At 63.1% G+C, this 57,002-nt stretch overlaps 3 protein-coding genes across 6 annotated transcripts; 2 read left to right on the plus strand and 1 right to left on the minus strand.

The window, feature by feature from the left end:
* Positions 1 to 1,477: 1,477 nt before the first annotated feature.
* Positions 1,478 to 16,887, plus strand: RGL3 (ral guanine nucleotide dissociation stimulator like 3). 4 transcript variants are annotated; one of them, XM_065576044.1, is made up of 17 exons: positions 1,478 to 1,609; positions 3,128 to 3,235; positions 3,721 to 3,932; positions 4,351 to 4,547; positions 5,870 to 6,000; positions 6,537 to 6,752; positions 6,969 to 7,072; positions 8,486 to 8,570; positions 8,861 to 8,953; positions 9,439 to 9,525; positions 9,781 to 9,813; positions 11,841 to 11,962; positions 12,824 to 12,913; positions 13,634 to 13,778; positions 14,310 to 14,471; positions 14,641 to 14,755; positions 15,108 to 16,883. In XM_065576044.1, exons 1-17 carry the CDS (start codon positions 1,607 to 1,609, stop codon positions 15,368 to 15,370), a joined length of 2,166 nt encoding a protein of 721 aa, XP_065432116.1. In that variant the 5' UTR covers positions 1,478 to 1,606; the 3' UTR covers positions 15,371 to 16,883. The 4 variants fall into 4 exon arrangements, with proteins under 4 accessions (XP_065432116.1, XP_065432115.1, XP_065432118.1 ...); XM_065576043.1 differs by having other exon boundaries at positions 1,525 to 1,609; positions 3,063 to 3,235; positions 15,108 to 16,884; XM_065576046.1 differs by lacking the exon at positions 6,537 to 6,752 and having other exon boundaries at positions 1,525 to 1,609; positions 3,063 to 3,235; positions 15,108 to 16,887.
* Positions 16,888 to 28,836: 11,949 nt separating this feature from the next.
* On the plus strand, positions 28,837 to 42,613 carry EPOR (erythropoietin receptor). Its single transcript, XM_065576047.1, has 8 exons — positions 28,837 to 29,050; positions 36,795 to 36,924; positions 37,224 to 37,402; positions 37,963 to 38,114; positions 38,721 to 38,874; positions 39,326 to 39,413; positions 40,162 to 40,249; positions 40,722 to 42,613. Exons 1-8 carry the CDS (start codon positions 28,945 to 28,947, stop codon positions 41,313 to 41,315), a joined length of 1,491 nt encoding a protein of 496 aa, XP_065432119.1. The 5' UTR covers positions 28,837 to 28,944; the 3' UTR covers positions 41,316 to 42,613.
* Positions 42,033 to 45,468, minus strand: SWSAP1 (SWIM-type zinc finger 7 associated protein 1). The gene is made up of 2 exons (XM_065576051.1): positions 45,232 to 45,468; positions 42,033 to 44,746 (listed from the first exon to the last, which is right to left on the minus strand). Exons 1-2 carry the CDS (start codon positions 45,439 to 45,441, stop codon positions 44,207 to 44,209), a joined length of 750 nt encoding a protein of 249 aa, XP_065432123.1. The 5' UTR covers positions 45,442 to 45,468; the 3' UTR covers positions 42,033 to 44,206.
* Between the last annotated feature and the right edge of the window lie 11,534 nt (positions 45,469 to 57,002).

Consider the following 57,002-nt stretch of genomic DNA (forward strand, 5'->3'; position numbering starts at 1 on the left):
CCCCAGCTGCCCCACCCCTGGAGCCCCCACCTCACAGTCCTGCTGGTGCCCCTCGATCCCGACCCTCAGCCCCCAGCTGCCCCACCCCTGGGGCCCCCACCTCACAGCCCTGCCAGTGCCCCTCAATCCTGACTCACAGCCCTCCGCTGCCCCACCCCTGGAGCCCCCACCTCACAGCCCTGCTGGTGCCCCTCGATCCCGACCCTCAGCCCCTGCTGCCCCACCCCTGGGGCCCCCACCTCACAGTCCTGCCAGTGCCCCTCAATCCTGACCCGCAGCCCCCCGCTGCCCCACCCCTGGGGCCCCCACCTCACAGTCCTGCCGGTGCCCCTCAATCCCGATCTGCAGCCACCCCTGGAGCCCCCACCTCACAGCCCTGCTGGTGCCCCTCGATCCCGACCCTCAGCCCCCCGCTGCCCCCACCCCTGGGGCCCCCACCTCACAGCCCTGCTGATACCCCTCGATCCTGACCCGCAGCCCCACCCCTGGGGCCCCCACCTCACAGTCCTGCCGGTGCCCCTCATTCCTGACTCACAGCCCCCCGCTGCCCCACCCCTGGGGCCCCCACCTCACAGTCCTGCCAGTGCCCCTCACTCCCGACTCGCAGCCCCCAGCTGCCCCACCCCTGGGCCCCCACCTCACAGTCCTGCCGGTGCCCCTCACTCCCGACTTGCAGCCCCACCCCTGGAGCCCCCACCTCACAGCCCTGCTGGTGCCCCTCGATCCCGACCCTCAGCCCCCTGCTGCCCCACTCCTGGGGCCCCCACCTCACAGCCCTACGGGTGCCCCTCACTCCCGACTCGCAGCCCCCCGCTGCCCCACCCCTGGGGCCCCCACCTCACAGTCCTGCCAGTGCCCCTCAATCCTGACCCGCAGCCCCCCGCTGCCCCACCCCTGGGGCCCCCACCTCACAGTCCTGCCAGTGCCCCTCAATCCTGACCCGCAGCCCCCCGCAGCCCCACCCCTGGAGCCCCCACCTCACAGCCCTGCTGGTGCCCCTCGATCCCGACCCTCAGCCCCCGCTGCCCCACCCCTGGGGCCCCCACCTCACAGCCCTGCCGGTGCCCCTCAATCCCGATCTGCAGCCCCTGTTGCCCACCCCTGGGGCCCATTCCCCTGCCCCACAGCCTTGGAGTCGGAGCGGGAGGTGAGACGGGCCAGTGGAGTTTCAGGTGCCCCAGAGAGACGCGGGGGAGACCTGCCCATGTCCTGCCCCAGCCCCTGCTGCAACCAGGGAGAGAACCCAGGAGTCCTGGCTCCCGCACTAAGTACTAGACTTTGCCCAGCCTGTCCTCCCCCAGCTCTCTGTCCCCCCGGCTGCCCCACTCCTGGCCCCCTCCAGGGGCTGAGCCCGCCCCACAGCCCCCCCCTCGTCTCTCCCCCCCGGGGGCGGCGGGGTCTCAGGCCGGGACTCCATGTCCCAGGCGCTCCCTGCGCTGCTCTCCCGCCCCCCTTGGATGGGGGAGGGGCCCCTTGTGCCCAAACTGCGCTGCCCCCCCGCGGCCCGGCCCCTCCCCCCGGGGCTGCAGCCGAGAGACCTTCCCGGCGCCGCCGAGTCAAGGGCGGACGCCGCGATCCAGCCCCGGCCCCGGCCCCGGAGCGCCCCATGGTAACGCCGCGCCCGGGGCCCGAACCCCCGCCCGGCAGCGGCCAGAGACATCGGCCCTGGGGGGCGTCCCTCGGCTGGGCTGCGGGCGGGGGGCGCTGGGTGTCCGGGGGTGGTGGGAAGGGGGGGCGCTGAGTAGCCGGGGGAGGAGGGGGCGCTGGAAGAGGGGCACATGGCTGCCTGGGGGGCGCTGGGTGCCTGATGGGGCATTGGAAGGGGGGCACATGGCTGCCTGGAGGCGATGGGTTCCTAGGAGGGGTAGGAAGGTGGTGCTGGGTGCCCGGGAGGGGAAGTGGGGGCTTGGTACCCAGGAGGGATAAGGGGGCGCTGGGTGCCTGGGGGGATAAGGGGGAGTTGGGTGCCCGGGAGGGAGGAGGGGGCACTGGGTGCCCGGGGTGGGTGCTGGGTGCCCGGGAGGAGGAGGGGCACTTTGTGTCCAGGGGGCACCTGCCCCGCTAGGGCCTGGGTTGAGACACCCCCCCAGCTCACTGCGAACGAGGGGCACCGAACGGGCATGGTGGGGTGGGGGCAGCTCTGGGGGATTGGAGACCTCACCCCCTCCCAGGTGGCCAGGTCCCATGGGGATCAGGGTGCCGGACGCCAGCCCCACATCCCCGAGCTGGGGGGGAGAACCCGACTTGCGGCCACTGGGATGGCAGCCCCCCCCCCGCCACCAGTTGGGGTGGGGGGCAGCAGAGCCCCTCGTGGTGCTGTGGGGGGGCCAGGGTGGAGGGGGGGCAGGGGCAGCAGGGCCCCTTGTGGCGCTGTGGAGGTGGGGCTGCGGGAGGCTGACCCTGCTGGACCGGTTGGCGGCTCCGCTCCAGCTCCTTAAATGGGGGGTTGTTCAGGGTAGCTGGAGCCCCAGAGCACTCTGCCCCCCCCCACGTGCCACGCCCGCTTCTCCCCCCCCCGTGGGGGTGGGTGGGTTGTTCAGTGGGTGGCCCCTGCTCCTCCCCCCTTTAGCAGGGGGCTGGGAGTCCAGACTCCTGAGCTCTAGTCTATTCCAAAGTTGCTTCGTGCCTCAGTTTCCCCATCTGTTCTGTAGGGATGTGGATTCAGCACCAGCCTGTAGGGGGCGGGGGGAGGGCCAGGTGCTGCTGCGCACAGGTGGAGTGCCGGGGGCTGCCTGCAGGGAGGGGCCATACTGCACCACCATCCTTCAGCCCCAGAGCTGCCAGCATCCCAGGCTGATGGCTGCACCAGGGGTGGGGTGAGGGGACCCCTTAATCCTCCCCCTCCCCCCAGGAGAAACCTATAGAAGTTGCATTTGCATCCCCAGGTTTCAGGCTCCTCTGAGAGGTGGTATCATATGCGGGGGAAACTGAGTCACCAAGGGGTGAAGGGATTCACCCGGAATCACATATCGCATCTGTGGCAGAGCTGGGGAGAGAACCCAGGAGTCCTGGCTTCCAGCTCCCCACCCTGCTCTAACCACTAGATCCCACTGTCCTCCCAGAACTGGGGACAGAACCCATCTCTGTGTGTTGGGGGCCCATGGCCTGGTCTATTCTCCCCCTGCAGGAGCCCCTCCAGCAGTGGGGTGAAGAGGTGGAAGACGGGGCCATCTACAGCGTCACCCTACAGCGGGTGAGGGCGGAGCCTGCACCCAACGGGGGACCCTGCCCGCTGGTACGGGGGGCTTTGCCAGGGGCCGGTCAGCTCGCCTATGTCAAGGGGGGCTGGACCTCGTCAGCACCTGCATGGGGGATCCTGGTGCTGCAGGGAGCGGGGCGGCGGGCCAGCAGGGGGCGCTGGGCTGTGACTTGGGCTCGTTTTCTTTGGGAGCGGGAATTCGTCACATCCTGACCTACTCTGCTGCGCGGCGGCGTTAGAAACAGCCCCGTGCTCCGCCCCAGAGGTGGCTGCATCTCAGGCCAGTGGACCCTTTTGGGATCCTGCAGGAGGGGAAGAGGCTGGGGTGATGTAATTATTCCTTCTATTCCCTCCGTCTCAATCTCTCCATACCTGTCTATCCCCCCCCCATCTATCTATCTCCATCACTCCCTCCCTCCCCCTCTATCCCTCCATCCAATCTATTTCTCACACTCCATCCATCCGACCTCCTGTCCATCCCTCTCTCTGTCCACTTCATCTCTCCCCCCCCCCCCCCGCAGGCTGGAGTTGACCCCCCCTGCCCCTTCGTGCTGTACCGCACCTGCAAACTGCGCCGGCTGCGCGCCGGGACCTTGCCCCAGCTGGTGAGAGGCCTGGTCTCCGCCAGTGCAGAGAGCGACCCTGGCTACCGCCCCAGCTTCCTGGCCACCTACCGCGCCTTCGCCACCCCCGGCCGCGTGCTGGAGCTGCTGCTGCCGCTGGGCCCCGACAGGTGAGCCGGGGGGTGTTGGGCTCCCCCCACCCCCGACAGGTGAACCCTGGGCTCCCCCTACCCCTGACAGGTGAGCCGGGGGGTGTTGGGCTCCCCCCCACCCCCGACAGGTGAACCCTGGGCTCCCCCTACCCCTGACAGGTGAGCCGGGGGGTGTTGGGCTCCCCCCACCCCCAACAGGGGAGCCCTGGGGCCTGGTATCTGGGCAAGTGGGGGTGCGAGAACCCTGCAGTCCCGTCCCCGTGCTAGCGGCCCTCACCCAGCCAGGCCAGGGAAGGGGGCTGCTGTGGGTTGGGGGATCTCAGACCAGCTCCTGCGGTTACAGGGATGGCCCCAGACCCAGAGGGGAGGGGCCTCAGAGCCTGATCTGCCCCCTCTTGTCAGGACTGACCCCCCCCTGCCCCCACCTTTCCCCCAGGGCTGTGCTGCAGGTGCTGGAGCTCTGGCTGCGTCATCACCCCCAGGATTTCCGGGAGCCCCCCCAGCACCCCAGCCTGCGCCAGCTCCACGGCTACCTGCGCCAGGCAGCCCCGGGCTCGGAGGGGTGTGCGCGGGCCGAAGGGCTACTGCAGAGCTTTCAGGAGGAGCCGGGAGATGAACAGGCGGAGCCTGAGAGTAAGAGATTCTGGGCTACAACCCCCACTGCTGCCTGTCCCCGGCTACAACCCCTGCCTCTGCCTGTCCCCTGCCTCCGCCTGTCCCCTGGCTACAACCCCCGCCTCCGCCTGTCCCCTGCCTCCGCTTGTCCCCTGGCTACAACCCCCACCACCGCCTGTCCCCTGCCTCTGCCTGTCCCCTGGCTACAACCCCCACCACCGCCTGTCCCCTGCCTCCGCCTGTCCCCTGGCTACAACCCCCACCGCCGCCTGTCCCCTGGCTACATCCCCTGCCTCCACCTGTTCCCTGGCTACAACCCCCGCCTCTGCCTGTCCCCTGCCTCCGCTTGTCCCCTGGCTACAACCCCCGCCTCTGCCTGTCCCCTGCCTCCGCCAGTCCCCTGGCTACAACCCCCACCACCGCCTGTCCCCTGCCTCCGCCTGTCCCCTGGCTACAACAACCCCCGCCTCTGCCTGTCCCCTGCCTCCGCCAGTCCCCTGGCTACAACCCCCACCACCGCCTGTCCCCTGCCTCCGCCTGTCCCCTGGCTACAACCCCCACCGCCGCCTGTCCCCTGGCTACATCCCCCGCCTCCACCTGTCCCCTGCCTCCACCTGTCCCCTGGCTACAACCTCCACTGCCACCTGTCCCCTGCCTCCGCCTGTCCCCTGGCTACAACCCCCACTGCCGCCTGTCCCCTGCCTCCGCCTGTCCCCTGCCTCCGCCTGTCCCCTGCCTCCGCCTGTCCCCAGCTACAACCCCCGCATTCGCCTGTCCCCTGGCTACAGCCCCCGCCTCCACCTGTCCCTGCTCCACCTGTCCCCTTGCTACAGTCCCTGCCTGCACCTGTCCCTTCCACCCCCTGACTACATCCACCGCCTCGTCCTGTCCCCTGGCTAGGACCCCCGCCTCGGCCTGTTCCCAGGCTACAGCCTCACCTCGGCCTGTCCCCTGGCTACAACCCCTGCCTCCGCCTGCCTCCGCCTGTTCCCTGGCTACAGTCCCCACCTGCGGCTGTTCCCCCCACCCCCTGGCTACAACCCCCGCCTCTGCCTGTCCCTGGCTACAACCCCTGCCTCTGCCTGTCCCCTGCTTCCACCTGTTCCCACTCCCCCCACCTCTGCCTGCCCCTGTTACTCCCACCTCCAACTGTCCCCCAGCTACAACCCCCCAGCACCTGTCCCCCTCCTGGCTCTTCCACCACCACCTGTCCCCTGGCTACAGCCCTTCGTGTGCCTGTCCATCTTATCCCCTCCTCCACCCACCCCTTGGCTGGGACCCCTCAGTGCCTGTCCCTGTGCAGCCGGCAGGTCTGATGCCCTGTGCTGTCTCCCCTGCAGGCTGTGAATCCCCTGGGGCTGGTCCACTGGCGTTGGAGGGCGAGGGGGGGCCAGAGGGCTGCGGGGAGCCCCCCGATCTCCTGTCGTTCAGTGCGGAGGAGGTGGCCGAGCAGCTGACACTAATGGACATAGTAAGTGGGGGGCTGAGGGGAGTGGGGCCAGAGCACCCAAGAAAGCATAGCCCAGTGGTTAGAGTGGGGGGGGGGGGCTGGGCGCCAGGACTCCTGGGTTCTCTCCCCAGCTCTGGGAGGGGAGTGGGGTCTAGTGGTGAGAGCAGGGAGGGGCTGGGAGTAGGACTGCAGGGTTCTCTCCCCAGCTCTGGGAGGGGAATGGGGTTTAGTGGTTGGACCAGGGGGGCTGGGAGCCAGGACTCCTGGGTTCTATGCCCAGCTCTGGGAGGGGAGTGGGGTCTAGTGGCTAGAGTGAGAGGGTTGGGAGCCAGGACTCCTGGGTTCTCTCCCCAGCTCTGGGAGGGGAGTGGGGTCTAGTGGTTAGAGCAGGGGGGCTGGGCGCCAGGACTCCTGGGTTCTCTCCCCAGCTCTGGGAGGGGAGTGGGGTCTAGTGGCTAGAGTGAGAGGGTTGGGAGCCAGGACTCCTGGGTTCTGTTCCTTTGCTGTGCCTGGGCACAGAGCATGGACCCTCCCCCACTCCCTCTCCCCCCCCACAGGAGCTGTTCACGCAGGTGCGGCCCTTCCACTGCCTGGGCTGCGTGTGGTCGCAGAGGGACCGCAAGGTGGGCGAGGGGGCAGCGCCCAGCGTCCGCGCCACTGTGGCCCAGTTCAACGCCGTCACTGGCTGCGTCATCGCCTCGGTGCTGGGTGATGTGCAGCTCCGTGCGCAGCAGAGAGCCCGGCTGCTAGAGAAGTGGGTCGCCATTGCCCAGGTGGGGGCAGGGGACAGCCGAGGGGGTAGGGTGGGGGTAGGGCCGAGGGGGCCCAGGGGGGTGTGGGGGAAGGTGAGGGGCACTTACAGGAGGTTGGGGGGGATCCAGGCCAGCAGGGGCTGCGGGAGAGTCCAGTAGTAACTGGACTTGTGGAGGTTTAGGGGGTAGATCTGGGGGGGGGGGCAGCTGGACCCCACTGACTCCCCTCCCCCCCAGCACTGCTACGTTCTGCGTAACTTCTCCTCCCTGCGAGCTGTGATCTCCGCCCTGCAGTCCAGCCCTGTGCACCGGCTCAAGAGGACCTGGGCTGCCGTGAGCCGGTGAGAGCTGGGGGGCTGAATGGAGGGGGCGGGGGGAGAAGCGCAGGGGGCGGGGGCTGTCTGGCGGTGGAGAGCAGCAGCTCTCATGCCCTGCCCCCCTTTGGCTTGGCGGGGTGAGTTTGGCTTCATGCAATCTGACCAGTGCCCCCCAAAGGCATGGCTGGGATGGCCAGAGCTAATCCAGGAAGTCCCGCCTTCTAGAGGGTGGGACTTGCCCCCAAGAGCCAATGCTCTTGGGTTGGGGCTCACGGTGGGGAGTGGGGTCCAGAGGGTCCCGGTGACCCTGGAGGGGGTTCTATGGGCGGGGTCAGGGCATGCTGGGGAAGCTGCCAGGATGGGGTTCAGTGGGTGGGGGGTGGAACAGGAATGGGGGGGGTGAGAGGATCGGGGTGCCGGGGTGGGGATAGTGTCAGGAGGGTGCAGGAACCAGGAATAGGTGGGTGCAGGGATTGGGGGTTGAGGTTTGGGGGAGCTGGGGGTGGGGATTGGGGGTTGAGGTTTGGGGGAGCTGGGGGTGGGGATAGGGGGTTGTCAGGGTTCCCTCCCCACTCTGAACTCTGGGGTACAGATGTGGGGACCCGCATGAAAGACCCCCTACGCTTATTTCTACCAGCTTAGGTTAAAAACTCCCCAAGGCACAAATTCCACCTTGAACCTTGGATTAGGTAAACGCTGCCACCACCAAGTGATTCAAACAAAGAATCAAGGGTCACTTGGAGTCCTATTTCCCCAAAATATCCCCCCAGCCCCTTCACCCCCTTTCCTGGGAGGCTTGAGAATAAACAAGATGAGCACAGACCAGCTCTGGCTTTTTAGGACACTAAAAACCCCAATCAGATTCTTAAAAAAATCCCAGAACTTTATTAGAAAGAAAAAAGGTGAAAGACGCACCTCTGTAAAATGAGAATGGAAGATAATCTCACAGGCAGTCAGATTCAAAACACAGAGGGTTTCCCTCTGGGCAAAACTTTAGTTACAAAAAGAAAAACCAGGGATTACCGCCCCCCCCCCCCATTTGAAAGTTTCTTGTCCCCTTATACAGGTAAAAGGATTTTGTGCCTCTGGCCAGGAGGGATTTTATAGGACTGTATACAGGAAGGTTGTTACCCTTCCCTTTATATTTATGACTGGAGCTGAATATTGGGGGTTCCGGGGCGGGGGACGGAGATCAGGGGCTGAGGATTGGAGATGCCGGGGGTGGGGATTGGGGATTGAGGTTTGGGGGTAGGAGGGCTGATGGGGACGGGGATCGGGAGTGCCGGGGCTGAGGATTGAGGGTGCGGGGCCGATGGGGATGGGGATCGGGGGCTGAGGATTGGGGGTGTGGGGGCCAATGGGGACAGGGTTCAGGGGTGCCAGGATGGAGATTGGGGGTGCATGCATGGACAGAGCTCTGTCTTGGTCCCCCCCCAGGGACACCATGGGCGTCTTCTGGAAGCTCTCGCAGATCTTCTCCGACGACAAGAACCATCTGAGCTGCCGGGAAATCCTGCTGCAGGTACCTGGCGCTGGGGCCATGCTATGGGGCGCTGTGCCCCAGGGAGCGGGGCGGGGGGGGCTCAGCAGGGGGTGCTGTGCTGGAGGGGCTCGGTGAAAGGTGGGGGGCTTGCTGGGGGTGCTATGCTGCAGGGGGCAGGAGGGTCACTGGGGAATGTCATGCTGCAGGGGCAGGATGGGGGGGCGCCGGGGGCACTGTGCCCCCGGCAGTGGGATTTTGCTCCGTATACCGGAGGCTCCCGTCAATGATTTCTTTCCGCTGGGCCCTGCTGGTCCTGTCCCTCTGCACAGGGCGACGCTGCCCAGAGCGTCCCCGAGGGAGCCCCCAGCCCCCGTGTCGCCCGCAAAGCGACTCCGAAACTGAATCCCCCGGAGAAGCCAGTGGTGAGTGATGGGACCACGGCCAGGGTCTAGGGCCTTGAGTTGCTGCGAGTTGGGAGTGAGGGGCACCTGCCGGGCTGTGGGGGGCAGGGCTGGGCTCGCAGGGGCTGTGGATTGGGACTGAGGGGCACCGGCAGAGCTTGGGGGGCAGGGAGGGATAACAGGGGCTGCGAGTCGGGAGTGAGGGGCACCGGCAGAGGTGGGGGAGGGGTGCTCAGTGCTGGGGCACCTGCTGGGCTGTGGGTGGGGACTGGGGGCCACTGGCAGAGCTCGGGGTGGGGGGTGGGGAGGGATAACGGGGCTGTGGGTTGGGAGTGAGGGGCACTGGCAGAGCTGTGTGGGGAGCTCAGGGCAGGGCTAACAGGCTGTGGGTGGGGACTGGGGAGCACTGGCAGAGCTCGGGGTGGGGAGGAATAACGGGGGCCGCGAGTCGGGAGTGAGGGGCACTGGCAGAGCCATGTGGGTGACCTGGACCCTCCCCCCTCCAGGCGCCGCCCCCGGGCACTGTACCGTACCTTGGCACCTTCTTGACGGATCTGGTGATGCTGGACACGGCGTTGCCGGATTTCCTGGAGGTGAGTCGGGGGGTCTGGAGGTCCCCAGGCTCACGTCATCACTGTGCCCCCCCCGCGCCCACCTCAGGGGCCCCCTAGGGCCGAGCTGCCTCTTCCCCCGAGACTCCCAGAGGCTCTTGTGCACATCCTGCCCCCAGGAGCCGGGACATCTCCTCTCACAGCTCCCCCAGTGCCAGCCCCTTCCTGGGGTAACCACCTAATGTAAACCCTGAGGGCCCCCAACCCCTCTCATGTTCTCTCTCTGATTCCCCCCAGGGTGGGCTCATCAACTTTGAAAAGAGGCGGAAGGTGAGTGGGGCGGGGGGCTGGCCGGGATCCTGAGAGAGCAGAGGGGAGTGAGTGGGAGTCAGGACTCCTGAGATCTCAGAACTGTTGGTGGGAGAAATTGGGGGGATGGGAGGCTGTGGGGAGGGTCAGGGGATGGGAGCTGGGGGGTGATGGGATGGGGGCTGTGGGGGATGGGGGACAGGAAGCTGGGGGGGTGGATGGGAGGCTGGGTGGATGGGGGGGATGGGAGCTGGGGGGGATGGGGGACAGGAAGCTGCGGGGGTGGATCGGAGGCTGGGCGGATGGGGGGGATGGGGGCTGTAGGGGATGGGGGACAGGAAGCTGGGGGGGTGGATGGGAGGCTGGGCGGATGGGGGGGATGGGAGCTGGGGGGGATAGAGGACAGGAGGCCTGTGGTAGCGGGATGAGTGCTGGGAGGCACAGGGAATGGATAGGAGGCTGCGGGGGAGTGGAGGTAGGGGGGACAGGATGAGGGCTGTGGGGGGACAGGAGGCGGGGTGTACGGGGAGACCAGGAGGATGGGGGGGACGGGAGCTGGGGGGGTGGACGGATGGGGGGACGGGAGCTGTGGGGGGGGAGGATGGGGGAGACGGGAGCTGGGGGGGGAGGATGGGGAAGATGGGAGCTGTGGGGGGGGAGGATGGCGGAGACGGGAGCTGTGGGGGTGGGCGGATGGGGGGGACGGGAGCTGGGGGGGAGGATGGGGAAGACGGGAGCTGTGGGGGGGGAGGATGGGGGAGACGGGAGCTGTGAGGGGGAGGATGGGGGGACGGGAGCTGTGGGGGTGGGCGGATGGGGGGACGGGAGCTGGGGGGGAGGATGGGGGAGATGGGAGCTGTGGGGTGGGAGGATGGGGGGGACGGGAGCTGTGGGGGTGGACGGATGGGGGGGACGGGAGCTGTGGGGTGGGCGGATGGGGGGGACGGGAGCTGGGGGGGGAGGATGGGGAAGACGGGAGCTGTGGGGGGGGAGGATGGGGGAGATGGGAGCTGTGCGGGGGAGGATGGGGGGGATGGGAGCTGTGGGGGGGCGGATGGGGAAGACGGGAGCTGTGGGGGGGCGGATGGGGGGGATGGGAGCTGGGGGGGGAGGATGGGGGAGATGGGAGCTGTGGGGGTGGACGGATGGGGCGGGAGCTGGGGGGGTGGACGGATGGGGGGGACGGGAGCGGGGGGTGGGAGGATGGGGGAGACGGGAGCTGTGCGGGGGAGGATGGGGGGGGATGGGAGCTGTGGGGGGGCGGATGGGGAGAGGATGGGGGGGACGGGAGCTGTGGGGTGGTAGGATGGGGGGGCGGATGGGGGGAGGATGGGGGGGATGAGAGCTGTGGGGTGGGAGGATGGGGGGGCGGATGGGGGGAGGATGTGGGGGACGGGAGCTGTGGGGGGAGAGGATGGGGGGACGGGAGCTGTGGGGAGGGAGGATGGGGGGGACGGGAGCTGTGGGGGTGGGCGGATGGGGGGGATGGGAGCTGTGGGGTGGGCGGATGAGGGGGACGGGAGCTGGGGGGGAGAGGATGGGGGAAACGGGAGCTGTGGGGGGGAGGATGGGGGGGCGGGAGCTGTGGGGGGAGAGGATGGGGGGGACGGGAGCGGGGGCATGGGAGGCGGAAGGCAGAGACGGGAGCTGTGGCGGGGGGCGGATGGGAGGGTTGGGAGCTGTGGGGAGGGAGGATGGGGCGGGATGGGAGCTGTGGGGAGGGAGGATGGGGGGGATGGGAGCTGTGGGGGTGGGCGGATGGGGGGGATGGGAGCTGTGAGGGGGAGGATGGGGGGGACGGGAGCTGTGGGGGTGGGCGGATGGGGGGGATGGGAGCTGGGGGGGAGGATGGGGGAGATGGGAGCTGTGGGGTGGGCGGATGGGGGGGACGGGAGCTGTGGGGGGGAGGATGGGGGGGACGGGAGCGGGGGGTGGGAGGATGGGGGAGACGGGAGCTGTGCGGGGGAGGATGGGGGGGATGGGAGCTGTGGGGTGGGCGGATGGGGGGGGACGGGAGCGGGGGCCCTGAACCCCGTCTCTGGGCCCAGGAGGCAGAGATCCTGTTGCAGATCCAGCAGCTGCAGGCGTCGTGCGGGGGCCACGCCCTGCACCCCAACCCCGCCGTGCTGGCCGCCTTTCAGCGCCACGCCCGGCTCTCCGAGGAGCAGAGGTACCGCGGGGGGGGTGTGTGTCTCGGGGGCAGCAGGGGTCGCAGTGGCGGGGCAGGTGGGAGGTGGACAGTGAGCAGGAAGTGCAGTTGGGGGCAGGGGAGGGGCAGTGGGGGGGGGCAGGGGAGAGGCCGGGGGGCAGTAGGGAGGCAGGGGAGGGGGCAGCGAGGAGGGGCAGGAGAGAGGCCGGGGGGCAGTAGGGAGGCAGAGAGGGGGCAGTGAGGGGGGGGCGGGGAGAGGCTGAGGGGCAGTAAGGAGGTGGGGGAGGGGGCAGTGAGGAGGGACAGGAGAGAGACCGGGGGGCAGTGAGGGGGCACAGTAGGGAGGCGGGGGAGGGGGAAGTGAGGGGGGGGCAGGAGAGAGGTGGGGGGGCAGTAGGGAGGCGGGGGAGGGAGCAGTGAGGGGGCAGAAGAGAGGCTGGGGGCAGTAGGGAGGCGGGGGAGGGTGCAGTGAGGGGGCAGGAGAGAGGCCGGGGGGCAGTAGGGAGGAGGGGGAGGGGGCAGTGAGGAGGGACAGGAGAGAGACCGGGGGGCAGTGAGGGGGGGCAGTAGGGAGGCGGCGGAGGGGGCAGTGAGGGGGGCAGAAGAGAGGCTGGGGGGGCAGTAGGGAGGTGGGGGAGGGGGCAGTGAGGAGGGACAGGAGAGAGACCGGGAGGCAGTGAGGGGGCACAGTAGGGAGGCGGGGGAGGGGGAAGTGAGGGGGGGCAGGAGAGAGGCGGGGGGGCAGTAGGGAGGCAGGGGAGGGGGCACTGGGGCATCATGTGGGGAGCTGCCTGGAGCGTCCCCCTCCATGACGGAAGGAGCGAAGTAGCAGCAGAAGGCGGGGGGACACTCGCTAACCCCCCCAATCCCCTCGCCCCCCAGCTACCGGGTCTCCCGGCTCATCGAGCCCCCGGCCGACTCCTGCCCCAACTCACCCCGCGTCAAACGCAGCCTCAGCAAACGCTTCAGCTCGTAAGTCGCCCCCAGCCCCCCACCAGCTCGGGAGTCACCCCCGGCCCCCTCGGTCCCCCTGCAGCTGGGAGCCCCCATCAGTGCCGTGCTGCGGCCGGGCGGGTGTCTCCGGAGCTCACCTGGGCTCTCCGAAAGGCCGGACGGGTCGATCCCAATGGCCTGTCCAGCCGCGGCGTCTGTCTGTCTGGGCGTCCGGTCTGCCTCTGAGCAGCCCCCCGCCCCCCGACCTGAGCGACGGTAGCTACGGGAGCCAGGAGCCCTGCCCAGGCGGTGTGGGAATGGCCCTGGCTGTGCCCAACCTGCCTCAGTTTCCCAGAGGGTTTCCCATCAGCTTCCCGCACCCGCTGTTCAGAGGGATCGATCCTGCTCAGCTCCTGGGGGCGCCATGGGGCAGCCCTTGGCCAGGCCTCACTCCCCTCTCCTCTGGAGGTCATTCCCTTGGCACTAGTGACTGGTCAGGCAGAATCAGTGGGGAAACTGAGGCACACCTAGTGGTCATAAAACTATTACCAGAATTCCCACATTCATGTGGAGGTGGGGGAGGGGCAGGGGGTCCGTGGGTATTGGGGGGAGGAGGTGGGTGTTGGGGGGCATCTCGCTCTGTGAGGGTGGAATTGGCATCTGGAGAGGGATGGAGATGTCTGGGGGGCAGGTTCTCCCTTTGGGCCCCCCCGTGCCCTTCCCCTCCTTTCTTGCCCATTCACCCTCATCTCCCCTCAGGCTCCTGCTGGGGGCCGAGGCCCTGCCTCCCCGTCTGCCCTCCGCAAAGGGCAGCATCTCGCCCTCGGGCACCAGCAGCAGCTGCGAAGCCGATGAGGGGCCCAGTTCCCCCTGCTCCCCGGAGATGGGGGGGTCCCTCGGCAAGGTACCGCGGGGTGCCGGGGGGAGCTGCCAGGGGGCTCAGACCTGGCTGGAGGTAGCTGGGGATGGGATGGGCTGTCCCAGTGCAAAGGCCTGTGCCCACTGGGCACCTGTAATTAGAGCAGGGGGAGGGGGGACTGGGAGCCCGGACTCCTGGGTTCTATCCCTGCTCTGGGAGGGGAGTGGGGTGCAGTGGAGTGGTTAGAGTTAGGGGGGAGGGCGGGACAGGGAGCCCGGACTCCTGGTTCTATCCCCGCTCTGGGAGGGGAGTGGGGTGCAGTGGTTAGAGCAGGGGCAGGGGGTCTGGGAGCCTGGACTCCTGGGTTCTATTCCCGCTCTGGGAGGGGAGTGGGGTGCAGTGGTTAGAGCAGGGGCAGGGGATCTGGGAGCCCGGACTCCTGGGTTCTATCCCCGCTCTGGGCGGGGAGTGGGGTGCAGTGGTTAGAGTTAGGAGGAGGGGGTCTGGGAGCCCGGACTCCTGGGTTCTCTCCCTGCTCGCTCACCAGCTCCCGTTTCTCCCCCCGCCCCGGCATAGAGCCTGCTGGAGCTGCCGTTCAGCACCTGCCCCGCCGAGGAGCCGCCCTCCCCCGTCGCCCGCTGCCCCTGCTCGCCCCTCTACAACCAGCAGGGGGCGGACTCGTGCATCGTGCGGGTCAGCATGGACAACGCCCACGGCAACCTCTACAAGAGCATCCTGGTGAGGGGGGACTGGGGGGGTCCTGCCTCTGGGTGGGGGGCGGGGCCAGGCCCCATCCCCATCTCTGCCCTGTATCCTCCCCATCCTGCATGCTCTGCCCCTCCCCCACCCCCGCATGTGTTGCCCCCTCCCCCCCACCCTGATCCTGTGCCCCCCTCTGCCCCCCCAGTTGACCAGCCAGGACAAGACCCCAGCCGTGGTGCTGCGCGCCCTCCAGAAACACAGCCTGGAAGGGACCCCGCCTGGAGACTTCCAGCTCCTGCAGCTGCTGGGGGGCGGCAGAGGTGAGGGGGCCCTGGCTGGGACGGGGAGCAGAGGGCTGGGTGGGGGGAGGGGAGGTGTCACGGGGGGGGGGAGAGCACGCTGGGTGGGGGGTGAGGGCATGGGGAGAGGGGAGGTGTTGGGGGCAGGGCTGGGGTGTTGCTGGAGAAGAGGACCAGGTGGGGGGAGCACCCGGGAGGGGGGTAATCAGGGCATGGGGGGAAGGGAGGTGTCACAGGTGGGGGGGAAGGTTGGGGGGGATGAGGGCATGGGGGGAGGGGAGATGTTGGGGGAGGGGCAGGGGGAGACAAGGACCAGCTGGGGGGGTCTCCAGTACCATTGTGCCCCCCTCACGCTCTCCCCCGACTCCCCCAGAGCTGCTGATCCCCGACGGGGCCAACGCCTTCTACGCCATGAATCCAGCCGCCAACTTCGACTTCGTCCTGCGCCGGAAGGGCCCCCCCAGCCCCCGCCTCCCCCGACCCACCCCTGCCCACAAAGTCCCCACTCCCCTCCCCCCCAGCCCAGCCCTAACCACGGAGCCCCCACTCCCCTCCCCCCCAGGGCCTTGCAGCTCGGCCACCCCCCCCACGCTCCCCCCTCTCCTCGCTCCCAGCCCCCAGCTCCCCCCATCCTAGCACCTCCCCGGCATCTCCCCCCTTATCTTCACCCCAGAGCCCCCTGCTTCATTCCCCAGCCCCCCTCCCCCACTGGCTGCACGTCCAGCTCCTCCCTACACCCCCTGTTGGCCCCTCCCCAAGTCGCCAAGACCCTGGGGATCTACACCCCCCCACCCCCCCATCAGGGAAACAGAACCCTCAGCTGGGCTCCCCCAACTCCCTCCCCCCGGTCAGTCCCTGGGCATGGGCACCCCCCCCCCAGCCTGCCCCCCATCCCGCCCTGCAGCCAGGAGCGCCGAGCGTGCCGGGGGGCACTGGAGACGCTAGGATCGGCTGTGCTGGGGGCTGGGCTCCCCCCCCCCCGGCTGCCCTGCTCCCGGGAAGAGGGGTTTGGGGGGCAGGTGATTCATGGGGGCCTGGCTGGGGCCAGCGCTCCTGGGAGAGGTCCCCGCTAAGGGGGTGGGGTCTGTGCTGGGGGTTCCCGCTCTCACTGCTCCCCAGCAATCAGCCGAGGGGGGCGGGGGGGGGGCTCTGAATCCTGGATGTTCCAATAAACCCCCCTGAGCAGAGCAAACCATGGTCTGATGGTTTGTTCTGCCCCCCCTTCCCCCGCTCGGGCCCTGGGGGGGATCTGGGACAGGCCTGTTTTAGTAGGGGGTGGAGATGGGGGACAAGTGATTTTGCAGCTGATTGAACCCCCCTCCAGTGGCCACTAGGTGGCAGCAGCTGCCCCTAGCCCTGGCGGCCTTGGGGGGCCCCCGGCTGGGCAACTGGTGGGGCTCTAGGCTGATGCCTGTTGGGGGTGCTGCTGTGTGGGGTGGGAAGGGATGGATAGAGGGGGCATGGGGGCAGGCGGGTGCCCCTGGTTGCCGTGACAATGCTGGGGAGATGAGCCTCGCTCTGGGTGAGGGGGGGCTGCCAGGAGCCCCCAGACGGGGGCAGGGAGGGGGGCGTCGGGGTCTCATTCCCCTCTGCAGCTTTGTGTGTTGGTGGGAGGGGGGGGGTCCTCACTGCAGGATCGGGCCCTTTGCAACCCCAGGATCAAGGTGTCTGCAAATCCCCAGCCCAGGATCCGGCCCTTGGCGGATGTGCCCCCCTGCTCCAGAATTGGGCCCTCAGTCACCCCCCCACCCGCAGGCTGGGGCCTGGAGCTGCATCGGGATCGGCTCTTGGGGGGACGGGGGGGGAGGAGGGGTCGGCTCCTGGGGTCCCACGTCCCCCTCGCTACGGCTGACGCTGGGGGCTGCTTGCCCAGGACCGCGAGACGCTCGCCCCCAGGCCACTGTGGGGGGAGGAGCGCTCCAGGCTAGGAGGGGGCGATGGACCCCGGCTGGGAGCCTGAGCCCCAGAGAGGTCCCCAGGGTCCGGCCCTGCCCCAGCTCTGCCAGCAGCGGGACTGGCCCAGCAACCCAGCCACGACCCCTCGCAGGGGAGTGGGACTCGGCTCTCCTGCCCCATGGTGGGGGGGGGGAGGGGGGTTAAAACCAAACATCTCACTTTCCTTGGGGGAACCCGAGCCACCTCCAGGCCCCTTCATGGTGCCAGCCTGGTGGGTGGGGGGATGGGGATGGGTGGGGTGGGCCACTGGGGGGAAGGATAGATAGAGGGGGCGTGGGGATGGGTGGGGAGAGAGGGACATGGGGGTGAGTGGGTGCCTGTGGGGAGGGACAGACAGGGGGGGGGATGGGTGGGGGGTGGGAAGGCATGGATAGAGGGGGGCATGGGGCTGTGTTGGGGGCAGGACGGGATGGATAGAGGGGGGCATGGGGCTGGTTGTGGGATGGGAAGGGATGGATAAAGAGGGGCATGGGACGGGCGGGTGCCCGTGGGGAGGGACAGATGGGGGGGTGGGAAGGGATGGATAAAGGGGGGTGGGCGGGTGCCCATGGGGAGGGACAGATAGGGGGCTGGGTGGGGGGTGGGAAGGGATGGATAGAAGGGGCATGGGGGTGGGCGGGTGCCCATGGGGAGGGACAGATGGGGGGCATGGGGGCGGGCGGGTGCCCGTGGGGAGGGACAGATGGGGGGCTGGGTGGTGGTGGGTGGGAAGGGATGGATAAAGGGGGGCATGGGGGCGGGTGGGTGCCCGTGGGAAGGGACGGATGGGGGGCTGGGTGGGGGGTGGGAAGGGATGGATAGAGGGGGGCATGGGGCTGGTTGTGGGATGGGAAGGGATGGATAAAGGGGGGCATGGGACGGGCGGGTGCCTGTGGGGAAGGACACAGAGGGGGGCTGGGTGGGGGGGTGGGAAGGGATGGATAGAGGGGGCATGGGGGCGGGCGGGTGCCCGTGGGGAGGGACAGATGGGGGGGTGGGAAGGGATGGATAAAGGGGGGTGGGGGTGGGCAGGTGCCCATGGGGAGGGACAGATAGGGGGCTGGGTGGGGGGTGGGAAGGGATGGATAGAAGGGGCATGGGGGTGGGCGGGTGCCCATGGGGAGGGACAGATGGGGGGCGTGGGGGCGGGTGGGTGCCCGTGGGGAGGGACAGATGGGGGGCTGGGTGGGGGTGGATGGGAAAGGATGGATAAAGGGGAGTGTGGGGGCAGGTGGGTGCCCGTGGGGAGGGACAGATGGGGGGCTGGGTGGGGGGTGGGAAGGGATGGATAAAGGGGGGCGTGGGGGCGGGTGGGAAGGGATGGATAGATGGGGGCATGGGGCGGGCGGGTGCCTGTGGAGAGGGATAGATGGGGGGGCTGGGTGGGGGTGGATGGGAAAGGATGGATAAAGGGGAGTGTGGGGGCGGGTGGGTGCCCGTGGGGAGGGACAGATGGGGGGCTGGGTGGGGGGTGGGAAGGGATGGATAAAGGGGGGCGTGGGGGCGGGTGGGTGCCCGTGGGGAGGGACAGGTGGGGGGTGGGAAGGGATGGATAGAGGGGGGCATGGGGCGGGCGGGTGCCTGTGGAGAGGGATAGATGGGGGGTGTGACGAACTGGGCCTGTTCTCACTGTGGTCTGTGGATGCTGACAGGGGAGTGTGCTGGGATAGTCTGCATTGGAGGATGGGATCGGCCCGGGGGCGCATTCCTGGGAGTGTAACATGAGAACCCAGGAAGGGGTTGAAGGCCAGGTGACTCCTTAGCCCGGGAAACTGAACAAAGGCTGTGGGAGGGGTCGCTGAAGGCAGTGTGCTGGAAGCGGGCTGGAGAGATGGCTGGGAGACAGAGATGGCTCTGACCCCCCCCCAAAGGGGGGCGGGCTGGGATGCCCTGGGACCCCAAGCTGGACTTAACTGAGGGGGTCCTGTTGTCTGTGCCTGCAAGACCTGTCTTGGACTGTATTCCTGTCATCCAAATAAACCTTCTGCTTTACTGGCTGGCTGAGAGTCATGGTGAATCCCAGGAAGCCGGGGGTGCAGGGCCCTGAGTCCCCCTATACTCCGTGACAACTGGTGGCAGCGGTGGGATCTACTGCACCCCGTGGACGGCGCTTCCTGCAGTAAGTGACTGGGGAGCAGTAAAACGAAGGGGGATTGACGGGGACCAGGCACGCTGAAGAGTGGGAGAGAGACGGTTATTACCCCTGGGAGTGTGTGACCAGCGAGAAGGACTTTTGCAGTAACAGGGTCCCCCGGGGGGATCGCAGCGAGTGGTCCCAGGGGCGGAGGAGTCTGCAGCTCGACCCTGGCAGAGAGGTGGTGACCTCGAGAAGGGCTGGCACACTAGGGGACCCCCTGGGAACTGTGGGGAGCTGTGAGCACACAGGCCGGTGAGTGGCCAGCAGGAAGATGTATGCCAAGCGGCTTAAGAGCGACCTGGTGGAGCTGTGCAAGCAGAGGCGGCTGCGCATTGGGAGGCTCACCAAAGAACAGCTCATTGCCCAGCTGGAGGCGGGAGATCGCGCGAATGAACTGATCCCTGTGTCTCAGGGAAGCAGCCTGGCAAATGCAGCGCAGGCACCAGTGTCTGTCCCAGCTGGGAGTGGTCAGCCCGCTGCTGAGGGCTTCCCGAGACCCCTCCTTCCTATGCCTAGGGGAAGGGTGGGGAGGAGCCCAGCAAATACCGAAGGCGCCGTGACCCCCCCGGCCAGCAGGGGGTCCCCCCGGCGAAGCTCGCCGGCCAGCAGAGGATCCTCCCGGCGACGTTCGGCATCCGGGGAGCGGAATTGGCTGGAATGGGAGAAAGAGCTAAAACTGAGGGAGCTGGAGGATCGTGAACAACAGAGACAGCATGAAGAGAGACAGCGTCAGCATGAACGGGAGGAGAAAGAGAGACAGCGTCAGCATGACCTGGAACTGGCGAGATTGAAGGGCAGCGAGCCCCCGGCTGCGGTGAGTGAGGGGGGACCCAGGACTGCACGGAGCTTTGATAAGTGCATCATGGCCCCATACAAGGAGGGGGAGGACATGGATGACTTCCTGGAGGCCTTTGAGACGGCCTGCGAGCTGCACCGGGTTGATCCCGCGGACAGACTCCGGGTCCTTACCCCCTTACTGGACCCCAAATCCGTGGCATTGTACCGCCAACTGGGAGAGGCAGAGAAAGGGGACTACGAACTATTCAAAAAGGCCCTGCTACGAGAGTTTGGGCTGACTCCTGAGATGTACCGGGAAAGGTTCCGGAGTCAGGATAAAACCCCTGAGATCTCATATCTGCAACTAGCCGCCCGCATGGAAAGATACGCCAGCAAGTGGGCTGGTGGGGCCCAGACGAAGGAGGACCTGATTAAACTGCTGGTACTGGAGCAACTGTATGAGCGGTGCCCATCCGACCTGAGGCTGTGGTTGGTGGACAGAAAGCCAGAGAACCCGCGACACGCCGGGCAGCTGGCTGATGAGTTTGTAAAGAGCCGGTCAGGGGGTGGCAGGGAGGAGCCCCAAAGGAACAGGCCCGCCGCGATGCAGAGAGAGAGTCACCCTGGGACCTCCCAAAGGGGGAATATTGGGAATCCCCTCCCCCGGGAAATGCCCAGCATCAGGGACAACCGACCGGCTCGAGGGGACCCACGGGACCTGAGCTGCTATTACTGCGGCCGAAGAGGCCACGTTCGGGCCCAGTGCCCCAAGCTCAAGGACAGACTGAGCAGACCGAACCCGCACCGGGTTAACTTGGTAGAGGCCCAGACGGACGAGGGGCAGGCTTCTCACGCAAGAGGGGCTGGCAGCTTATCAACTGCTCAAGAAAGAGAAGGGCCCCAGGCCAGCTTCTCTGGGGGGCCAGATGCTCCGGATTCAAAGTTCTCCGTTTACAGGGTTGGCGCGGGGCTGTCCCTGCGGAGCGAGTGCCTTGTTCCCCTGGAGGTGGATGGGAAGAAAGTTTATGGATACTGGGACACGGGCGCAGAGGTGACACTGGCCCGGCCCGAGGTGGTGGCCCCAGATCGGGTGGTGCCCAACACCTTCCTGACCCTGACCGGGGTGGGCGGGACCCCATTCAAGGTTCCCGTAGCGAGGGTACACCTGAAATGGGGGGCCAAGGAGGGCCCCAAGGACGTGGGAGTGCACCACCATTTGCCCACTGAGGTGTTGATGGGGGGGGACCTAGAGGACTGGCCAAGCAACCCCCAGACCGCCTTAGTTGTGACCCGCAGTCAGAGCCGGCGAGGGGCACTGCGCCCTGGCCTTGGGGGGGGTGCCTTGCCTGAGGCGCAGGACCCTAACCTGGTGGGGGAGGGAACGCCCAGGGACACGGCTCAGGGAGGCTGCAGCTTCGGACCCAGCGGGCGAGAAAGAGCAGGTGGCCATCCCTGTCCCAGCTGCTGAGTTCCAGGCCGAGTTACAGAGAGATCCCTCCTTGCGGAAGATAAGGGACCTGGCCGACCTCAATGCGGTACAGACCATGGGACGAGGTGGCCGGAAAAGGTTCCTGTGGGAGAAGGGGTTCCTGTACCGAGAATGGGCTCCCCCAGGGAAAATGGAGTCAGGGGGGATCAGGAGGCAGCTGGTGGTACCCCAGAAGTATCGCCGCCAGCTGCTGTGCCGGGCCCATGACATTCCTCTCTCAGGGCACCAGGGAACCTGGCGTACCCAGCAGAGGCTGCTACGGAGCTTTTACTGGCCTGGGGTCTTTGTTACTGTCCGACAGTACTGCCGATCCTGTGACCCCTGTCAGAGGGGGAGGAAGGCCTGGGACAAGGGGGAAAACAGCTTTAGGACCCTTGCCCAGCATAGAGGAGCCTTTCCGGAGGGTGGCCAAGGTAAAAAGGGCGGCTCTGAACCAAGAGAGCACAAAGCACAGACCTCCAGACTGGAGCGCTGGGAGAAGACCACAGCCCAGTTGGAGCCCCAGAGGTATGGGGGTGGGAAAAGGGCACAGGCCGCATAAACCTTCCCACATGCGAACTGCGAGTGCCATCAAGCACCCCAACCTAAGGGGGGGCGTGAAACTGGAGGGGCCTGGTGTAATTCTCACCAAGGAATGGGAGGGATGCGGGGGCATCCATGGGAACGGGGGATAGGTTCGAACTTCCCCGGGGCACTGGCTAAAGTTGACCCTGCTCAGTTCGGTCTCGAAGGGGGGAGAGATGTGACGAACTGGGCCTGTTCTCACTGTGGTCTGTGGATGCTGACAGGGGAGTGTGCTGGGATAGTCTGCATTGGAGGATGGATCGGCCCGGGGGCGCATTCCTGGGAGTGTAACATGAGAACCCAGGAAGGGGTTGAAGGCCAGGTGACTCCTTAGCCCGGGAAACTGAACAAAGGCTGTGGGAGGGGTCGCTGAAGGCAGTGTGCTGGAAGCGGGCTGGAGAGATGGCTGGGAGACAGAGATGGCTCTGACCCCCCCCCAAAGGGGGGGCGGGCTGGGATGCCCTGGGACCCCAAGCTGGACTTAACTGAGGGGGTCCTGTTGTCTGTGCCTGCAAGACCTGTCTTGGCAAGACCTGTCTTGGACTGTATTCCTGTCATCCAAATAAACCTTCTGCTTTACTGGCTGGCTGAGAGTCATGGTGAATCCCAGGAAGCCGGGGGTGCAGGGCCCTGAGTCCCCCTATACTCCGTGACAGGGGGGCTGGGTGGGAAGGGATGGATAAAGGGGGGTGGGGGTGGGCGGGTGCCTGTGGGGAGGGATAGATGGGGGGGCTGGGGGGGGTGGATGGGAAAGGATGGATAAAGAGGAGTGTGGGGGCGGGCGGGTGCCCGTGGGGAGGGACAGATAGGGTAGGTGGGTGGGAAGGGATGGATAGAGGGGCATGGGCAGGCGGGTGCCTGTGGAGAGGGATAGATGGGGGGGGGTTGGGGGGGGTGGATGGGAAAGGATGGATAAAGGGGAGTGTGGGGGCGGGTGGGTGCCCGTGGGGAGGGACGGATAGGGTGGGTAGGTGGGAAGGGATGGATAGAGGGGGGCATGGGGCTGGCGGGTGCCCGTGGGGAGAGACGATCGATCAGGCGGAGGGCAGACGGGTTCTGCAGCAGGCTGGCACAGGGCTGTGCCCTGGGTTTCTCCAGGTGGGTATCTTCGGCCCGCGGTGCCTCCCTGGCACCAGGCCAGGCTCCCTGCCCCTCGCTGGGGGGCGCCCGGCTGCATAGGGCCGGGTCCATTGGCTGTGAATCGCGGGAGCTCCTGGGTGCATGATCCCCAGTTTATTCAATGCCCACTGGGGACCTGTCCCCCCGGGATCCGCTCCCAGCCCAGAGGGTGGGGCTGAGGGGCTGCGCGCCTGTGGGTCCATTATCCTTTAAACGCTTGGCTACCCCTGGCCTGGATCCACGGGGCTGCTCCAGGCTGGGCGTTTGGGGGTGACTCCCTTATGGGGCAGCCCCCCTCCAGCCCCACGTAACTCCAGAACCGGGCCTGGGGACCAGCTGCCCCATCTCTCGCGGTGGCTCCCTGCAGCGAAGGCCAGGCAGCCAGCCCCCTGCATGCCCTCCAGGAGCCGGCTCCCACCAGAGCCCGCTCGCAGCCTCGGCCGGGCCCCAGGGTGGCCCTGAGGGGTGGCGTGGGGCAGCCTGGCCATGCCAGAGCATGTACCCAGCAGAGCTGCAGTGGGCACCATCCTGGCTCTGCCCTTTGTCCGGCCAAGCCCTGGGCTCCAGGGGGCAGCGCTTAACCCCCGGCCTGACCCCTTTCTTCTGGGGCCGGGGCTGGGTTGCTGGGTGTTAACTGGGGTCCGGGGGGCTCCCCTTGGCTGTTTGGAGTCTCCAGCTGGTGCTTGAACGAGCCCCTGGGTCCACCCCAGCCAGCCCCGGGTGCCTGCTCTGGGCCAAGAGCAGATTTAACCCTTTCACATCCGCTGGGGAGCAAGGCTACATCTGGAGGGAAACTGAGGCACATACGGGGGTCATAAAAATATTCCTGAAAATTCCCATTTCGCCACAACCCCACAGGCAGCTTCGTTAGCGTCTCACAGCTGCGCTTCCAGGCTGCGTCTGGGATCGGGGCCCCCTTCGGGCCTGGTGCTGCACAGACCCCGCCTGGGATCAGGCCCCCCCTCGGGCCAGGCGCTGTCGGGACCCACTGAGAGACCGTCCCTGCCCAGAGCTGACAATCTAAATAAACATTCTCCCCATTGGACAGGTGGGGAAACTGAGGCACGGAGGGATGCCACCATGGGCGCCTGCGCAGGGACTCAGCATCTCAGATCCAGATCAAATGGCTCCTTTGAACTGTAAATACCCCCCCTTTGGAATCTGTAACACTGCCTGGGGGGAATCAGGCCATGAGGAACCCCCCCAACCCTCCCCACACAAAGCCCCCGCCCCCCATCTCACCACTAGCTTCCTGCCCTCAATCCCTGCAGTTGCCTAGCAACCAGCCAGCCTTATTCCCCCCCCCCCGCCGCTGTTAAGGGGGAGTCCCTAATATCCCTTGGTGATCCCGGCTCCCACCAACCCCAGTGTGACCCCTGCAGTGACAAGGGGGGGCATCAGCCGCCCGGCTCGGAAAGGGTTAAGGGGCAGGCCCCGGCGGGGAAAATTGAGTGGGAGCCCCTGGGGGGGGGGGCGGTAAGTAGCAGGAGAGAGGGAAGCGTCCTGGGAACGACTGAAATGGGTCCTCCCCACCCCTGGGAGCACAGAGTGTCCCTGGCCCCCACCCATCCCGCCTCCAACCACTACTCCGCACAGCTTCTCCCAAAGCTGGGGATAGAACCCAGGAGTCCTGACCCCCCCACTCCGCTCAGAGCTGGGGATAGAACCCAGGAGTCCTGACCCGCCTCCCCGCTCAGAGCTGGGGATAGAACCCAGGAGTCCGGATTTCCCCCCCCCCCCCCAGCCTCTCCCAGAGCTGGGGATAGAATCCAGGAGTCCTGACCCGCCTCCCTGCTCAGAGCTGGGGATAGAACCCAGGAGTCCTGACCCCCCCACTCCGCTCAGAGCTGGGGATAGAACCCAGGAGTCCTGACCCGCCTCCCCGCTCAGAGCTGGGGATAGAACCCAGGAGTCCGGATCCCCCTCCCCCCAACCTCTAGCCCCCACAGCCTCTCCCAGAGCTGGGGATAGAACCCAGGAATCCTGATCCCCCTCCCCCCACCCCCACAGCCTCTCCCAGAGCTGGGGATAGAACCCAGGAGTCCTGACCCCCCCCCCCACCTCAGAGCTGAGGATAGAACCCAGGAGGCCTGAGCTGGGGATAGACCCCAAACCCAAGCTGGACAAAGTCCCTAGTGGCTGATGTTTTAACCTTATAACACAAGGAGCCCGTGTGTATGTTTGTGCGCATGTGCGTGTTTGTGTGTGTGCGTAATAATACATGTGTGTGATTATATGCTGGGCTGTATGTGCATGCCTGTGCCTGAGTGTGTTGTGTGCATGCAGGGATGTGCCTGGATTCGGGGTGGGGGATGGGTGTATGCAGGGAGGCACATGTTTTTGTGCGTGTATGCATGTGTGTATTCGTGTGTGTGCAGGGATGTGCATGTACTAGTATTCTGTCACTGCATTTGTGTGTATATTCACATGTGCATGTAGGGATGTGCCTGTATTCGGGGGGCTGCATGCAGGAATGTACATATGTTTGTGCATGTGTGTATTTGTGTGTCTATAGGGATGTGCCTGTATTTGGGGGGGGAGCTACATACAGGAATGTATACATTTGTTTGTGCATGCGTGTAGTCGTGTGTGTCCAGGGATGCGCCTGCATTCAGGGGGGGAAGTACATGCAGGAATGTACGTGTGTTTGTGCATGCGTGTAGTTGTGTGTGTGCAGGGATGTGCCTGTATTCGGGGGGGGGTGCATGCAGGAATGTACGTGTGTGTGCATGCGTGTAGTCATGTGTGTGCAGGGATGTGCCTATATTTGGGGGGGAGAGGTAGATGCAGGAATGTACATGAGTGTGTGCATGTGTGTAGTCATGTGTGTGCAGGGATGTGCCTGTATTCGGGGGGGACGTACATGCAGGAATGTACGTGTGTGTGTAGGGATGTGCCTGTATTTGGGGGGGGGGTGCATGCAGGAATGTACGTGTGTGTGCATGCGTGTAGTCATGTGTGTGCAGGGATGTGCCTATATTTGGGGGGGAGAGGTAGATGCAGGAATGTACATGTGTGTGTGCATGTGTGTAGTCGTGTGTGTGCAGGGATGTGCCTGTATTCAGGGGGGACGTACATGCAGGAATGTACATGTGTGTGCATGCGTGTAGTCATAGTCATGTGTGTGCAGGGATCTGCCTATATTCGGGGGGGACGTACATGCAGGAATGTACGTGTGTGTGCATGCGTGTAGTCGTGTGTGTGCAGGGATGCGCCTGTACCAGCGTGTCCGTGGCTGCAGGCGTGTATTCCTAGCTTGTGCGTGTGTTGGGGGTGGGGCTGGGGGCGTTGAGCGCGACGCTCCGTCACCACCCCCCACGATCACGCTATTCAGCTGGTTCAAAGAGGCCCAGGGCTTGATGTAAACACCCCGGTCCAGCCCGGCGCCGCTCCGGCGCCTTATCTCTGGCCAACACACCGTGTTTGTTTCAGCCGGTCCCTCCCCATGTTCTTGCTGTGACCGATCTCACCTGCGTCACGGGGGGGCCGGGGTTTGGAGCCTGTCTCTGATTGAATGCGGGACAGTTTGTTTTTCACAGTAAAAAGCGGGGCCGGGGGTGTTAGGGAAAGCTAACCTCAGCTCTGCCACAGAGTCCCCAGTGACCTCATGGCCTGGCTCTGTGCCTCGGTTTCCCCGTCCGTACAATGGGGATAATGAACCTCATTTTGTCTGGCTTGTGAGTTTAGACCGGGAGTGCTTGGGGCAAGGACCGTCTCACTGGGTCTGTGCAGTGCCCGGCACGAGGGGGCCCCGATCCTGGTCGGGGTCTGGGTAGCGCCGGGCAAAAGGGGGCCCCCGATCTCGGTCAGGGTATGCGCAGCGCCTGGCACGAGGGGGGCCCCGATCTCGGTCGGGGTATGCGCAGCGTCTGGCACGAGGGGGGCCCCGATCTCGGTCGGGGTATGCGCAGCGTCTGGCACGAGGGGGGCCCCTGATCTCGGTCGGGGTATGCGCAGCGCCTGGCACGAGGGGGGCCCCTGATCTCGGTCGGGGTATGCGCAGCGCCTGGCACGAGGGGGGCCCCTGATCTCGGTCGGGGTATGCGCAGCGCCTGGCACGAGGGGGGCCCCTGATCTCGGTCGGGGTATGCGCAGCGTCTGGCACGAGGGGGGCCCCTGATCTCGGTCGGGGTATGCGCAGCGTCTGGCACGAGGGGGGCCCAATCTCGGTCGGGGTATGCACAGCGCCTGGCACGAGGGGGGCCCCGATCTCGGTCGGGGTATGCGCAGCGTCTGGCACGAGGGGGGCCCCGATCTCGGTCGGGGTATGCGCAGCACCTGGCACGAGGGGGGCCCCTGATCTCGGTCGGGGTATGCGCAGCGCCTGGCACGAGGAGGGCCCCGATCTCGGTCGGGGTATGCGCAGCGCCTGGCACGAGGGGGGCCCCGATCTCGGTCGGGGTATGCGCAGCGCTGGAACAAGGGGGGCCCCGATCTGGGTTGGCGCCTCTAGGGCTCTTGCAATGCACCAAACCAGCAATCCCAATGTGCCGGCATCACAACGCCCTGTTTTATCTGCTGTCCGGTCCCAACGTCCCCTGGGAGGGTTTGATTATCTTGCTGCTGCGGGGAAGGGACCTGCCCTCCTTCCAGCCAGACGGTTGGGGAATGGAGGCGGGGGGAGGCTAAACCCCCTTTAACACCCTCTTTCCAGCACCCGCTGTGTCTGGGGTGCATCCCCCCCCGATTGGCCCAGGTCCTGCGACTTGGGGCCTGAGTGTCCCTGTGTGCGGCATGGGGAGGGGGCCAGCTGCCATCTCCCGCTCGATCCCCCCGCTGCAAAGCGCAGGATCGGCCCTGCTAGAGCCCACGGGGGACGGGGGGATTCACTGCCTCGTCTGATCAACTCCCCAGCTGTGCATCCTGGGTGATGGGGATCCGCTCCCCTCTGGATCCCACTGGCCACAGATCCACAGCCCCCCATTGGATCCCACCAGGCAGAACCCCCTGGATCCCACGGGGCAGTGATCCGCTCCCCCTGGATCCCACTGGGCAGTGATCCGCTCCCCCCTGCATCTCACAGGGCAGTGATCCGCTCCCCAAGGCACCGGAGGGGGCAGTGATCCGCTCCCCCTGGATCCCACGGGGCAGTGATCCGCTCCCCAAGGCACCAGAGGGGGCAGTGATCCGCTCCCAGGCACCGGAGGGGGCAGTGATCCGCTCCCCCCTGCATCCCACGGGGCAATGATCCGCTCCCCCCTGGATCCCACGGGGCAGTGATCTGCTCCCCCCTGGATCCCACGGGGCAGTGATCCGCTCCCCAAGGCACCAGAGGGGGCAGTGATCCGCTCCCCCCTGCATCCCACGGGGCAGTGATCTGCTCCCCCCTGGATCCCACGGGGCAGTGATCTGCTCCCCCCTGGATCCCACGGGGCAGTGATCCGCTCCCCAAGGCACCGGAGGGGGCAGTGATCTGCTCCCCCTGGATCCCATGGGGCAGTGATCTGCTCCCCCCAGGATCCCACGGGGCAGTGATCCGCTCCCCCCTGGATCCCACGGGGCAGTGATCTGCTCCCCAAGGCACCGGAGGGGGCAGTGATCCACTCCCCCCTGGATCCCACGGGGCAGTGATCCGCTCCCCAAGGCACCGGAGGGGGCAGTGATCCACTCCCCAGGCACCGGAGGGGGCAGTGATCCGCTCCCCCCTGCATCCCACGGGGCAGTGATCTGCTCCCCCCTGGATCCCACGGGGCAGTGATCCACTCCCCAAGGCACCGGAGGGGGCAGTGATCCGCTCCCCCTGGATCCCATGGGGCAGTGATCCGCTCCCCCCAGGATCCCACGGGGCAGTGATCCGCTCCCCCCTGGATCCCACGGGGCAGTGATCTGCTCCCCAAGGCACCGGAGGGGGCAGTGATCCGCTCCCCCCTGCATCCCACGGGGCAGTGATCCGCTCCCCAAGGCACCGGAGCAGGCAGTGATCCGCCCCCCCCCGGATCCCACGGGGCAGTGATCCGCTCCCCAAGGCACCGGAGGGGGCATTGGTGGAGACATGGGGGCGTCTCTACCGCTCCTGGCTCCTCTCCAATTCCCTGCCCTGCTCCTCAGCCTCTCCTTGCAGCAGCCCCAGCCCAGCCCTTATCTGTCCCCTCCCAGCCTGCCCGCCCCGCGGAGCGCAACCACAACCTGCAGCCAGAGAGCCCTGCCAGGCCAGACTTCTCATCGCTCCGGTCCTCCCTGCCCCGAGCCATGGACCCTCCGCGGAGCCACATCGCTGCCCTCTGCACCCTGCTGGCCTGGGCCACCTGCACCACGCAGGAGGGAGCCGGCCCTGACAATGGCTTCAACATCCAAGGTACCAGCGTGAGCCCTGGGGGCTGGCAGTGCCCTGTGGGCTGGGGGCGGGTGAGCGGGCCCGGGGGCCAGGCAGGGGCACCGCAGGAGTGTTTCATAACAGGAAACCGATTTCCGGCCTCTGCTGTTACAGCCTGACAGCTAGTGTGTGTGTGTGTTCACGTGTGTGTGTTCACATGTGTGTGTGTTCACGTGTGTGTTCACATGTGTGTGTGTTCACGTGTGAGTGTTCGTGTGAGTGTGTGTGTGTTCACGTGTGTGTTCACGTGAGTGTGTGTTCACGTGTGTGTGTTTGCGTGAGTGTTCGTGTGAGTGTATGTGTTCGCGTGTGTGTGTTCATGTGTGTGTTCATGTGGGGGTGTGTGCGGGTGTGCTTGCACGTGCGTGAGTGTGCAGGGTGTGCTTGCAGGCGTTTGTGCTGAGTGCATGCTGGGTGTGTGCGTGCGCATGTGTGTACCCGGCTCTAGTGAATGTGGCTGTGAAACATGCTCTGGTGTCTTAGCCCAGTGTGTGGGGCGGCTCGATCAATCCCCAGACACACGTATCCCTCCAGCCGGCTCTCCGTCCTCAGACACATCTGTCCTACCGAGAGTACAGCAGAGCTGACCCATCCCCCTCTATCTATCTATCTATCTGTCTATCTATCTATCTATCTGTCCCCATCCACCTCCTCTATCTATCCATCTATTCATCCCCACACACCCCATCTATCTATCTATCCATCCCAGGGGTAGGCAACCTATGGCACGCGTGCCGAAGGCGCCACACGAGCTGATTTTCGGTAGCACTCACACTGCCCGGATACTGGCCACCGGTCCGGGGGGGCTCTGCATTTTAATTTAATTTTAAATGAAGCTTCTTAAACATTTTAAAAACCTTATTTACTTTACATACAACAATAGCTTAGTTAATATATTATAGACTTGTAGAAGGAGACCTTCTAAAAACGTTAAAATGTATAACTGGCACGGGAAACCTTAAATTGGAGTGAATAACCGAAGACTCGACACACCACTTCTGAAAGGTTGCCGACCCCTGATCTATCCCCATATACCCCATCATCTATCTATCTATCTATCTATCTATCTATCTATCTATCTATCTATCTATCTATCTATCCCCATCCACCCCCTCTATCTATCTATCTATCTATCTATCTATCTATCTATCTATCTATCTATCTATCTATCCCCATACACCCCATCATCTATCTATCTATCTATCTATCTATCTATCTATCTATCTATCTATCTATCTATCTATCTATCTATCTATCTATCTATCTATCTAACGCCACACACCCCATCTAATCTATCTATCTATCTCCACACACACCCATCCCTCCATCCAAATGCCGACATGGCCCTAACCGCCAGCGATCGGAGCATCTCCAGGAGGAGGCTGCAGTTGGGGGAAAGCCCCCTAGCAGCCCACCTCTCCGGCAGAGTTTATCGCTGATGCGCTGGCCCGTGCGCGGATCTAGGTTCGTTTCATAGCCCGGCCTAACAGGGCTGCCTTCTGCTTCTATGTAACGTTACATAGAAGCAGAAGGAATGACTGGTGACCTCCTACACGTGCGGCAGAACTAGACTTGGCCGAATTCGATGTTTATTTTGGGTCATTTGGACGGATAATATCAGTGTTTGTTCGTAAGCCTTTTTTAAAAATTAGATTTGCATTGAGCCACATCTTCACAGGTGCACAAAACTGGGGGCTTTTTTCAGACCACGGGGGGTGCCGACGACAATTATTTTCTGGCACTAGACGTTCAGATTCAAAAAGTTCAAGCTTTCTAACCGGTACAACCCAAATTGTCAATGTCGCGTATCGAAATTCACAAAGGAAACGGCCTTTAAATCAAACGACTGCCTTCTCAGGCAGTGCCCTGCCGCTCTGTACATTTGACTGATGAGCGGCGGAAACACTTTTTATCAGTTTGTGCATGTATGTGGTGAAATCAACATTTACTGATACAAATCTTCTCCTCCCAAGCCCGGGCACAGATAAGCCTGGTGGGCGGTTGCACAAGCGTGTGTGTTATGTGAAATATATTTGGAGAAACGTATAGGGTAAAAAGATGCCGTGTGTAGCTAATGAGGTCGCTGCGTATCTTTATATGGACAGGGGGGCGCATGTTCCGTGAAATAGGTTTTGGGACATATGCATGGTAAGAAGGTGCCCTGTATCGACAGCTAGGCGTGACCTACGTACAGATAGAGAAGTGTGTGTATAATTTGTGTGTCTATGTAAAAGCTGTGAGTATATGCCTCTTTGCATATATGTGTATGTGTGTAAAATGTGTGCAGAAATATGTGCATCTTGTGTACATATATACACACACACAAATCTCTATATATGTACACATATATGATACACACACATCTCACATCTATTTGTGCGATTGTGTATCTATAAAGAAAACGGGTGTCTATAGCTAAGCGTGGGTATATCTGTATACTACGGGTTTGTTTAATATCCAGCCTCTTGGAATGTTTTCCAAACTGTATTTTACGTAGTACATCTAAGCGTGTACAGAGTCTGAAACTTCCTTATCATGTGTCGCATACCAGGTTGTTTTGCACAGTCTTGGCCTAGAAGGAGGCGGGAAGGCAGAGCAACTGAAAGATAAAAGGGGGGGGGGAAGAGGGGTGACATCACGGTTGGGGGGGTTACCCCTAGATCAGGAAGAGGAGGTGGAGGAGGCATTTCTAGAACAAATAACAGAAGAATCCAAAACACAAGCTCTGGGAGTAAGCGGGGGGTGGGGCTGCACCTCCCCAGACATCGGTTGGGAAAGGAATATGGCAAGATTTCCAGTATGGTGCCGGAATATGCCGTTTGTTCCAGCCAGCGGAGGAAGTAACCGGGGGACAGGCAGTTTTGATTGATTCTGATCAGTGGGGAGGAATTGGTTGCAAATCTGAAGTTGGAAGGCGATTTGGGTGAACGTAAGAATGGCCATACGGGGTCAGACCAAAGGGCCATCCAGCCCAGTATCCCGTCTGCCGACAGTGGCCAATGCCAGGTGCCCAGAGGGAGTGAACCTAACTGGTAATGATCAAGTGATCTCTCTCCTGCCATCCATCTCCACCATCTGACAGACAGAGGCTAGGGACACCGGCTAGGTCTACACTACCCTCCTGAATCAGCGGGTAGAAATCGATCTCTCGGGGATCGAATTATCGCGTCTCGTTGGGACGCGACAATCGATCCCCGAATCGACGCTCTTACTCCACCAGCGGAGGTGGGAGTAAGCGCCGTCGACGGGGAGCCGCGGAGGTCGATTTTGCCGCCGTCCTCACAGCGGGGTAAGTCGGCTCCGATAGGTCGAATTCAGCTACGCTATTCGCGTAGCTGAATTTGCGTATATTAAATCGACCCCCCCTGTAGTGAAGACCTGCCCACCATTCCTTACTCATCCTGGCTAACAGCCATTAATGGACTTAACCTCCATGACTTTATCCAGTTCTCTTTTAAACCCTGTTATAGTCCTAGCCTTCACAACCTCCTCAGGCAAGGAGTTCCACAGGTTGACTGTGCGCTGTGTGAAGAAGAACTTCCTCCTATTTGTTTTAAACCTGCTGCCCATTCATTTCATTTAGTGGCCCCTAGTTCTTATATTATGGGAACAAGTAAATAACTTTTCCTTATTCACTTTCTCCACACCACTCATGATTTTATAGACCTCTATCATATCCCCCCTTGGTCTCCTCTTTTTTTGGTGGAAGTGATTGTGACGGGATAGATTCCATGTTTCGGGGGAAAGGAAGGAGTGAGAGCAGCAGGAACACGACAATGGACATCAAAAAAAGCAGACGCTGACAAACTCCGAGAACTGGCAGCTGAGGTCCCGTGGGAAGAAAATCTGTGGGAGAAAGGAGTTGAGGAGGGCTGGCGGTTTCTCAAGGAGACACTATCAAAGGCACAACTGTGAAGTATCCCAGTGCAAAGGAGAGATCAGGAGAACAGCAAGAGGCCAACGGGGCTCCTTCAGGAGCTCTTTAATGACCTGAAAATCAAAAAGGAATCCTACAAAAAGTGGAAACCTTCACAAAGTGTTCAGGAGGAGAACAAAAGAACAGCGCAAGATGTAGGGACAAAATCAGACAGGCTAATGAGTTACCCCTGCAAGGGCCCTATAAAGCAAGAAGATGTTTTTTAAATCCATTAGGAGCAAGAGAAAGGCAAAGGCAAGTGGAGGTCCTCTGCTTAGTGGGGAAGGAGAGCTAATAACTGATGACATCAAGAAGGCTGAAGTGTAACATGCCTATTTTGCAACAGACTGTCATTAAAATGGCTAACGGTGCCCAGGTACTTAACACAATGAATATTAACCAGGGGGAAGGACGGCAAGCCAAAAATAGGAAATGATCCGGTTCAAGCATATTTAAATAAGTTGCATGCATTCAAGTTGGCGGGGTCTGATGAAACTCATCCTGGGTTACTTAAGCAATCTCGGAACGGTTAGCGATGATCTTCGAGAACTCATGGAAGACGGGTGAGGTCCCAGAGGACTGGACAGGGGCAAACGTAGTATCTATCTTTTAAAAGGGGAACAAAGAGAATTATAGGGCAGTCAGCCTGACTTCTGTACCTGGAAAGATACTGGAACCAATGATTAAACAATTGGTAAGCCCCTAGAGGATAATAAGGACTCGCCAGCATGGAGTTGTCAAGAACAAATCATGCCAAACCAACCTAATTTCCTTCTTCGACAGGGTTACTGGCCCAGTGAGCTGTAGACAGGAAATATCTTGATTTCAGAAAATCTTTTGATGCAGTCCCATGTGACAGTCTCATAAGCAAACTAAGGAAATGCAGCTAGATGTCATTACTAGACGGTGGGGGCGCAACTGGCTGAGAATTGTTCTCCGAGAATAGTTTTCAATGGGTGGCTGTCAAACTGGGAGGGTGTGTCTGCTGGGGTCCCGCAGGGGTCGGTCCTGGGTCCAGTACCGTTCAATATTTGTATTAGTGACTTGGATAACGGAGCGGAGAGTGTGCTGATACGTTTGTGGCTGACACCAAGCTGGGAGGGGTTGCAAGCACTTTGGAGGGCAGGATTCGAAGTCAAAACAGGCCGGACAAATTGGAAAATTGGCGTGAAATCAACAAGAGGAAATTCAGTACAAGTGCAAAGTGCTTCACTCAGGAAGGAAAAATCAAACGTCTAGTGTCAGGAAGAGGAGCTGGGGGTTAGAGTGAGTCACAAAGTGAATGAGCCAGCGACGTGATGCAGTTGTGAAACCAGCTAATATTCCGGGGTGTATTAGCAGGAACGTCATATGTGAGACATGGGTGGGGATTGTCCCATTCTGCTCGGCACTGGTGAGGCCTCTGTCCAGTTCTGGGTGCTGCGCTTTAAGAAAGATGTGGACAAATTGGAGAGAGGCCAGAGGAGAGCCACAGAAATGATCAAAGGTTTAGAAAACCAGACCTGCGAGAGAAGATTAAAATCTGGGCATGTTTAGTCCTGAGAAAAGACGACTCGGGGATGGGGGGGAGGTGAGAACAGCCTTCAAATGTCTTAAGGGCTGTTACGGGGGGACGGGGATCAATTGTTCTCCATGTCCCCCGAGGGCAGGACAGGAAGTACTGGGCTTCATCTGCAGCGAGGGAGATGTAGGGTAGATATTAGGGGAAAACTTTCTAACTAACTCTAAGGGGAGTTAATCTCTGGACCAGGCGTCCAAGGGCGGTTGTGGGATCCCTGACAGGACACGAGGTTTTTAAGAACAGGTTGGACAAGCCCCTGTCAGGGATGGTCGAGGTTGATTTGCTCCCTCCTCAGCGCAGGGGCCTGGACCTGAGGAGCTCCCGAGGTCCCTTCCAGCCCCACATTTCTGTGTTTCTCTGATAGTTTATTTCTCTGCTGTACAGACATTCTGTTAAAACCACGTCTTCTCTTAATATAGGAGATGCTGCTTGCGCCTCTGTAGTCACGGTTAAGTTGAATTTTGCTCCTAAAACAGGGTTATACAGAATATATTGTTTTCTACAATCTAATATAATCTATCCCCATCCACTCCATCCATCTATCTATCCCCATATACTCCATCCATCCATCCATCTATCTATCCCCATATACCCCATCCATCCATTCATCTATCTATCTATCCCCATCCATCTATCTATCTATCCCCATCCACCCCATCCATCTATCTATCCCCATATACCCCATCCATCCATTCATCCATCTATCTATCCCCATCCACCCCATCCATCCATTCATCTATCCCCATCCACCCCATCTATCTATCTGTCCCCACACATCCTATCTATCTATCCCCATCCACCCCCTCTATCTATCTATCCCCATCCACCCCCTCTATCTATCTATCCATCCCCATATACCCCATCCATCCATTCATCTATCCCCATCCACCCCATCTATCTACCTATCTACCTATCCCCATACACCCCATCTATCTATCTATCTATCTATCTATCTATCTATCTATCTATCTATCTATCTATCTATCCCCATCCACCCCCTCTATCTATCTATCTATCTATCTATCTATCTATCTATCTATCTATCTATCTATCTATCTATCCCCATATACCCCATCCATCCATCCATCTATCCCCATCCACCCCATCTATCTATCTATCTATCCCCATCCACCCCCTCTATCTATCTATCTATCTATCTATCCCCATATACCCCATCCATCCATTCATCTATCTACCTATCTCCATCCACCCCATCTATCTATCTGTCCCCACACATCCTATCTATCTATCCCCATCCACCCCCTCTATCTATCTATCCCCATCCACCCCCTCTATCTATCTATCCATCCCCATATACCCCATCCATCCATCCATCTATCCCCATCCACCCCCTCTATCTATCTATCTATCTATCCCCATACACCCCATCTATCTATCCCCATACACCCCATCTATCTATCTATCTATCCATCCCCATATACCCCATCCATCCATCCATCTATCCCCATCCACCCCATCTATCTATCTATCTATCTATCTATCTATCTATCTATCTATCTATCTATCTATCTATCTATCTATCTATCCCCACACACCCCATCTATCTATCTATCACCATATACCCCATCCATCCATCCATCCATCCATCCATCTATCTATCCCCATACACCCCCTCTATCTAGGCAGAGACTAAGGAGAATTCTGTGTCTGCACATGGCTGAATCCCCGTGAAATGCCTGGAACAGGCACTGGTCTAATAAACGAAGCATGAAATAATAATCTGTATTGTCTGGATTATGGTAGAGCCCAAAGGCCCAGCTGTGCCGGGCGCTGCACGGACACAGTAAAACAGTGTAGTGAGGAACTGTGTTGTTATTTTCTACACGTGCCCTGCGCCGTTCACGAGGTGTCCGCCTGCACTGGGGCAGACCCAGGGAGCTGAGGTCTGCCTCCAGGACCCCCTCGGGCAGGGCCGGCTGGCTCCAGAGGGCACCCCTCACTCTCAGCGGCAGTTGGGGCCTGTTGCCTGCTGGGGGTTGGGGTTGTTCTTGTACCTGTCTGGGAAGGTCTCTTTTGGAGCCACCTCCCCGGGGGGTTCAGGGCAAGGGGCTGTTAACCCTCGGAACCCCCAGCAGCAGGATGTTACTGGGGCGCAGGGTAGCGGCGTTCTTCACTGGCTGGGCTTTGGGGGCGCAGGATCGGGGAGATCGCTCGATGACTCAGTTATTGGTCTGTGTGGACGGCGGGGGGAGAGGTGGCTGCTAACTGGGCCCTCCCTGTGCCCCCAGCTGCCCTGCTTCTGGGTGAGGAGCCCCTGGACCCCAAATGTTTCACGCGCTGCCTGGAGGACCTGACCTGCTTCTGGGAGAGCAGCAGCCCCCCGAGCGCCACGGAATACGGCTTCTTCTACGTCGTGGAGTGAGTCCCCCTCCCCCACCGGGGGCCCCTCTGCGGGGAGCTGAGGGGGGGAGGGGGCAGGTCTTGGAATGTCAATGACACCATGATGCCTCCCGTCCCCCCCATGCCCACCTCTGTGCCCCCAAGTCTCACCCCATAGCCTGCGCCCTTGCCCCCTCCCTCTGCACCCTCAGGCTGGGCCCCCCACGTCGGCCCCACCAAGCATGCCCCCTAGGCTGAGACCCCCTCCCCAGGCCTCCCCTCCCCCCGGGTTCTGCTGCTGCTGACCCCCCGCCCCCCTCTCTCCCCGACTCCGACAGGGGGGACGCCCCACAGCGCTGCAACGTGAGCGTGGCCCGGACGCCCTGGAACAGCACCCGCTTCAGCTGCGTCTTCCCGCCCCAGGACACCCCGTCCTTCACCCCCCTGCGCGTCGGCGCATACGCCGGCAACAGCAGCAACGTTATCCACGCCCGCACCATCATGATCAACCAAGTGGGTAGGTGTGAGAGCCGGGAGGGGAAAGGCCCCACGTCCCCCTGAGCCAGCCCGTCCTCCTGCCCCGGGGCAGAGCAGAGCCGGCGCCCCCCAGAGGGGAAAGGCCCCATGCCCCACTCACCACCCCGTGAGCCAGCTGGTCTCCTGCCCCAGGCTGGATTGGAGCCAGTGCCCTCTAGAGGGGAAAGGCCTCGAGCCCCATTCCCTGCCCCCCTGAGCCAGCCAGCCCCTGCCATGGGGCCAGATAGGAGCCAGCACCACCTAGAGGGGAAAGGCCCAATGACCCATTCCCTGCCCCCCCCAGCCAGTCCCTGCCATGGGGCCGGACAGGAGCCAGCGCCCCACAGAGGGGAAAGGCCCAATGACCCATTCCCTGCCCCCCTGAGCCAGTCCCTGCCATGGGGCCGGACAGGAGCCCGTGCCTAGCCTCACTCCCCACCCCCCGACCCAGCCGACCTGGGCCAGGTGGGAGCTGGCGCCCCCTAGAGGGGAAAGGCCTCGAGCCCCATTCCCAGCCCCCCCCGGACCCACCGGCTCACGTCTCCCGCCCTCGCCCCACAGTTCTCCTGGAGCCTCCATCCAACCTGACGGCGCGCACGACCGAGAGCCCGGGGCAGCTGGCGGTGAGCTGGCAGCCGCCCGGCCTGCGCTACCTGGAGAGCAGCCTGCGCTACGAGGTGGCCTTCGCCCCCGAGGGCGCCGAGCGCCAGACGGTGAGTGCCCCTTATCCCCCGCCCTCCCCCGGCGCCCCTCACCCCGCCCGCCCGGCGCCCCTCACCCCGCCCGCCCCCCCCGGCGCCCCTCACCCCGCCCTCCCCCGCCCGGCGCCCCTCACCCTGCCCGCCCGGCGCCCCTCACCCTGCCCTCCCCCACCCGGCGCCCCTCCCCCTGCCCTCCCCCGCCCGGCGCCCCTCACCCCGCCTGCCCCCGCCCGGCGCCCCTCACCCCGCCCTCCCCCGCCCGGCGCCCCTCCCCCTGCCCTCCCCCGCCCGGCGCCCCTCACCCCGCCCGCCCCCGCCCGGCGCCCCTCACCTCGCCCTCCCCCGCCCGGTGCCCCTCACCCCGCCTGCCCCCGCCCGGCGCCCCTCACCCTGCCCTCCCCTGCCCGGCGCCCCTCACCCCGCCTGCCCCCGCCCGGCGCCCCTCACCCCGCCTGCCCTCGCCCGGCGCCCCTCACCCCGCCCGCCCCCGCCCGGCGCCCCTCACCCCGCCCGCCCCCCCGGCGCCCCTCACCCCGCCCGGCGCCTCTCACCCCGCCCTCCCCCGCCCGGTGCCCCTCACCCCGCCCGCCCCTCACCCCGCCCTCCCGCCCGCTGCAGGTCAACATCCCCGACGGCCGCACCGAGTGTCTCATCCTCAACCTGCGGGGCCGGACCCGCTACGCCCTGGCCGTGCGCGTCAAGCCCGACGGCGTCAGCTACAGCGGCTACTGGAGCGCCTGGTCGGCGCCGGTCACCGTGGTGACGCCCCGCGGTGAGACCCCCCCCGCTGCCCCTCCCGTGTTGGGGGGCGGGGGATAGCGGGGGCATGGGGGGGAGGGGCCGTGGGCTGGCGGGGGATAGCGGGGGGATGGGGGGAGGGGCCGTGGGCTGGCGGGGGATAGCGGGGGGATGGGGGTGGAGGAGCCGTGGGCTAGTCTGGGGATAGCGGGGGGATGGGGGTGGAGGAGCCGTGGGCTAGTCTGGGGATAGCGGGGGGATGGAGGGGGAAGGGCTGTGGGCTGGCGGGGGATAGCGGGGGGATGGGGGTGGAGGGGCCGTGGGCTGGCAGGGGATAGCGGGGGGATGGGGGTGGAGGGGCCGTGGGCTGGTCTGGGGGGGCCAATCCTTGGCCCTTTGCTATGATCCCACTGGAGGCAGCTGGTGCCATCCCTGGGGCCTCTCGTGCCCGCTGCCTGGGCTGACCCTGCCTCCCCACCTTGCAGATCTGGACCCCCTGATCCTGTCACTGTCTCTCATCCTGTTGCTCATCGTGGTGCTCCTGGCCCTCTTTGCCCTGCTCACCCACCGCAGGTACCGCCCGCCGCACCCGTTCCCACCGGGACAGCCCATCCCCGGCTCCCTGCCCGCCGCGCCCGTGCCCACCAGAACAGCCCATCCCCCGCCCCCTGGGTCCTGCCCGCCGCGCCCGTGCCCACCGGGACAGCCCATCCCCGGCTCCCTGCCCGCCGCGCCCATGCCCACCAGAACAGCCCGTCCCCTGCCCCCTGGGTCCCGCCCACCGTGCCCGTGCCCACCGGGACAGCCCATCCCCGGCTCCCTGGGTCCCACCCACCCCGCCCGTGCCCACCGGGACAGCCCATCCCCGGCTCCCTGCCCGCCGCGCCCGTGCCCACCAGAACAGCCCGTCCCCCGCCCCCTGGGTCCCGCCCACCGCGCCCGTGCCCACCGGGACAGCCCCTCCCCCACCCCCGGGGCCCCTCCAGGCTAAGGCTTCAAGGCGCTTGTGCGGGGAGAGATCCAACCCCAGCCTTATGCGTGTGCACACGCCTGCCAAACTGGGGGTGTCCCTAGGCGTGCATGTCCTTGTGTGTGGTAGCATGCACATGTGTGTTGTCACGGGTGTGCAGATGCTTGGAGGTTGTCTGAGGGGATGCGCGAGGCATGTGGGTGGTGCTGGGGGCCGTATCTCCCGAGCCCCCTGCAGCCAATGGCCCACGAGCGTTTGCAGGGTGGGTGCACACACATTTCCATGCGGCGGGGGGGGGGGGGGGAGTTCACGCCGGGACTTGTCTCCTGTTCACCACTGCCCCCCCTCTAGGTTTTTGAAGAAAAAGCTGTGGCCGGTGATTCCCAGCCCGGAGCACAAATTCGAGGGGCTTTTCACCCTCTACAAGGGGAACTTCCAGGTACCAGATCCTGCCCTGGCCGGGGCTCCAGGGGCACTGCAGGGGGCTGCAGCCCATCGACGCATGGAGGGGTCTGGCCAGCAGGGCCTGCTGGGGGTCACCACCCTGCCCCGGGGGCATCTGTGCTGGGGATATGGGGGTCTGATGCTGGGGGGATACGCTGGGCTGGGGGACCAGGGTGATTGTCCGGGAGGGGGAGATGCTTAGAGATGGGGGAGCCGCCAGAGGAGGGCCAAGGTGGAGAGTGAGCCTGGGGCTGGTTTTCATGCTGCCAAATGCTAGGCATTGTTGTGGTAGGCCCTACATAAACCCTTGGTTTAAAACAAAGGGGCTGGCAGGAGCTGGTGGGGGACAGGCAGAACCGGAGAGTCCAGGGATGCAGAGAGGGGGCTCAGACCCCCAGGCTTGGCTCAGTAGGTGCCCCCCTCCCCACCCCGCCTCTCTGGTGATCCAGGCCCTGTTGCTTTCGCAGCTCTGGCTGGGACAAAGAAATGCCTACCTGTGGTGGAGCGCGAACCCTGGTTATTTGGAGGAGCAGCCCACCATGCTGGAAGTGCTGTCCGAGGGCCGCGAATCCAAGGTGGAGGGGCCGGTGCCCCCTCTGCCCCCCAAAGCCCAGGGCTCGGTCCCGCCCGCCCGCCCTGAGCCGCCCGCGGAGCCCCAGGATGACTACCTGGTGCTGGATGAACAGCTGATACCATGCAGCCTGGGCAAGGACTCTCTGCTCCTGCCGGATGCCCGGAGCAGTGCGAGCTCTGAAGCGCCCCCTGCCATGGGGCAGGAGCTGGGCTCCCCGGGGGCGACACCGGAGCCCGTCCCAGAGGAGCGGGTCTCGTCCTCCTCCAGCTTCGAGTACACCGTCTTCGACCCCAGTTCGGAGCTGCTGGCACCCTGTGGGCACCAGCGCCCGCTTAAATACAGCTACCTGCTGGTGTCCGACTCCGGGATCTCCGCTGACTACAGCCCCCTGGGCACCAGCACCAACCGGCCCAACCTCTACACCAACCTGTGCCAGGAGGAGTGCCAGGCCCAGCCCTTCCCAGCCAGCTACGTGGTGTGCTCATAGTGCCGGCGGACGGGCACAGGACTCTGGGCCTGGAGAACAGAGATGGAACCCCACGTCTGCCGGACGTCCCGGCAGGACAAAGAAAAGACCCCGTCCCAGCAGGACGTTGAGGGGACCGGGGATGATATAAAGGAGACCCCCCATCCCAGCAGGACGTTGAGGGGACCCCGTCCTGGCATGACGTAAAGGACACCCCATCCCAGCGGGACACAGAGGATGGATATATGACCCCAGCACCAGCTCCCTCTTGCCTGGGGCTTGCAAGGCTGTGGTGGAAGCCAATGGAGGTGGATCCGAACTGCCCCAGGTGGATCCGAACTGCCAGGCCGGAAACTCCCACTGGGCCGGATGGGCCACGGGCAACGCGGCCGGTGCCGGCGGTCACATCCGCGGAGCAGATGGTCAAGGACCAACCTGCCAGCAGGGAACGTGACTGCCAATTCCTCCCACACCAGAGCTGGCTTGGATTCGAAACACGAGCTGGGTGGAAGCTGCAGCCCCTGTGCCACCAAGGGGAGCCCACCCACTCTGCGACCCCCCAAGCCTGGCTCGGCTGCAAGGGATGCTGGGAGTCCTGCAATCCTGCTTCGTGCCCAGTGACACGGACTTCCTGCCCCTTTTCTTTTTGTACTTATGTGTATAGGGGGGAAGCTCAAAAAGCCCCGTTACTCCTGTAAATCTGTTACTGCTGTGACAGGGGCTAGAGGTTGGGGGAGGGCCGGGTGTCTGGACTCTTGGGTTCTAGCCCCAGCTGTGGGAGGAGAGTGGGGCCTAGTGGTTAGAGCTAGGGGAGCTGGGAGTCAGGACTGCTGGGTTCTAGCCCAGCTGTGCCACAGACTTGCTTTGTGACCTTGGGCATGTCCCACCCGACCTCTGCGCCTCAGTTTCCCCATTTGTAAAACTGGGCTGACAGTACTGACCGACCCGGGCTGTCATTCGGATCTTCCCTCTGCTATTAGTATTTAACTCCACGGGGTTGTCCCTGCCCTGGGGTGCTCCCGGATGGCCTGATTCGCCCTGGCACCACCACCAACCCATGGGGCCAGCATTGAAACGCCTGGGGTTGAGGGCTTTCTCCTACCTGCCCGGCAGTGGTGGGGCCCCAACTTAGGGCAGGGGCTTGTTAAAGGGGAGCAGGTGGGGCTGGCGAGGAGGGCCAGTGGGGGTTGAGAATCCCCCAGAACTAGGGGACTGCCCCACAGTGCAGAGTGCCCTGGCAGGGGTGGGGCCCCACTCGGAGCCCACAGTAGCTGGATGCGTGATAGATCTTTGCCTTTTAATAAAGATGGGTTTTTTCACTCCGCGTCTGCCTAGTCTCTGCTGGGGAAGGCTCCACGCATCCGGGACACCCCATTACATCAGCTGTCGGAAACTGACCAAGCTCCGGCTTCAAACCAGTTCAGTCTCTTCCCCCTCACTGCTCCTCAGGAGGGCTGCTGCCTTCTCTGCTGGGGAGAAACCTCCTTCCCCATCCACCAAGTTTGTTCCTGGCCAGCCCTGTTCTTTAGTGGCCCTACCGCTCACCCCTCCCTGGGATCCCACCCGTAGCTTTATAGAGCCACCAGACCCCCTCACAGACGCGTTTCGGGCTCTGCCTTCCCGAGCAACCCTTTGCTGTGCCGGGGGAGAGACTGGAACCTCTGTAGGGCAGGGACTGGCTTTGTGATCTGGGTTTGTACAGCGCCTAGCACAATGGGATCCTGGACACTGCCGTCATACAGATAAACCACGTTTTCCGCACCTTGTAGCAGGGCCTGAGGAGCCCATCGCGACACCGGTTAAAGCCAGCGTGCATGGCTGCCTGTCCCACGTGCTGGGGTGTTGCACGTGCACAGCACTAGTGCAAGGAACCGTGGCAACGGGGCCCTGGATGCTGCTGGCTCTCAGCCCGGGTGTTAACAGTGCCAGGGGCGGAATTGGCGGAGTAGCTCCGCTTGGGTCCAGCCCCCCACCAGCGTGAGAACACGTCCCTCCTTCGGCTCAGCGCCCATCCCCACCTGATAGCGATTATCTCCACAGCAACCGGCCCCCCGGGGTTATCAGCAGCGGCTCAGCTTGTGGCAGGCCGCGGGAGCCCAGCCAAGCGCTGACTCTCGGCGCCGATCCAACAGCGGCAGAGTGAACCACTTGGGAAGGGAGCCCGTCCGGAGAGACGGGAGGGGGCAGGAGCTGAAGGCTGCGGCCGAGACAGCAGGGAGCCTGCACGTGAGCTGCTGGGCCTTGATTCGTGGCTCCACCCTCCGTGTGCCAGCGCCCCCAGCCCTGTGCCAGCTCAGCTCCATGGCACTAAGCCAGCTGTGAGGGACACTCATGTGGGAGGGGAGTGGGGTCTAGTGGGTTAGGGAGGGTCTGGGAGCCAGGACTCCTGGGTTCTACTCCCAGATCTGGGAGGGCCTGGAGTCAGATTCTATTACTGGTTCTGGACGGGGAGTGAGGTCTAATGGGGGAAGTGACTTTCTCGAGGTAAGACAGCAGGTACTGAGTGGCAGAGCCAGGAGCAGAAGGCCAATCTCCTCTGCTCCGAACCCTGCATCCTACGCACTGGAACAGATGGGCTCCCCCTCAGAGCTGGGCGCAGCTAACTGGTCAGGTCACCCCACCTCCCCAGAGAGCCGAAACCATGGAAAATAAATTCGATTCGGGGTAGAGAGTACGTATTGCTCTGTGTCTGTGCAGCACCTGGCCCGATCTCGACTGTTCCTTCGACGGTACTGGAATAAACAGATTTGAATTGTTGAATTTTCCTTCATTTCTATTCACAAAGTAAGCAGGCCAAGGAGGGGACGTACAGAGACGGATTTCCCCCTAAATCGCTCAAGGATCAGCCAATAACCAGGGCAGAAACCCACACTCGGGAAACAGACGAATTTACATCTCCAGAGCCCCAGGGGTCATTTCTCAGCCCCGGCAGCTCTATCTGTGTCCGAAGCCGCCCCTAGATCCTCGGCATGCCCCCAGGGAACCGGGGACACCCTCATCTCTCCATCGAGGCCGAACCCCAGCTTCCATTCCTGGTCTGCGGCACCGGGCTGGGACAGGCGCGCCCTGAACGTCCGGTCGCCCCCACAGTCCTCCTGGCCCAGGGCTGGCGCCGAGTCCGGGCACAGCCAGCACTGGGCTGGGAAGTAGCGCTGGAGGATGCAGAGATAATCCTCCACCTCTGTTTCCCCGGAGACCTGCATGGAGGCGATGAGCTGGCAGCAGGTGGCAGATCCTTGGGGGTCCGCGCCGAGGCGCCCCGTGAAGTATGAAGCTGTGTCCACCAGCAGGGCTGAGAGCCGGGCGGCCGCCTGAGGGCCAGGGCAACCAGCGAGGTACTGCTCCAGCCCGTCCAGCAGGAGGAGGGCAGGGGGCCCAGGCAGGCTCTGGTGCAGCGAGGCCAACAGCCGCAGCAGCTCCCGCAGCGAGGGCGGGTAGAGGAACTGGATGCACTGGGGTGGGGAAGGGGAGGGAGCTATTGAACGGGGTCGGCCCCAGCCCGGGATCCCCTCCCCCACCAGACCAACCTCGACCCAGCCCAGCCCCCCGCCTCCCAGCTAGCCCCAACCCAGTATCTCCTCCCTTCCCCTGCCCAGCATCCCCCTGTGCCCAACATCCAGCCACGTCCAGGCCCTGTCCTATACCAGCACCACCTCCAAGAAGCCCCTCCCTATCTGGCCCCGCCCACTCCTCAAGCCCCTCCCTTTATCCTAGGCCCTTAGGCTCCTCCCCTGCCATGAAGCCCCACCCCTTAGCTCCCCTCCTACTCCCTCCCTCCCATCAAGCACTGCGGCCTCCAGCTTCTCCCCCAATTCAGCCCTCCCGGGAGAAAGGAACTCCGACCCGCTAAGATTTTTTACCCTTGGCCCCGCCCCCTCCCCGCAGGCCCCGCCCAGGATATTGGCCCCGCCCCCTCGCCGCAGGCCCCGCCCATCACCTGCAGGCCGCGCGCGTCGCTCTCCCCGCGCCGGGCCCCCGGCAGCCGCTGCAGGGCGCGGGGCGCCAGGAACAGCGCGCGGGGCCCGCCCAGCGCCGCCCGGAACAGCAGCGCCGAGCGGCCCGAGCGGGCCGGGCCCAGCACCAGGGCCGGGGTCGGGGCCCGGCCGGGCCCAGCGGCGCCCAGCGCCCGCTGCACCGCCGCCGACATTGCCCCGCCCACTACTCGCCCCGGGCCAATCCGGAGGGATGTCCCGCCTCGTCCCCGGGTGATAGCTAATCAGAAATCGTACTCCGTTCCGGTCACGCCCCCTTCCAACCTCCAGCCAATCCGGAATAAGGACCGCCCACTCTCGTTGATCTAGCCAATCCGGGGGGAAGGCCCGCCCACTCTCTGAAGCCTAGCCAATCAGTGGCTGCAACCGCCTCTAGCCGCGCCGTCCCTGCCCCACCTCCTGCCCTGAACCGTGGACCCACCCCCTCCCAGCTGGGATAGAACCCAGGCGCCCGGACCCCAGCCCCTACCCTGGGCACTGGACCCACCCCCTCCCAGCTGGGATAGAACCCAGGAGTCCGGGCCCCAGCCCCTACCCTGGGCACTGGACCCACCCCCTCCCAGCTGGGATAGAACCCAGGCGTCCGGGCCCCAGCCCCTACCCTGGGCACTGGACCCACCCCCTCCCAGCTGGGATAGAACCCAGGCGCCCGGACCCCAGCCCCTACCCTGGGCACTGGACCCACCCCCTCCCAGCTGGGATAGAACCCAGGAGTCCGGGCCCCAGCCCCTACCCTGGGCACTGGACCCACCCCCTCCCAGCTGGGATAGAACCCAGGCGTCCGGGCCCCAGCCCCTACCCTGGGCACTGGACCCACCCCCTCCCAGCTGGGATAGAGACCAGGCCCCAGCCCCTACCCTGGGCACTGGACCCACCCCGTCCCAGCTGGGATAGAACCCAGGCGGCCGGCGCCACCCCCTGCCCTGGGCACTGGACCCACCCCCTCCCAGCTGGGATAGAACCCAGGCGTCCGGGCCCCACCCCCTGCCCTGAGCACTGGACCCCTCCCCCCCAGCTGGGATAGAACCCAGGCGTCCGGCGCCACCTCCTGCCCTGGGCACTGGACCCACCCCGTCCCAGCTGGGATAGAACCCAGGCGTCTAGGCCCCAGCCCCTACCCTGAGCACTGGACCCACTCCCTCCCAGCTGGGATAGAACCCAGGCGTCCGGCGCCACCCCGTGCCCTGAGCACTGGACCCGAGTTCACCTGCACTGACTGGGCTATATAAGACCGACACACCCTTTGGCTGGAGCCCCAAGCGCTGATGGGGCTGGGGAGAGCAGAGGGGTTTGAGGAATGTTCCCTTTATTTGGGGCACCCACCAAAAGGCTGGCTGCCAAATCTATCCACACAGCTCTGCCGATGCCCCTGGATCTTGACCCACAGCCCCCTGCTATCCCAGCCCTGGATTCCCCCCCTCCAGTTCAGTCAATGCCCCTTGATCCTGACCTGTCCCAGCTGCTCCCCCAACCCAGCTGTGGCAATGCTCCTCACCCCTGACCTGCAGCCCTTCTGCTACCCTGGCCCTGCTACCCCTTCCATCTCTGCTAAGGCCCTTAATCGCAACCTGCACCCCCTGCTATCCCAGCTCTGCTTCCCCCACAGCTCTGGCGATGCGCCTCAACCCCGACCTCCTGTGAATGCCCCTCAATCCTGGCCCATCGCCTCCTTAGAAAGGCGCCAGAGAAATTTATTTCACCATAACGTGAATGGGGGCCCCTGGGTGATCGCTGGCTTTGGGCCTGAAAGGCAACCGGGAGCCATGGGGGACTCGGAGGGGGATTAATTCAAACATTTAGCAGTTACTAAACGGTGGCATTTTCGGCCGGCTGGTGCCTCCATCTGTCCCCTGCTCCGTGGGGCATCTGCAAACCTCTCGCCATCTGCCGCCTGTTAGGGAAGCAGGGAGAAGGGCCAGAGCTGGAGGGGGGAGGGGAGCTAGGTTGGGAGGAGTTAATTTGCAGTAGAATTGGGGAGGGGAGGAAATCCAGGGACACCCCAGCGAGTGGACACCTGATAAGCACCCGGGGCTGCATTATCCCAGGGGCAGCCCAGCCTGGGGTGAAATGATACAAGGGAAGCTTGTCCCATGCCCGAGGGGGTCACCAGCTGGGAGGGGGGAGGCAGAGGGGGATCTCTGGGCTGCAAAGGGTCAGAAGGAACCCACCCCAGCCAGTCTTCCTCCCCCACCCCCGGCCGATTTTAAGGAGGATCCAATTAACGAGATTACGCGGGGATCACAGCTCAGGGCAGCTCGGTTGTTAATTACCAGCTAAGGCGCAGTGTGTGTGCCCATGTGCCAGGCGGGTGTGGAGCTGGTGTGATCTCCCAGGCCAACTACTGGAGATCCTGGTGAATTGGCCCTGACCTTAGACTGGGGTCCCTGATCTCCCCGCCCCACACAGGCTCCGTTGCCCCCAACTCACCTGTCAGCCTGGGGATGCTGGATATAAACTACAGACCCTCCCCCCTGGGTAATGGATTTAACAACCCCCCCTGCACGGACACAGACACACAGAGACCACTATATGGGGTGCCCAAAGGGCCTGCTGTGGGGCAAGTGCCCCACTGTGGAATGGGGGGCCTACCCAAGGGGGTTTTAGTGCCACACCTCCCCACCAACATGTCCCAGCCCTGGGACTGCTGGGGGAGAGAGGGGGGAGCATGGGCCTTTCCCCTCTAGGGGGAACCAGCTCCCATCCAGCCCCAGGGACTGTCTGGCTCAGGGGTTTGGCCCCCTTTCTTTGGGGCTGCTTTCCATGGCCAGCTTGGTTGGAGATCTGTCACATGCAGGGGATCTTGTGTGGGGGGGGTTACCTCTCCCCTCTCTCCCCTCCATCTCTGCTCTGAATGTGTCTGGGAATCCATTGCTAATGGATAGTTGCAGCGTACTGTGTCAGTGCCCGAAATGGGGCGGGGGGCAATGGAAGGGCAGGGGTGTGGGTGCTGTTTTAGTGGCAGGAGGTGAACGGGGGGGGGGGAGTACAGTGTATTGGGGATGGGCTGGAGGAGGGGCTGTTTTAGGGGCAGGAGAGCGTGGGGGGTGTGGTGGTACAGGGCATTGGACAGGGGGTGGGGGGTGGCTGTACCAGGGTCCCCCCTTTGGCATGTTTCTGGTGGGTGCCCAGCTCTGGGCAGGGCCACCGTGCTGCTGGCATGCAGAGCTGGCAGGGTGGCTGTGGCGGGGAGGGGGGGACTGGGGACGGTACGCAGGGTTGGGGAGCAGGGCATGGGAGGGGGGCGCCGCTCCCCACACTGGCTAGGGAATTGGGGGGAGTGAATATACCGGGGGCTGGGAAGCAGGACTTCTGGGTCTGTTCCCAGCTCTGGGATTGGCCCTGCAGGATTGGCCTGGAGTCTCCAGGAATTAAAGATTAATCTTTAATTAACGATTATGTCATGTGATGAAATCTCCAGCAATACGTCCACCCGAAATTGGCAAACCCGAATACCCTGGCACTTGGGGGAGCGGGGGGGGGGGGGCTGCTCATTTGGTCAAGTGCCATTTTCCAGGCCTCTGTCAGAGCTGCCAATCACCCCCTACACACACACATGCTCCCTAGCAACTGCGTTGCCTAGCGCCCGCTGCTCCGGTTGCCAGGCAACACTGAGAACTTTCAGGGTTCCAGTGGGTGGAGAATTTTTAAGGGGGAGGCCAGAAACTGCCTCCCCCGATGACACCCCCCCCCAGACTCAATCCCACCTGCAGCCTCTAGTGACCGTGGGGGAGGGAGGGCGGCTGTGGACCGATAGCACCCTCGCTAACTATCGGGGAAGGGGCGGATTAAAGGGAATGGGGTGTTCACTGCCCATCCTCCACCCTGTTCTGTGTGTCTCCGGATTGCCAAGGGGCCCATCATTGGTGTTTCTGGGCACTGAGTTTGCTCCCAGGATGTGCTGGGCCCTCCCACAACCCCCTCCCTCACATATACACAGACATGCTGTACACACCCACAGGGTAGGAGGGCGTGTTGGGGGGGGGGCAGAAAAGGGGGATGGGATGGGACCATTATGGTCACCTAGTCTGGCCTCCTGCATGGCCCAGACCAGCGAATTTCCCCCAGCGATCCCTGCATCCGGCCTGTCACCTCTGTGGGAGCTAGAGAGGGCAATTCTAGAACTGGGGGGGGGCGGCCCTGGGGCTGGCTCTTGAATAGGATGATTCCAGAGTCGGGGGTTCTAGAACAGCGAGTTCTTGAGTCAGTGATTCTAGAGATAGGGGGTTATGTTCGGGGTTGTAGAAGAGAAGTATTCTAGAATTGGGGGTTCTGGCCTGGAGGGCTCCAGAACTTGGCAGTATTAGAGTTGGGTGGTTCTCGAGTTGGGTTCTAGAATGGGGGTCCCAGAGCAGAGTGACTGTAGAGTTTGGGGGGTTGGACTGGGACGATTACGGAGCGGTGAGATCTAGAACGATGGGGTTTTCAGAACAGGGTATTCTGGAGCAGGAGGTTCTGGAATGGGTGCTTCTGGAGTGGGGAGGTTCTAGAGCGGGGGCTATGGATGGTGGGGTGCTCCAGAGCCTTTTCCAAGTCTGCTCTGTAGGCCGAACGGTTCAGCTGGGGGACGGGGCAGGACCCTGCTGGAGTGAAGCCCCCAGTAGCGCATGGAGCCTGGTACCAGCCCTGCCCTGGGCAAGAATATTGAAGTAGAAGCACCAGCTGCCTCCACCTTGCTACAGAAGCCAAGAGACCAGACCCCACCCTCACATACAGGCTCTCCTCCCAGCACCGGGTGGCTCCCAGATTTGGGGCTTTTACCGTCTTCCAGGGCCAGGAGGAGCCAGCCACTCTCCTGCCTCCGTCCAAGGTCTGGAGAGACGCTGGAGCCCAGTGGTCTCTCCCACCAGGATCCAAGTCCCCATGTGCTGGTGGAGTCGGCAGATGCACTAGGAGCAGAGATGGAGGGTGGGCAATGTACTTAGGAAGGGTCATATCTAATCACCCCCATGGTTCACGGGCCACCCACCTGACAGCGAGAGAAGTGCCCTGAGAATGGTTCCCCTCACCCCATATTTACCTAAGGCAGATGGGCTCCTCTCGAGCAGGTCAGGAGTCAAGCAGCCGAGAAGATCCACCCTTTGAGAGCCACCTCCAGACCGGGAGCTCTGGCTGCTGGGAGAACTGGAGAGCGCTGACCTGGGCCTTGTGGATGTCAGAACCAAGCAGAGGTGGGAAGATGTCAGCCGTGCTGGATTTGTGACACAGGCCGAGCCCAGGGTTTGCCTAGATTGATAGATGCCAGGGCCAGACGGGACCGCTGAACTCCTGGATACCCGAGCTGCCCTCCAGCAATTCCTGGTTGAACTGGGGCACTTGTCGAAACACACCCAAGCTTGACTTCAAAATTGCCAGTGATGGAAAACCCACCACGAGCCTTGGGAAGTTGTTCCAACAGTGAATCCCCCTCTCTGTTAAAAACATGCACCTTAATGCCAGTCTGAATTTGGCCAGCTTCAACTTCCAGCCTTCGGCTCGTGTTCGACCTTCGGCTGCTAGACTGAAGAGCCCAGGATAAGTATTTGTTCCTTGTAGGCGCTCAGAGACGGGGATCGAATCGCCCTTTAACCTTCTCTTTGTTAAGCTAAATAGATTGGGCTCCTGGAGTCTCTCACGCGAAGGGCTGTTTTCTAATCCTTGAATCATTTCCCCGGCACTTCTTTGAACCCTCTCCAACTTATCAACCTGCTCCTTAGCTGAGCGCAGGATTCCAGCCGAGGTGGCACCAGTGCCAAATCCAGAAGGCATAAAATCGCTGCGCCTACTTGAAGTCTCCTTAAAAGTGTTTGAAATGTTTCATTTCAGGCTTTTAAACTGAGGCCCTGGAATTCTTATTTACCCAGCTGAAGAAAATCAGTCAACGTTTTCAAAGATGCTGCTCTAGGACCAGTGGAAAATTCCCCCTTGAACTGGCTTTTTGATGGCCAATTGGCGTTTTTGAGAAAAATGACTTTTTTGTGTGTGTGGAAAGTGTTTGATTTCCTCCCAGATGTTCGACTGGTCCTCGAACAACCAAAAATCTGAAAACTGACCCCAAAATGGGAAAAATCCCCAAACCAAGACTGACCGAAAGCAAAAAAATAATGGTGGTTTGGGGGACACACACCAAACAGTCAAATTTTTCTACAGAAAATGTCAATAGAGACAATTAGAGGTTGGGGTTGGGTTTTTTTCCCCTTCCAGTTTTTGTTGAAAGTTTCCACCCAAAAACCTCCCCCATTTTCCAGTGCTGAGTTCCCTCCATGCCCATTTGTAGAGCCCTGCACGGATACAAAATGTATATCCGCAGCCGATCCGTGATCTGCAAACTTGGGCCATGGATATAAAGCGGATAGCCGCAGCTTGGCTAGGCTCTACCCATTTGTTTCAACGAAAGAAAAAGAAAGAATATCCAGCCCCAGGGAGAGTTGCAGGCCCCACAGACGTGTGTGGCCGAAACTCCTATTGATTTCCGTGGATCCAGCGTTTCCCCTGGGTGGCTCCGGGACTAGTTTTCCACCCTGATGCTAAGGAAAGGGCAGCGTTGCACTGGTTGGCTCCCAGCCCCCTTGCGCCCAGGGGCAGCGAGTTGTATGGGCCCGTGGTGCCCGTGCTCCAGGAATATTCAGAGCCCGGGGGCCCGGCTCCACCAATGTTCAAGAGACCCGGCCCCACCTGCCGCCCCCGTGCATCTCCCCCGGAGCGTCTCCCAGCCCCGCATGCCGTCCCCGGGCGATTTAAAATCTCCCGGCAGTGCAGTGGGGCTAAAGTGGCTTCCTGCCCGCCCTCACTGCACACAGCACATCACTCCTGGAAGCAGCCAGCACGTCTCTGCGGCCCCTGGCGGGGGGGAGGTTGTCTCTGCGCGCTGCCCCCACCTCAAGCACCAACTCTGCCACTGGAACTGTGGCCAATGGGAGCTGCGGGCAGCAGCACATGGAGACCTCTGGCCCCCCTGCCTTGGAGCCGCTGCCAGAGGGGTGTACGGGTCGCTTTCAGGAGCCACCTGAAGTAAGCACTGCACCTCACACCCCTTCCCGCACCCCAACCCCCTGCCCCAGCCCAGAGCCTGCTCCCAGCACCCAAACTCCCTCCCAGAGCCCACACCCACTTCTGCACCCAAACTCCCTGCCCCAGCCCAGAGCCTGCTCCTAGTACCCAAACTCCCTCCCAGAGCCCACACCCCCTCCTGCACCCAAACCCCCTGCCCTAGCCCAGAGCCCACACCCCCTCCTGCACCCCAACCCCCTGCCCCAGTCCAGAGCCCACACCCCCTCCTGCACCCCAACCCCCTGCCCCAGCCCAGAGCCTGCTCCTAGTACCCAAACTCCCTCCCAGAGCGCAACCCCTCACCTCTCTGGCACCCAATCTCCCTCCCAGAGCCCACACCCACTCCTGCACCCCAACCCCCTGCCCCAGCCCAGAGCCCACACCCCCTCCTGCACCCAAACCCCCTGCCCCAGCCCAGAGCCCACACCCCCTCCTGCACCCCAACCCCCTGCCCCAGTCCAGAGCCCACACCCCCTCCTGCACCCCTACCCCCTGCCCCAGCCCAGAGCCCGCACCCAGGACCCAAACTCCCTACCAGAGCGCAACCCCTCACCCCTCTGGCACCCAATCACACCCCTACCCCAGCCCAGAGCCCACACCCCCTCCTGCACCCAACCCCCCTGCCCCAGCCCAGAGCCCACGCCCCCTCCTGCACCCCAACCCCCTGCCCCAGTCCAGAGCCCACGCCCCCTCCTGCACCCCAACCCCCTGCCCCAGCCCAGAGCCTGTACCCAGCATCCAAACTCCCTCCCAGAGCCCGCACCCCTCCTGCACCCAAACTCCCTCCCAGAGCCCGCACCCCTCCTGCACCAGGTGTGTGTGTGTCGGCGGGGGGGGGGGGGGGGCGGAGGGCGGGACTTGGACCCGTTCTGGGCACCACCAAAAATTATACAAACCCGCCGCCCCTGCTCGCGTCTGCTTATCTCCACGCACGTCCCACTGAGTGAACTCTCTGAAGCGGCCAGCGACCCTGGGCTGGGCGGGCCATGGCTCAGATCCGGTGAGGCGACTCACGTGGCAGCAGGATTCCTCGCCTGCCCACCCACGAACACCTGGGCCAGTCCTTGCAGCGTCTGGGGTCTCCTAAATCAGCAGCCAGGGCTGAAATCCACCCTCATGCGCTGGGGCCAGCACAAGCCCTTGGCGTCACTTAAATCTCGCTTAAAAGAGACGGAGCATGAACCAGCGGACAAGGCATTTGGCTGGGAGTCAGGACGTTTGGGCTGGAGCTCGGGCCCTTGAGCCTGGTGGGCTTGGAGACCCCGAGCTGCAACGTCCCCGCTCCCAGCAGGGGCGACGCTGCAGTACCGGGGTTATAATTCCTACAACACCCTGGGAACCTCTGGCCGTAGGAAGCAGCCTGATACTTCGGAGGCACGTTTGGGGCTGAGGCAGGGTGTGTGGCAGGGGACAGTCACCTTGCAAATCTCATGCTGCTCATGGCTGGGGGAGGGGAATCCCACCCTGACCCTTGTGCTGTCTGAGCTGCGGCTGCTTCTGGGGTGGCTGGCAGCGGGTGTTTTAACAAGCGGTGGCTTAGAGCAGGGCGCGAAGGCGAATGCTGCATCCAGCCAGCAGTGCAGATGGGGGGAGGTTAACTGGAGCTAACTGAGATATCAGGGCTAACAGCCCCTCGTCTTGTCATATACCAGCGGGGGGAGCGGGCGGGCTGATGACCGTGAGTGGTGAGGGCCTGGGTGCTTGGACTCAGCCCCTGCAAGTCAGAGCCTGGGGGTCTCCGAGGAGGTCACGGCACCCACTAGCCACTGGGCACTTTGGAGGCTCAGAGCCAAACACTGATTGGCTCCAATGAAGCAGCACTGATTTGCCCCACTCGATGGGTCCAGACCCCCGGCTGGCTTCTCTAGTCTTTTGACCCTCTCCATCCTGACCCTGGGTGCTCTCGCTCCCCATGGAAAAGTCTGATCCCATGCAGGGATCCTCCTCATCTTGTGGTGAGGAGTTCCACAGGCCAACACAATCCCGGGGCGGGGCGGGGTTGGGAATGGGGTAGCGCAACACAGGGGCCAGCATGGATCTTGGCTCGCTGGTGCCATCTGGTGTGGGTGGGCACCATTCCGTCTTCCTTCCGGGGTTGTGCTGAGCCCGCGGCTGGGGTGAGCGGCAGCCGGTGCAGGAAGGAGGGAGAGAGGCACAGATGAGCGACTCTCCCCTCGGCTACGCGTATTCTCAAGCAATAACAACGCAATCCGTATTATCTACCCAAGAATACCCGTCATCGAAGGGAGCTAGTGGGCTGGGGGTTCCTCTTGGGCACAGCTCCCGCCCAGGTGACCCAGAGGGGAGCTCCAGCCTGCAGAGAAAACAGGAGGGAAAGCAGGGGCTGAAAGAGCAAAAGAGAGTTAGTCACAAGGGAACGGGGGTGGGGCGGGTTAGGAGGCCAGGCTGGCAGCACTACCCTGATTCTGTGCCAGGCCCTCTGGGCTCTTACCCCACATGGCCCCACTGGGCCCAGCTCTGGGCTGGAGCAGGTTCGTGCCACTCTGCTGGCTTCCATACAGGGCTGCCAGGTCACACCGGCTGGGGGTCTGGGCCCATTGACTCCAATAGAGCGACGCCCATTGACAGCAGCTGGGGATCTGGGCCCATTGACTCCAATGGAATGACACCCATTGACACCAGCTGGGGATCTGGGCCCATTGACTCCAATGGAGCGACGCCCATTGACACCAGCCGGGGATCTCGGCCCATTGACTTCAATGGAGAGATGCCCATGGACACCAGCTGGGGATCTGGGCCCATTGACTCCAATGGAGCGACACCCATTGACACCAGCTGGGGATCTGGGCCCATTGACTCCAATGGAATGACACCCATTGACAGCAGCTGGGGATCTGGGCCCATTGACTCCAATGGAATGACACCCATTGACACCAGCCGGGGATCTCGGCCCATTGACTCCAATGGAGCGATGCCCATTGACACCAGCTGGGGATCTGGGCCCATTGACTCCAATGGAATGACACCCATTGACACCAGCTGGGGATCTGGGCTGATTGACTCCAGTGGAGCGACGCCCATTGACACCAGCCGGGGATCTGGGCCCATTGACTCCAATGGAGAGACGCCCATGGACACCGGCTGGGGATCTGGGCCCATTGACTCCAATGGAGCGACGCCCATTGACACCGGCTGGGGATCTGGGCCCATTGACTCCAATGGAATGACGCCCATTGACACCAGCTGGGGGTCCGGGCCCATTGACTCCAATGGAACGACACCCATTGACACCAGCTGGGGATCTGGGCCCATTGACTCCAATGGAGCGACACCCATTGACACCAGCTGGGGATCTGGGCCCATTGACTCCAATGGAGCGACACCCATTGACACCAGCTGGGGATCTGGGCCCATTGACTCCAATGGAGCGACACCCATTGACACCAGCTGGGGATCTGGGCCCATTGACTCCAATGGAGAGACGCCCATTGACACCAGCCGGGGATCTGGACCCATTGACTCCAGCTGAGTGACACTGGACTAGAACCCAGGAGTCCTGACTCACAGATGCCCCACTCGCTAGTATCTAAACATATGCTGCCCCATGTGGATAGCTTGCAAAACACCCCATTCACTTAGGGGTGTCAGGGGAATGAATGGGGCCTCCCTAAGGGAATGCTGGGTACAGGAACACGCTCTCGGGGAACTGCTCCGGGGCAGGGAGGGGCCGGCGAAAAGGCTTTTCATTTGGGCCCAGCTGGGATTGGCTCACAGTCTCTTGTGGTAACGATGATTCCATTAGTCATTTAAAAAAAGGCCTCATTAAGGCTGGGTCCATTTGGGCTTGGCCAGCACCTTGTACATTTCAAACTCCTTAAGTCACTTTGGCAACGGCTGCTCTGAGCGTCTAGCCTGGCCCTGGCCCTGCCTCCCTTAGCTTAGTTGTGAGTAGCCTGGGGATAGAACCCAGGAGTCCTAGCGCCCAGCCCCTGCTCTAACCACTAGCCCATAATGCCCTGACCCTGCTCTTTACAGCTGATCTAAAACTGGGGGCAAATACATTCACCCTCAGTCCTGAGTCCCCGCCCTCTCCCTGCTGTAACCCACTAGCCTCCACTTCCGTCCCAGAGCCAGAAACAGAACCCAGGAGTCCTGACTCCCAGCCCCGCCCGCCCGCTCTAATCACTAAACCCCACTTCCTTCCTAGTGCTGATTCTAGAACCCCGCCCTCCTGACATGTCAGGCCATCTCTCCTCTTCCGAGCAGGGAGCACACACAGGCACCCAGATAAATGTTTAATTCTGACACTCCGGAGCTCTGGGCAGGGTGTTGTGGGGGTGGTATTTTTTCCAGGGGGTGTTAATGGACCCAAAGCAGCTCTTCACACCAGCACTGTCTGCCGCGTGACTGGTTACACAGCTGGAAGTGTGATGTAAGACTATTTCCCCAGGTGCCCCCACCCCCCGATTTCCACTCTTAAGATCCCCTCTTGCTCCCAGGGACCCCTCTCCTAGCAGGGAAAGATGGGGACACCTGCTCTGCAAATACCTGTGCTCTGGAATTGTTATTAGATGTCTTAGAGCCATGGCTAGAGACCCCAGCCGAGATCAGGGCCCCATCACACCGGGCGCTGCACAGACACCAACCAAGATCGGGCCCCCACTGTGCCAGGCGCTGCCCAGCCCCTGACCGAGATCGGGCCCACAACGTATCAGGCGAGATCAGGGCT

The sequence above is a fragment of the Chrysemys picta genome, chromosome 22 (genome assembly GCF_011386835.1).
Source record: "Chrysemys picta bellii isolate R12L10 chromosome 22, ASM1138683v2, whole genome shotgun sequence".
Lineage (NCBI taxonomy): Eukaryota > Metazoa > Chordata > Testudines > Emydidae > Chrysemys > Chrysemys picta.

Excerpts from the sequence above, each read along its gene's own strand:
- SWSAP1 (XM_065576051.1), bottom strand. The coding sequence starts at position 45,441 with ATGTCGGCGGCGGTGCAGCGGGCGCTGGGCGCCGCTGGGCCCGGCCGG. Across the intron at positions 44,747-45,231 it reads GCGACGCGCGCGGCCTGCAG|TGCATCCAGTTCCTCTACCC; the intron begins GTGATGGGCGGG and ends TCCCCACCCCAG.
- EPOR (XM_065576047.1), top strand. The coding sequence starts at position 28,945 with ATGGACCCTCCGCGGAGCCACATCGCTGCCCTCTGCACCCTGCTGGCC. Across the intron at positions 38,875-39,325 it reads CACCGTGGTGACGCCCCGCG|ATCTGGACCCCCTGATCCTG; the intron begins GTGAGACCCCCC and ends CCCACCTTGCAG. Across the intron at positions 39,414-40,161 it reads GCCCTGCTCACCCACCGCAG|GTTTTTGAAGAAAAAGCTGT; the intron begins GTACCGCCCGCC and ends CCCCCCCTCTAG.
- RGL3 (XM_065576043.1), top strand. The coding sequence starts at position 3,101 with ATGGCCTGGTCTATTCTCCCCCTGCAGGAGCCCCTCCAGCAGTGGGGT. Across the intron at positions 8,571-8,860 it reads GCCGGGAAATCCTGCTGCAG|GGCGACGCTGCCCAGAGCGT; the intron begins GTACCTGGCGCT and ends CCCTCTGCACAG. Across the intron at positions 12,914-13,633 it reads CTCAGCAAACGCTTCAGCTC|GCTCCTGCTGGGGGCCGAGG; the intron begins GTAAGTCGCCCC and ends ATCTCCCCTCAG.